Below are 72089 nucleotides of genomic sequence, written 5' to 3' on the forward strand. Positions count from 1 at the left end.
AGCAAACATTTGTTTGAGTAGTATTATTAATTTTAAACTTTACAAAATTATACTTTTTTTAATGTTAATAAATGTTTGTTTAAATTAAAAATGTTAAATATTTAAATAAATAAAGTTTGGTTTACTTACATCATATATTTTTTCTGTGGGTGGGTGTACGATTGCGCTTAAGGCAACTTTGAGATTTTTTCCCCAAAAAATGAAAAATATTTTAAATTGTATATGTTATTAAAATTATGCTTGGATTAATTAGTTCATTTATTACATTTATTAAATGGTACACTCACTTGGAACTGTTGCTGGTACTGTTTGATGTCGATGTTTTTCTGGCAGGCAAAACGCATGTGGTGTGCCTGATAGTCAGTTAGCTACTGTTTTTAAAATGGTGGACAGCTGCTTTTATATTATTTTTATGGTGTACATTAATTGTAAACAAAATATGGTTTCTGTATATTTTTGGTCGTCTTTTTAATGCTGTGTAAAAGTGTCATTATTTTTGGGGAATTATCCAAGTTCGTTATTTTTTTTTAATCTGTTATGTCTGCCATTTTGTCGACCAGCGGGTCACGGTGATTTCATAGAAAGTGTTGTAGGACTTTCGTTTACGTGAAGTTTAAAATGGTTGTTTGTTTTGTTTTTGATTACTTTTGTGTTATTGGCTTTTAAGTATGTTTTATATTTTCATTAATTAATGGTAGGTAATTTGGTATATCAAAGGGTGTTAATATTCTTTTTTGGGGGTGTCCGTCATTTTAAAAATATCTTTGAAATATAATACGATGTGTATTTAATATAAATGTTTGTTTAAAAAATATATCATCATTTATTTAGTAATTTTAAAATGTATTTGGTGTGATAAATACATGTTTATTATATAAATTAAAATTATATTTTATTAGTGGTATTTTGTTTATTGTTAAAGATTTTTAAAAAATTATGCGAGAATTAATTTTAGTACTCGAGTATTAAGGTACATTTTTTTTACTATTTATTCTGTGTATGAATACACTACCCCACCCAAAACCCCCTTTTTCTGCATCCCGTCTCAGTGGTTAGTATAGCATTTTATAAATAAAATAAATACATGAGTATTAATTTTAGCACTCGAGTATTAATTTGAATACTTAGTACTAATTTTAAATATACATGTTTTAATACACTACCCCACCCTATTTTCCCTGCATCCCGTCCCAGGGATTTATTATACATTTGGAAAAAAATGCATTGTAATTGTATGCGTTGTACTTGTATGCATTGCAGATGTTTGCGTTGTAATGGATTATTTAATGCATGAACATTATTTTGCGTTGTAATGATATGCGTTGTAAAAACAGGTGATATAATGGTACTTGTGTTGTAAAAACCGCATTGTAAAAGCATGCGTTGTAATGGCTTGCGTTGTATCATCATATATGCGTGCAGGTGCCCTTGTACCATTACGCCAGTCTTCAGATGGATTTCACTGTGTCAAACTGCTTGGTCCTCACTTGCCTGCATGGTCCACATCTTGTATATAATAATAGTGAATAGCATTTTATTAGTTATTATTAGTAGAGTGGAAAAAAGGCAGAAAATATGTAGCATGGCGCACCAACGCCCACATCAGCGAGCCGCCACATAGTAGATTAGGTGTGGTGGAATGAAATATGTCTCTTCACCTTCTTGATTCGTAGCTGAGCTTGGATCAGTTGGTATACCTGGAGTGCAGGCCAGAGTTGAGATTATCCCATAGTTCCTGCAAAACTCAGAAGGGGTAGACATTGTCCTCGAACTGCCAGTTTAGAGTTGCATGAGCTTGCAGAGCACTATGCTTACATGATTAGCAGCCTTATATTGAGAGCTGACAACTTGCATTTCACCAAGGAGGAGGGTCTGAAGATTGGTCCAGTGTCTTTGAGTCTGCAGCAGTTTTGCTGCAGTGACAACACAAGAAAAAAGCTTTTCAGAGTTAAAAGGGAGTATTTCCCACTTTACTTTGAACTTAGGTGGCTGACGTAGATCATCACAAGTACTGAGATAAGCTGGTATTATCTTCTCCTAACTCTAGTGGCAGACAGAAGGTACAGGTTAGAAAGGATGTCCTGCTCTGCCCAGCCTTCAATCCATGGAAGAAGCATCAGAATCCACACTGAACGGTATAATGAGAGAGATTCTAGGGGAAATGTTCATGTTTCTGGCATTGTACTGCCTAGATACAAGTCTCCTGTGCTTTCTGTGTCGGACCCCTCCTTGCTTCTTTCCTTGTCTTCTGCAAATAAGATGTGAAGCTGAAAAGACCTTCAAAACTAGATGTAAACAGTCAGTTGATATCTGAGGAAAGCATATCCAAGTTTACAGACTTACTGAGTGCAGCAGAAGGGCTTTCCAATATTGAAACTTTATCTACACAATTCCATACATCCTCCAAGAAGGGTCTTCCCATGCAGAAGGAAGACAAGGATGAATGGAGTAATTTGGACAACACTATGGTATGGTGTAGAAAGCTGTCTCTGTATATACTATACCAAAGTAAGGTATAGTGTGCACTGAGTCCAGGGAGTCCCCAGAGGTATAGCAGGGGCTAAATTAGGTAAGTACTAACAGTTCTTTTTGTGGTTGAGTGGGCGAGCAGTTAGGCTTATCCAGAGGGTGTGTTAAGCATTTATTGTATTCACTCAATCAAGACTGAGGCACACACTCAGAGACTGAATCTAGACCAATTGGGTAAGAATAAAAAAAGTATACTTGTGTTTTATTTCTAGAGGTAAAATCTACTTTCAATCATAGAACATTTCAAGAAGTGTAATTGAGAATGGGTTTGCAATTGTTACAGGTTTGTATTGGTTCAAAAAGCTTTTCAAATTACAAAGTAATTACGTTTGGAATACTTTTAGAATACTTTTGGATTACTTCGACTACTCGGGGTGTTATGCAGAGATAGGACACAGGAGATCTCACAGTACAAGTTATGTAAGACTTTTTAAGGTTTGCAGTAAGTAAAAATCTTATGAGTGGAAAGTTTGGGGGTTAGGACCAAGGTTCCCCAAGGTCTAGGTTGGCACTCAAGTTGTACTACAAGCGGCACTGGGGCGGCAGAGTGCAGGGGCCAATGTTAGCCAATAGGGCTAAGGGGGCCTCCTGTCAGGGACTGCTTGTGAGCAGGCCACTTGGCTGTGGGAGAAAAGGTCTTGGGATAGAGATAAGCACTGCAGGGGCCAACAATCAGCACAGGAGCTGCACCATCAGTGGCACAGGGGCAGCCGGGTGCAGTGTGCCAAGGCAAAGTCTGGGGCCCTGTGGATTTCATGAGAATCTCCGGTTCAGTAACGATGCTGCAGGCTCAGGCAGGGAGGCTTCCTGGAGGTGACCACTGGCTGAAGAGGTAAGTTCAGGTCTTGAGGGCTGCCTGGACATTGTCGGTTAGGCCACCCAAGGCCGTGGGGCATTGGGTGCAGGGGTGTCTTTTGGCATCGGGGTCTGCTTACCAGCTCCGGTCGCGGTCAGGGGGACCCTCCAGGTTGAGGCTGCAGACGTTATCTTGAAGCGTGAGGGAGGTCGAGGATCACCAGATCCCAGGTCAGGATCACTGAGGAGACCTCCTCGTGGTGTTGGGCCTCTCGAACTCAGGCCGTGGGGTGTAGGGTGAAGCAAAATCGCGGAGCCACCTGGGTCCAGATTCTGTAGGTGAGACTTGGTTGAGCAAATCTGGTACTCACGGGAGTAAGAGTCTTAACGATGGTTGCAGGGCAGGTCCTCCGGGCTCTGGGGGGCTGCTGGCTGCTGGACACACCAGGGTTTCGCTGTAGTCAGGTCGGAGTCAAGACAGGCCGGTAGGGCTTGGGCCAAAGCAGTTGGTGTCCTCTTCTTCCTGGATCAGCATGGCTCTTCGGTCCTTCTTCTTTCTTCCTTGAATCTGGGGAGGCAAGGGTCAGGGTTGCCCGTAAATACTACATTTAGGGGCGTTGAAGGGGTGTGCAAGTCGGGGCCAATGGGTATCTTCCTTGGGATGGGTATATCCCCTATTATGCCACTATCCAGTGGTAGGGGGGCATGATCCTCTCTCTAATCGACTGGGGCTTCTTATCTTCAAGACGAAGAGGACTGAGATGTGTGTTTCACCTTGTCTACCCCACCTGAGGGTTGGGGTTTGCAAGGGTGGGCACACCTCTCCTCCTAGCTTGGTTTTCCCAATGATTCTCCTGCCCAAAGTGGGGGTCAGAACCGGTGGGAGTCAGTTGTTCGGGCAGCAGAAGGCAGGAACAGTTTACAAAGGTGACAGACCTTTGAAGCTTCCTCTTTGTGAACCCAGCCCATCCTGGGGGAGGAGGTATGACACCTCTGCCCATGATGGGCTTTGTTTCTGGACCAAGAGAAATGCCAATTGTGGGAACAAAGGTACAGTTTTGGGAAAGAACACAGGCTGTGGGAACCTAATTGACAGGGAATCAGGGCACATCAAGTCAGGTTGCAGCCAATGTCGTGCAAAAAGTGGGGGGGAATCATGCAAAAAGAGGCACTTTTCCACATATGGTTCCCAAATGTCTGATGTAGTACACCTGCAGGCAGTTTTGATTGATCCAATAATGACTCTTTAGAAGCTTCTGTGTTTGCCTCTCCAAGTAATCCCATTGATACAAAGGTAAACTGTACCCTCAGTTAGACTAATACATTATTCACTCTGGTCTTATACGCAGGGACATATGCCAACTATTCGTTCCAATCGTTGTTAAAAGAGCTATCCTCCCACTGCTCTCCGGGAAGGGCAGGACTATTTAGAACTACTAAATGTTGTAGTCTTAGTACCTAGCTGACACGTTCTTCAGTGGACGTATTCATTCTCCAATGAGCTTCTGCCATTGCAGCAAGCAGCAATTATTAAGAGACAGAAGTTTAGAGAAAGGGATTGGACGTGCATTTTGATTGAATGGTTTGGAGGTGGTCCACTTCCAGAATAATACTGTTCTTTGTCTTCTGTTCCTTGGCAAGAAGTTATTTTGCTCTCAATTAGAGGGTATTAACCAAAGGTCTTTTGAGGAACTGAATCATGCCTCATGCCTTCCTTATAAAGACTAAACAGGGCCATTCTTTGTCTGGAGCTAATCTCTCTGGATGCAGACAGCACATCCGGCATCACTATTGGCCAGAATCCCAGTCTTGTGCTAAGGCCTTAGGCCAGTGTAGATAGAAGAAAGCCTCTGGACCAGACCGTTCCTAGTTCAGGAAAATGATCTCGACACCCTGAGGATCTCCACATGAGTAGCGATATTTACAAGCTTTTACCTTTGCATACATAACGTATGTGCCCATTTATGCATGCATAATTGTTTAGCAAAACTGGATATGCTCTTGCTAATCTTGTAATGTTAGTCCACCACTGAGAAAATTGTTATCCATGTAGAGAAACCCCTATACACTACTATTTTATGGGTGTTTCCTTCCCTGATTAGTGACTTTACCCAGACAGGAATACATTTCTGATCATATCCATTGTGATAATTCACCCAGAAACTAGGACATTTGTGGGAGTCCACGTATTTCTAAGGCATTTGCACCTGAATAGTCTACTCCCCACCCTAATAGTAGATTGTATCGCGGGTAAAATTATATTATAATGATGCAAGCTTTTTTGTGAGTAAACCACTTGGCGAGTGTAAATGTGTGCTTTGGTAGAGTATATGAAATTGTACAAGTAATACATGCCATGTGTACACCTAAGATGAACGTGGGGGACTTTGGCTTTGAGAATTGGGCCTTCAGTGAGGAAAAGCTTGGTTTCCAGCTTTGAATAGTTAGAGGAAGTCTGATTTCTATTTAGTTCTGAAACACTGCCAGTGGGAACTATTGTGATACCTGCTCACATGGTGAGTGAATGATTAAGCACATTCTAAATGTGAACACTACTCAAGAGGTTATCTTGAGGCAGATATTAATGCTGTTGCTCTGCATATATATAAATATATCACCAGTAGGTAGTTATAGTTAGGACCATGTTTCCATAGTAAAAGCATTTTTTTGACTTGCTGATAACTTTGGCGTCGTTTGACGAATCTTCATGAATTTTCATTCATATATATATATATATATATATATTACCTACTGGCGGTCGCCAGTAGGTAGTTATAGTTAGGATTGATTTCCATAGGGAAATAACTTTGGCGCCGGTTGAGAAATCAGCCTGAATTTTTCAGCAACTTTGCCTCGCGGTGCTCCGCTCCTTCCCTGAAAGTTTGGGGGGGATTCGTCAAGCGGGGGCCGAGATAAATGGGGGGTCCCAAAACGTGTTTTCCCCATGTTAATTTCCATAGGGCGGTCTGTCGCACTTTTAGCTCGAACGGCTGAATGGATTTTCACCAAACTTGGCAAAATTGTAGGGACTGGTAGCCCGATGTGCCTTTGCTATGTCTCAAGATATGTGCTCCAGAGGATTTTGAATAATTTAGGTTAAAAAAATGTATATATCTAGAGCCGCGCCCCGGTACGCGTACCGGGGAGCGCTCCGGGCGCGCCACGCGACTTGCGCACGGCAAGCTGATTGGCTCTCGGGTGTCTGTAAACATTCGAAACAGTCCGCAGCGGCCGCCATCTTGTGTCTCGGTAGGATCGAGACACAAGAGGTGGCAAAAATCAAAGGGGGAAATGAGCAAAAGGGGGCAGGGTACATCCCCCCTGAGCCCCTAGTTTTGATGTGGGGGCCATAAAAGGGTCCCGCGGGGCGAAAAAAAAATATTTTTTTTTTCGATTTTCGCGGGGGGGAGCGCCCGGTACGCGCACCGGGGAGCGTACCAGGGAGCGTACCATGGAGATAAAAGAATGACAGACTTTTTTAAAAAAAATAGCATTTTTTTATAAATTGGAGGTAGTTCTGAAAAGAACTTTTTTTTTGTTTTTGTTGTTTTATATTTTTTTATACTTTTTAAAACGATTTTATATTTTTTTTGGATTTTTTTCAGGGGAAAAACAAAAACAGGGATTCAAAAACTGCTCAACAGGAGCAAAAAAATGTGAAAATTTAGGGACGGGGAGGGCAGCGGTGATCCTGTTTCTTTATAGCAATGAGTTCAACACTCTGCTCCCCATAGCAGAGGAGTTCGTCACACTGCGTGCACAGAAATTTGATGCCTGCAAACACCGGCTGTATGTTAGGGACCATTCTTCCACGTGGTGGTCCCGAAGGTGTTGCTCCACCAGTGGAGGTGCTGCCGCCATCTGTTGGTAAATTCCGTGCCAGCTCCCTGACACTCTCCCTGGCAAAGTTGATTGGGTGTCTTCTCTTGACATGCCTAATTAAATTGGCATTTCCAAAGCTATATTTTTTTAGAGGATTGCCTCTGGATAAAATACTGCCACATATTTTGCAGGTTACTTTTGCAGCATTAACTTTTTTTTGTCCTTCAGGGATGTCATAAAATTTCCAGACGAAGTGGTTCTTTTGTTTCTGGTGAGGGGGTCCTCATCCAAAAATTCATCTGAATCACTGCTGGATGACTCCCTTGCAGCCATTGCTGTAGATCAGGAAAATTAGGAAAAGAAGACAATACACAGAACAGCTCTTGCTCTCTCCAAGTACAAAGCAATAGTGAGAGAAATGGGTGGTTTTCTCAAAATTTTGAAAAAAAAAAGTTCTGAACCAATGAAAAGTGTTATTTTGAAGTCACATGGCTTGATGCGCTTGTGCTACGCGCCCTGGGGCGCGTCCCGGGGCGCGTAGCGTAAGCGCGTCGGGGCGCTTACGTTGCGCGATCGTATGCGCTTCCGGGTGCGCTTCCGCGATGCGTCATAAGACGCATCTCGCGGCTACGCGATACGTGTCTTATGACGCAAGGCGTGGCGGCTACGCGATACGTCACGATGTTGTTTTCGTTCGCGGCAATAGCGCTATCGGGACGCTCACCAGTACGCGCCCCGGGGCGCGCCGTAACATTGCGCTTACCCGTGCGTTTACCGGTACGCGCCCCGGGAGCGCCCCGGGGTGAAAAATAAAAAAAATTAAAAAAATTGACATAATTATACAATATAAAATTCGCTTTAAAACTTATTATTTTTTATAACTATAAAGATTTGCTATTAAAAAACCATTGAAATTCACGGAAAAAAACATAGGTTTCACACCAGTTATAGTTAGGAATTAGCATTTAAAAAACCTATTAAATTCACTGAAAAAAACCATAGGTTTCACACCAGTTATAGTTAGCTGAACATTTTACTCGCATAAAACCATTGAAATTCCCACGTTATAGTTAGTTGGACTCACTATAACTTGCGCGTGCAATGCACTGCTGATGACGTCACATATTACATCACTCATGACATGGTCAGTGACATCACTCATGACATCACTGATGACACCATCCTTGTGACAGAGTGACAGACCTCCTTTCACTGTAATGTAACCCTTGAAACACATATTCAAAAATAGAAACTAACATTTTCAAAAAAATGGAGATACCCATATCAGTTACAACAACCAATTAAATAATTCCACCATCTATATACACATCCACTCATTCACAAACAGTTTTATATAGTCACTCATACATATACTCACTCATCATATGTAGTGATACACCTATACATCCTGTTACACACCGACAGTCATCCAAAAGTTACTCACACACATACTCACACATGCAAATAAACTATTGAACATCCATTTATTTGCATATACAGATATACACACACTACCACCTTACTTCTAAGGAAACTTACACATACTTACTCTCTTAAACAATCACTTATAGAAACACATACTTATTTAAACAGGAACTCTTACAATCTCTTACTTTCACATATACTCACTTATATACATCAATATTCACATATACTACATTAAAACATATGTAGTTACTGATAAAGACACTAGTGAGACAGTCATTCACTCACTAACACACACATATACACACTCATCCACCCATACAGTCCTGCACATATGCTGTCTTCAAAACACATACAGAGAGTCAGTCATTCATGCATCTATGTGCTAAGTAATACCCCCACCAAACCATACAAACACTCATACTGATACTAAGAAAAACATCTAATAATCCATATACATACACATGTAGCGACTCACCAACCCATGCAGCCACTTATACACAAAGTGAAACACTAATACATATATTTAAATATTTAAACATTAGTCTCTAATATATGTATTTACTAAGATACACTTAATAAACCAGTTAACCAATCAATTTTTTTTTTGAAACATCCATGTAAACACTTATTTAAACGTTTATTCTTCCATCAACTTTTATATATACATATATAACACATATTTATTTTTTTAAAAGAGACACATTCACTGGATGGTGTCATCCGTGATGTCATGAGTGATGCCACTGACCATGTCATGAGTGATGTAATATGTGACGTCATCAGCAGTGCATTGCACGCGCAAGTTATAGTGAGTCCAACTAACTATAACGTGGTAATTTCAATGGTTTTATGCGAGTAAAATGTTCAGCTAACTATAACTGGTGTGAAACCTATGTTTTTTTCAGTGAATATATATATATATATGTATAGGAATGAAAATTCATCAAGCAGCGGCTGCTGCGAAACGCGTCGGCTTTTTGTTGTCTTGCCGAGTGTCCGATGAAAATATTACGCTAAATTTAAAGTAATCTTGCTGAAACGAGCTCCTTTGGTGTGTGCGATCCGTCTTTTCCTGGATTTCCAGGAGCATTGTGAATTATTTAACGGCGTGGTCCTGCCGTTGGAAACCGCACCGCCAAGAGATCGCCGGTTAGCTGGGCTAACAGGACTATCACTGCCAATATATATATATATATATATATATATATATATATATATCTCTTCACTAGGGTTCCCACCTGCGAGGACGCACTCAAGAGACAGGCGAATGCCACAGTTTCACAGCAGCATTCTTTTCACGGAAACCGGCATACACTTTCCTGATTCTTTCAATGCCCTACGCCTTTCAGAGCTGCTTGCTCGTTGTTCACGGGCGAAATGGATGCAAATGAGGCAGAGAAAAGCTGAAGGTACAAGTCATTGTTTTATTTATTTTAGCGCCCTCCAGTATATATATATATATATATATATACCGCTTACCAGAAAAAAATCTACTCTTTCAGGACAGTTTCATTACAGAATGCTTTCAGCGCAACCTTGAGAAAAGCCTAAATTGACAGGCTTATAACTTCTCTACAATCAAGAATAATAATAGACCTGCCTTGAATCAGCTTTTTTCACTTGTTTTTTTGTGTTCTTCTAATATAATAAAAATAAAAAAATAATTTATAAAGCGCCTGGTAACACCAGCTGGTGTGTCCTTGCGCTAGGCGTTCCTACATAAAAACAGATAAGAGGGACTAAAGAAAGAAAGCCATGCAGCAGGGGCGGATGCCTCATTGATACTAATTTGCATGTTATGTCAAGCGGATGGGAGTTCCAGAAGGTGGGGACCTGTAGTCAAGATGAAAATATATAGAACCACTTGCCACAGTGTTCCTACGTTTATGAATAAACAGTGGCAAAATAGTTTTAGATGTTTTTTATTGATATTGAAAACTGGCTGACGAAGAGTTGGTCTTCCGCACAGGCACTTTCTTAAGAATTGCCACTCGAGCACGTCAGATGATGTCTAATCCTTGAGTCTTTGTATTACGTGCACATGAGTTTTGGTATTAATCTGGCATATTTTATTATTGTGCTCTTTTTATGTATATTGCCAATGGATTTTACTATGACTTTCTTCTTGTGCATTTTAAAATGTGTTATGTTGCTGTGCTTTTATGGATACAATGTTATTCATTCATTCATTCACTTAGCTTTATTCGATTTTTTGAATTAAAATCATAAAAGCATACAAAACAAACATGAAGAAGAACATGCAAACGAAATATGTCTACAAGTTAAAAGAACGTATGCCCGACCTATTGGAACAATTCATTAATTACAATGCACTATACATAAGATTAGCATTTACAGTCTGGGTTAATGCTTTGGTTTGTCCCTTCAGAAATTACAATGTTTGTGTAATAAGTCAAATCTATTACGGGCAGGAGAGCTACTACCAGTAAAATCACCAAATCCACTTCCCATCAGATATTTGTATGCTGTCATTGATCTAAGTGGAGGAATATGTGGGGTACTTGGGTAGAAATCGTACAAGTCCCAGATGGAAATGGGGCCGTCTCCATCTTTAGGCTGGGAGGATCGTAGATAGGGGACAATGTTCCGATTCTTAAATTTCACTAGGATTAGGTCCCCAGGAATTTCTTTAGGTAGGGACCCTAACCAGCCCACCCTTCTAACACTCAGAATTCCACCATCTTGATTGGGTGGAAGGGGTCTGTTTTTATTAAGCCAGAATATGACCTTATTTAGAAGGTCCTTGTGTCTTTCGGGTTTCCCATGAGAGGGTGCCGGTATTCCCGAAAGAACAAGCACAAAAGGGGCGGCTTCCGGAGGTAAATGGATGCGTGTTACTCTATTTTGCTCTACTCTAACCAGAGGGAAATTTGTGGATACAGGTTTGAGGGGAATTTTAGTAGCAGTTGGGGGTGGTATTTTGGAGTTTTGACTTTCAGTTAGGACATTTTCCCTAGTGTTAATTGGCATAGGGGCTTCGGAAGCAGTGGGTAGGTTGGGATGCTTAGATATTGCCGTCTTTATAGGAGGTAAGGAGTTGGTTTTAATGGTTGTCTCTATATTTGTCAGCCTATCCCCCAGGATATACATTTTTTCTATCAGGGGTGCTATTATGGATCTTAGCATTTGCTCAAACTGAAATAATAGTGGCAACTGGGGCAATGGTACTTGGTCGTCCAAACATTCATCACCCCCCTTAGATACGGCGGCGTTCATAACAGGCGATGTGGGACCAACACAAAGTTTCTGTATTTTGCATTGGGTTCCATGGTCATTAGCCCCGTCGAATTTCCTTTTAATACTTGAACCCTGCGGGTGTACAGCGGCTTGGGAGTTGACCTCTTTAGGTGGTAGGGATGGTTCGCACAGTCTGCCAATAGGGATGTCGATACAAGAGTTTTGTACAGGAGAGGGGATGCTACTGGAACGAACTTGGTACCACACAATGCATTTAGTTCCTCCCAATAAGACAAGTGTTGGGGTGTTCCAAGGGTTAATGGGGGAGATAGCGTACTATCTAGAAGATGGAAAGATACTTCAATGTCTACTTCTCTTGGAGGGGACAGTGTATTACTTCTCGGAGTGTCATTTTCCATCCCCTTCCCCGAGCCCCGCAGTAAAAATGAGTTTTTAAATGCCTCCTTTCGCATCATTCTTGACGAGATGTGTTCAAAGTTAGTGTCTTTCCCCGTTCGTGGAAGGTCAATAAATAATATAAATCTCTGTACCTTGTGTAGTCAGGGAACCAAGGGAGGTGGCCCGTCCCGTCCTCCTCAGGCCTCTGAGGGCCACAGAGGGCCCGCCCTTTGCCCGGGCTTAGCTCAGCGTCCCGCTCGCGTCCCGCGAGGCGAAGCAGAGCGCTGTTTGTAGGCACCTCCTGGCGCTTGCGGTGCGTGGAAATGCAGCGCCGCCGCTGAGGCAGCCGGGAGTTGCAGTCCCGGGGCAGCGGCGCTATCTCAGCAATGAAGTGACTCCTGGCGGTGGCGGCGGCAGAAGAGGACTCCCCTCGTCCCCCAGCACCGGTAAGTGTGCCTCCCCCCTGCTCCCCCAAGCAGAGCGCTGTTTGTAGGCGCCTCCTGGCGCTTGCGGTGCGTGGAAATGCAGCGCCGCCGCTGAGGCAGCCGGGAGTTGCAGTCCCGGGGCGGCGGCGCTATCTCAGCAATGAAGTGACTCCTGGCGGTGGCGGCGGCAGAAGAGGACTCCCCTCGTCCCCCAGCACCGGTAAGTGTGCCTCCCCCCATGTTATTCAAATAAAGTATTTTTGAAGCCTTGAACCTTCATTATGAAAACTACTTACCGCTGACCCAACTTGTGGTGGAAAAGTAACACCAGAGTCAATGTAATAACCGATATTCGTTACCTTTTTGGATGCAGGGATTACTATTTCAAAAATATCACAAAGTTTCATATTAATCAACTTCTGCTTTTCACCCCAAACATGCCAGGCTTAGTTTTGGTACACTTCCAATAAAGGTAATGGGTTAGCATCCAACACTGTATATGGAATAGAATATCTTAAAGGGCCATGACAGATTCTATATTGTGGGAGAACTTGTTTAATATCTTGATTTTGCTAATGATTCAGACAGGAAGGACTAATATCATATCAAATGGAAAAGGATGGATAGAATGGGTGGGACACATAGACATTAAATAAATCCTGGAATAAGGAAGAGTCTGAGGGACACGATTGGCAGCAAGGATATTGTTGAAACAAATTCAATCCCAGACTGACACTTTTTGATTCCTTTGATTAAGAAATTACCAAAACATTTGATGATATTGGGGGTAGCATACGCCACTCAGCCATCCTCACCATCAAAACACAACGATCAACAGTCTCATCATAAGCTGTGATGAGTCTCACATAATCAGCAATGCAGCAAATCCCGCGTCCTTCAACTTGAATGCCTTATCCCAAAACACCAAAATAGAGGTTTCTGTCCCATAACCAGTCGAGACTATGTAGGAGAAAGACAGTGTTAGCTCTTCCAATGATTCTTGACCGGTTGGCTATGTAATTCATGAGACTGTGCAATTGCAACTTTATTGTGTTTTTGACAAAACAAGCAAAATAGTGAAGAATTGAAAATTAAATTGCACAAAATGATCCAAGTAGGGGTTATTTACAATATATGGAATAATCCTATTTTTTCAAGTATTCAGTGACAATAGCTGTTTCTGAGAGATGATGGAGCAAATAGGGTAGAAGATTTCTGAAGATCCAGGCAGTTGTAGGATTGGTTGCAGACTCTGTAGGCATATTTGAATATATTCCATCACAATTACACTTTATCTCACCTGCTTCCAACACCAGAGCACTATAAAGGTCCTATTGTTAAACTGTGCACTCTTCTGATCTTTTTCACTCCAGGACGTCGTTTCCTTCCGCAACTTCACTAATGCCTAAACTTCCTTCCTGAGACCACATCCACAAACAAAGGTTGCTATTTCATTCCAGTCCTCACTAGGCCCAACTAGACACCCGCCTGGACTGTGCTTTCTCTCATCTCGTTTTCTATCTCTACACAAACCGAAATTGTTTCACTGCAAAGTGCCCACTGCGTCGACTGAGAGATGAGTATTAGGGAATTAAAACATACTTGTCCTTAAGGTGCTACTCACTCTTCCTTCATTATTCTCTTGAGAGTAGATTCTGTTGTTTACTGGGACTCCCTGCCTGCTGCAGACAAAGTTACTTCCCTTGTTCAAACTTAGCCTGCACTGCCAACTTCTCCTGGTTTCACCCAGCACTCACCAAACTGAAGCTAGATTGCCACAAGCTAGAGCTTCCTGGAGAAAGACTGTTAAATGACCAATAGAGATGCTGGCAAACAAGCTCAGCCACATTCTACAAATATTTACTGACCGCGCCAGCGCCAGAACCCCTGGCCCCCGCGAATGCCACGACGCCCGACTCCGCTACGTTGCCAGTACTCTCCACGCACTCAACCCAGACGAAAACACACCTGCTTCTGGGCCTCCCCGAAGCACCCCCACGGACCCTTCTCCTGCCGGAACTGCAGCTTCACCAGCATCCGGCCAACCAAACCTCCAACAAAAGAACCCAACTACCTCAGATGCATCCTACTTAACACCCGCTCCGCCCGCAAACACGCCATCGAACTCTGGGACCTTCTCGACTCTACCTCCCCAGACGTTGCCTTCCTGATGGAGACCTGGCTGAACCCCACCTCAGCCCCCGACATCGCCAAAGCCATCCCGGAAGACTACAAGACAACACGCAGGGACCGTACCAATGGCATCGGAGGAGGAATTGCCATAGTCCACAGAAACACCCTCAGAGTCTCGACCAACACCGACGATACTCTCAGCACCGCCGAACACATGCACTTCCAGATCCACACCGACCCCAACACCACCCTCAGAGGAACCCTCGTCTACAGACCCCCATGGACCCCGACCACAGTTCAGTGACTCCATCGCCGACTTCATCAGCATACACACCCTCGCCTCCACAGTCTACATCCTCCTCGGGGACCTGATCTTCCACCTAGAGAACAACGACACCAACTCCACCACCCTGATCACCAACCTCGCCAACCTCGCATTTAGACAGCTCATGACAACACCAACCCACACCGCCGGCCACACGCTGGACCCCATCTTCACTGCAAGCTTCACGTCTCCTTCAGCCACAACACCGAACCCCACTGGACTGACAACCACTGCATCCACTTCACCTTCAGGAAACCCACAAAACACCACCGCACCCAACAAATGCCCCGACGCTGCTGGAGCAAGATCACAGAAGACCAGCTAACCAACACCCTCGCCCAGAACCCACCTGCCAACTCCGCGGACCCCAACACCGCCGCCCGCAACCTTAGACAGTGGATCGACGACTGCGCCAACACCCTCGCCCCGCTCATGACACCCTCCAACAACCGCACCAGTGAGAAAGCCACCTGGTTCACCGAAGACCTCCAGGCCTCCAAGCGAACCTGCCGAAAACTGGAGAAGAACTGGCTCCGCGTACGAACACTGGACAACTACGCAGCCCACAAGGATGCCACCCGCAGACACCATCAGCTCATCAGAACTGCCAAGAGGGCCTCCTTCAAAAACCGCCTGGATAACAATGCACACAACAGCAAAGAGCTCTTCAGCATCGTGAAGGAACTCTCCAACCCCAGCTCCAACACCAGCGACATTCCGCCTTCGCAAGACCTGTGCAATTCACTGGCCATCTTCTTCCACCACAAGATCACCAACATCCATGACAGCTTCAAAGCCACGATCACCCCGACAACCACCGCCCCCACGACCATCACCTGCACCAACCGCCTGCTCTCCTGGACCAACGTCAATGACAAGGAAACCAGCGAGACCATGAACACCATCCACTCCGGATCATCACTGGATCCCCACCACATCTTCAACAAAGCCAACACAGCCATTGCACCCCATCTTCGGAAAACAATCAACACCTCCTTCGAGTTGGCAACCTTCCCAGAAATCTGGAAGCATGCCGAGTTCAACGCCTTACTCAAGAAACCCAAGGCGGACCCCAAGGACCTTAAGATCTTCCGACCCATCTCCCTGCTCCCATTCCCGGCTAAGGTCACAGAGAAAATCGTCAACAAACAATTGACCCGCTTCCTCGAGGATAACCAAATCCTGGACCCTTCCCAGTCCGGGTTCCGCAGCAACCCTAGCACTGAGACCGCCCTCATCGCCACCACGGACGACATCAGGACCCTGCTTGACAATGGAGAAACAGCAGCCCTCATCCTCCTGAACCTGTCAGCTGCCTTCGACACGGTCTGCCACCACACACTACGCACACGCCTACACGACGCTGGGATCCAAGAGAAGGCCCTGGACTGGACAACATCCTTCCTCTCCGGCAGAACCCAGAGCGTTCGCCTCCCCCTTCCGCTCCACGGCCACCGAAATCATCTGCGGCGTACCCCAGGGCTCTTCCCTCAGCCCGACGCTGTTCAACATCTACATGGCACCCCTCGCCCACATTGCCCGACAGCATGACCTCAACATCATCTCCTACGCCGACAACACCCAGCTGATCATATCCCTCACCAAAGACCCTCACACCGCCAAGACCAACCACCACGAAGGAATGAAGGCCGTCGCCGAATGGATGAGGAACAGCAGACTGAAGCGGAACTCGGACAAGATGGAGGTCCTCATCCTCGGCTCCACCCCCTCAGCCTGGGATGACTCCTGGTGGCCTGCAACCCTAGGAACATCCCCGACACCCACCGACCACGCACGCAACCTAGGGGTCATTCTCTCCTCCACCCTCTCCATGACCAAACAGGTCACGCCGTCTCCTCATCCTGCTTCAACACCCTCCAAATGCTCGGCAGGATCTTCAAGTGGATCCCCACCGAGACAAGAAGAACAGTCACCCAGGCCCTCGTCACGAGCAGGCTGGACTACGGAAACGCCCTCTACGCAGGAACGTCGGCCAAGCTCCTGAGGCGATTGCAATGCATCCAGAACGCGTCAGCGCATCTGATCCTCGACATCCCCCGCCGCAGCCACATCACACAACACCTGAGAGACCTGCACTGGCTCCCCATCAACAAGAGGGTAACCTTCAAGCTCCTCATTCAAGCACATAAAGCACTCCACAAGACCGGCCCAGCATACCTCAACACTCGACTCAACTTCTACACCCCCACCCGCCAGCTCCGCTCCGTCAGCCTCGCACTTGCCACAGTCCCCCACATCCGAAGAGCGACCACTGGCGGCAGATCCTTTCCCACCTTGCCGCCAAGACCTGGAACACCCTTCCCACCAACCTATGTCAGACCCAGGACCTGCTGGCCTTCAGAAGACTCCTCAAGACCTGGCTCTTCGATCCCTAGCTGGACCCACCCACACCCCCAGCACCTTGAGACCCTCACGGGTGTGTAGTTGATTGACTAATGTAAAAAAACTTTATACCCAGACAGGGGTGACCAGACATTCCAGATTTCCTCGGACAGTCCTGGTTTTCACAGGACTGGCCCAGCATCCTGACACTTTTCTTGATTCTAAATACGTCATCATTTTTGAGAGGAGGGAAGAAGTGTGAGTTTGAGTGTGAGAGTGTGTGTGTGTGTGTGTTGACACATATTTACAAGGCTATGCAAAAACAGAGACAGGCCAGACATAGGAAATCGGAGCTGCTGTTTTTTGGCTGTCCCGCCGATCCCAGATGGCAGTCTTGCTGGCCTCCGGCCATGTTTCCTCCATCGGCTGTCTCTACCAAGGCAAAGAATCTGGGAGTGCAGATCGATGAGGGTCTTACTCTGAAACCTCAGATCCTAGGTCTTGTTGGAAAGTGTTTCGGCATTTTGAAAATGCTTAGGAAATGTCTTCCTGTGCTTTCTCTGGCGCATCGAAATGTCACTGTACAGGCCTTGATAGGCTCCCGCCTGGATTATTCCAACATCCTCTACCTGGGCATGCCTGATTACCTGTTATCATGCATACAGGTAGTGCAGAATTCGGCTGCTAGAGCCATCTATGGCCTCCATCGTAGAACCAGCGCAAAAGAGTTATTGGAAAAATTGCATTGGCTCCCTATTAAGAAACGGGTGGCTTTCAAGGCACTTACACTCGCTTTCAAGGCACTGCACGACTCTGGAGCAAAATATATTAGAAAGCGACTGGCTTTCTACATGCCAGCCAGAACGCTGAGGTCAGCCTCTCTGGCCTTGGCATTTGTTCCATCCATACGTCGGGCCCGGATCGGGGGTCGCTCCTTCCGTTTTCTGGCTCCCAAGCTATGGAACGCCTTGCCAGCTCATTTGGGGAAAGCCTCGAATTTGCTGACTTTTAGGAAAGAGTTAAAGTCCTGGCTCTTTGTTCAATAGTTTCCTGTCCCTCTTCTGCTCCCAACAGCCACATCTGTTTTTTTTTAAAGCGCCGGGACACTCCTCGGAGTAGCTGAGCGCTATATAAAACCATTAATAACATAACATAACATAACATAACATAGAAGTAAGACTTGAGTCCTACTTTTATGCCATGCCTGGCCTGGTTTTTGCTTCTCAAAATCTGGTCACCCTACCCTAGGCAGACTCTGCCTAGTAAATTCAAGGAAAACTTGCTAATCATTCAGTCGTTCTTTAACAATACCTGTGGAGAACCCCAAGCTACTTCTCACAAGTACTGTTCTTCAAAATGAGTGATTTCTTCACTGACAATGTTATAGGCATCACACAAAAACATGTGCTCTTTCAAATCATCTCCACTTTTTGACACCCTTTGTCCTTGGAGAACTACCGTACCCTAAACTTTATATCAACTAGTCCCATCGTGCCTAGGTTTTACCCTCTAATTAAGCCATGCTCAAGTCCCTTTGATTCTTAACTGCTCATACCTAACTTGGGGTTCTGTCTTCATTCCCAATCTTTTGAAGATGATGTCTTACCCTCATCCTTCATCAGAGCTGTCTTCAGACAAGCTCTCAAGACAGGTTGATCCTCACAGTCCTAAAGAAACCTACACTAGATGATGATGATGACGCTGCAAACGACCTGCCCATCTCTCACCTTCTCCTCATTGGCAAGATCAGATCAAACCAACCATTGCATGTCCAACAACCAATTTGGCTTCAGATCACCATGCAGGATAGAGATAATTAACTTGTGAATTATAGACAATGCTCTCCTGACTCCAGATCATGATGGCCCCTGCCTCTTGATTCAGTTGGGCCTCTCTGCTGCCTTCAACTCTGCCAACCATCTCACTCTCATCCACACCCTGAAGTCGCAAATGGGATTCACTGACAAAGTCCTTAGCTGTTTTTCAACCTACCTTTCCAAGCAATATGAGTTAATTCATGGACACCTTAAGATTACAGAAGTTCCCTATTACCTTTAGAGTCTCCCAGGATGTGATCCTCCCCCACTTCATCTTCAGCCTCTACTAATAGCATAATAATGTACTAATATGCTGGCAATACACAACTCTACTTGAAAGTCTTTTTTGATCCAGACATCCAATACCTCAAACACTACCAACACCTCATCCATACCTAGATGCACAGCACTTACCTGAAGTGTAACCCCAGCAAGACTTAATTCCTGTTATTTCTGAAAAACAACAATGAAAACAATCCAAACATGGCTCAATGACACATACCTTGACAGCGTCAAGCCACAACTTTCACCCAATGGCAAGACATTAGGATACATTCCAGACACCAACCTCCCCCTCAAGTAACACAATACAAGAAAACAAAGACGGCCTTGTATCAACTCTCTTTACTAAAGAGAGTGAAAGCATCCTCCCAAAAAGCATTACAGAGTTGCTTTTCAAAAGCTTGTACTCTCACACCTGGATGGTAGAAACACCCTTCTCCATGGCCTCTCAGACTCTATTCTGATCCCCCTTAAAGGCATCTACATGATACCGCATGTCTCATCCACGTCCTGAAGAAATATGACCACAAAACCCTCATCTAAATGGAACTCCACTGGTTTCACGTTCTGGCCCGCATCTTCTTCAAAACTAGCTGAATAAATGAAAAAGGCATAATGACAACCAACCCCCTCTATTGGGCTCACAAGCTTACTGTAAGAAATTGAGTTATTAGTTGAGGAGATTAAGTGCCCACCTCAAACAATAATTACAATCCTTGTCAGGGTGAACCACTAAAGTCACTAAACAAACCTGAGCGTAACCCCCTGATAGCTGTGGCACATAGCAGACAGGCTTAACTTAGAGGCAATGTGTAAATATGTATGCAGTACTAAAACAGTAACTGTACCACTGAGTACCATTGAGTTGAGTAACAATACACATCTGTTATTCAGCCCCAAGATACCCCATTTGGGGTTAATGTGCGCTTTACAAAAACACATGTTATGTTAATAAAATTGAAATTCATAATAACAAAATTTCCAAAATGATTTAGAAAAAGACACAAAATTGACAAAAATCCAATAACGGGAACAGCAGATATGAATTTTAAAGAGTTTATTATAAATAGCGCCAAGAAGCATAAAGTGCCAATGATAATCAATGGTCATGGTAGAAGAGGACCTAGGTGCAACTTGATGCTGACCACGATGGACCGGGGGTCAGATACACCAACCAGGTTCGTTCTGGGCACAAATGTGTCTTTTAAGTCCCAATGCACCAAAGGATACACTTCTGAAGTCCCACCAGGTCCTCAGGGGAGGGGCTTGGAGTCAGGCAGAAGCCAACAGCTGGGTTCAGTCAAGGGATAGTTGCCACAGGTCAGCAGGGTAGTTGCAGGAAAGGCCTCTTGTAGCTTGTTATATCCCTGTAGCTTAAAAAGGAGGTCAGCTTTATGACCCCTTGAGTCACTCCTTGTCCTGGGTACAAGAGAGAGAGAGAGAGCAGGTCCTTTAGTGCTCTTCTCTTGTTTCAGACAGCAGATTCAGTCCTCTTCTGATTTTTCACAGGCCTTGGAGTGTTCTGGAATGGGTGCCTAGAGATGCCACATTTTTGCTTGACACGAGCTAGTGGGTGGGAATGACACTTCGGCACTCATAATCGATGGAGTAAAAATTCCCACGGTAAAGACTATCTACTGTGGGTATTGTCAAAATGGATAAAGTCTTCGCGCACATTAAATTTGGGCTCTGATGGCTAGGGATATGTGTCTGGAGTGTACTATGGTAATCCTAGTGTCCTCCCACATCTAACACTAAAATCAGATGTTGTTAGAAACACTTTGATAGTAATCAAAGCAGGAACTCCAATATTCATGGTGTATTAAAGAGCACATTATTTCAGTTGAGACATTTGAGAACCCCCTTTAATTATCCCAAGGCTGTGTGTATTTGGCACATTAATTAATGTCACAATTGACTGGTCAGTTAAGCAGGCTCGAAAAGATCCTGAATGGGGCAGCCCAGTGTGTTGTTTGTCACAAAAGAGAGGCAGTGGCTGGTATGCCCCCTATGGAGGATGCTTGATTGAGACAAGGACCCAGCACCTAAATAGTAAAAGATATTTGCAGTCTCCAGCTTAATCACTATCTTTCAGAGTTAGAAAATGCACTGGAGAGAGTAGAGTAGGGAAACATGGTGAACATTGCTGTATGTTTAACAGGTGCTGTGTATTTCCCTGTAGTAGACCCTGGGCATTTCACGGAATCAAAGGTCACTGTAAGCCACTATGAAAGTGGGTGCTGTCACCAAGGACATAGCTTAGTCAGTGATGTTATTTATTTATTTATTTATAACGTTTTATATAGCGCAAACAAGTTCCCGAAGGATATCAGAGCGCTTTACAATTGGATGGAGGGAAGGTAATAAATGCAATAACGGCATCAGATAAGAATACCAAACAGAACAATTACAAGACAAAGGGGTCAAAGGAGAATAATACAATAACTGGTACATAACGAGCTAAGTGAGGAGCAAACAATAGGTTAAAGAAGAGTAGCATCCAATAAAGGTCTTATGGTTGTAGGATCAGTGAGCTCCCAACCCATTAAGGTAAGAACTTGTTCATAAGGAATCTTTTGACTTCCAATTTGAAAGCAACTGTGGAGGAGATTCTGCATACTTCAGGCGGAAGAGAGTTCCAGATCTTCGGGGCAGCGCTGGAGAAAGCTCTGTGGCAAGTTCTCTTTTTGAGAAAGATCAGTGGTTTCAAGAGGAAAGTGTTAGCACTTCTTGAGGGTCTACCAGCTCCGGATAATTCAGGCTTATGCGCTAAGCAACTGGGGTTTTGACATAGAGGGCTTTGTGCAACAGACAGGCAATCTTTAGCTGAATTTGTGCTTCGTAGGGCAACCACTTAAGGTATTTTAGGACTGGGGATAGGTGCGCATTTCTTTTGGCACTCGTAACCAATCTGGTCGCAGCATTCAATGATGCCCTTAGTGGGGCCAAGGTATATTTGCGGAGGCCACAGAGCGTAGCACTGTCATAGTCTAGTCTCGGCAAAACAAGCATTTGGACCACCTGCTTGAAATCAGCTTGTGGAAGGAATGGTTTGATATTTCTGAGTATCATCATTGCTGATATGATTCTTCATGTTCAGATGCTTGTCCAAGGTGATTCCGAGAGATTTGGCTGAGTCGATAATGAGGGGGTTGCAGTTGAAGGCAGTGAGGTGATTCATCCAAAGGTCTAGTTTGGGGATGTGATTCGGAGGAGAAATGAGAAGGAATTCTGTTTTGGAGGTGTTGAGCAGGAGGTGGTTCTCGGTTAACCAGTTTTGAGTAGACGTTAGAGTAGTGTTGAGTGAAATGAGGTTATCCGGGTAGAAGATTTTCAGGTAAAAGTTGCGTATCATCCGCATACATATGGAAGAGAATGCTCGTGGAATTTAGTGCATTAGCTAATGGTTCCAAGAGCAAGTTGAAGAGTATAGGAGATCGGGCAGGGGGTCCCCATGGATACTGGAGAGGGCTGGGAGAGCGAGTGGTTTGCCTTGACTCTTTGTGATCTGTGTTGGAGGAAGGGCGAGAACTATTGCAACACCCGCCCAGAAAGGTCCATCCTGTTCTCCAAAATAAATAGGAGGTTGTCATGATTGACGGTGTCAAACACAGAGGAAAGGTCAAGGAGGATAAGGAGGCAAGATCCATTTTGGTCAAGCATTTTTAAAATGTCATCCATCACGTAAGTGAGAGCCGATTCAGTGCTGTTCCCACTCTGAAAGCCATATTGATGCTGGTCCAGGAGTTGGAAATTCTCGATGTGAGCACAGAGTTGTGATTGGACGTATTTTTCTAGGAGTTTGGCTAGGGTGGTGCTGTGAGATATAGGGCAGAAATGGTTAAAGTCAGCACTCTCTGCATTAGTATTTTTTAGTATAGGTGATACCTGAGCTGCTTTTAGGCAATCTGGGATCATGCCTTATGACAGTGAAGCATTGACAATCTTTGTCCAGATGGGGATGATGACATGATGATATTCTTGATTTCTTTGAAGATGGAAGGAGGCAATGGGTCGCTGAAGTGATTAGATGGGTTGATACTCTGAAGAATCTTGTTGATGTCTCTTTCACTGAAGGGAGAAAGGTGCCCCAAAAGGCATTGTCCTTGGTGATCGGACTGATAGGTTTGAGCTTCTCTAAGAGGGCAGGAGGTGCTGTGGACCCAGAGGATGGCATTGAGGCTTCTTAGAAGCGAGTTCAATGTTGATGAGTCTTGATTTCTCAGTAAAAAAAGTAGGCAGTTCGTCGCATGAGGGTGGGCTGACTCCAGAGTCAGAGGGGTTTGGACTTCCACTGATTGCTGTTTAACCAGTTCAAAATGTTTCTTGGGGCGATTAGCGGCTTGATCAAGATGGGATCTGGAGTAGTCTGCCTAGTGCTCTTGATTTGTTTGTTGTAGGAGCTCCTAACCTCTCTAAGGAGTTTTAGTTGATCCGAGGAATGTTTAGATCTCCAAGATCGTTCAATTGCCCTAAGGTTGTGGCGTTCCGAGTTTATTGTTGTTGAATCGCGGTTTGGATATTTTTGTTGAGGCATTTGTTTGTTGGAGTGGTGCAATGGCATCCATGATGTTAGAGATAGTAGAGTTGTAGAAGTCAGTGAGTACCTGAACCTCAGATATGTCAGCTTGGGAGGAGAGGGCAGATTTACAGTTGGCTGCTAGTTCATCTGTATTGATAGCTCTGAGGTCCCTTTTCCAGATCTTCGATTCTGTTGGTTGACCCTTCCTCATAGACACCTCCCTGTTAATATAAAAGAAGATGCAGTGGTGGTCGGACCAGTCGCAAGGAGTAATGGTATCCAATGTGATGATGTGTCCTTTGGAGATGATGAGGTCTAGAGTTTCTCCTTTATTATGGGTTTGCCGGTCACAAAGCTGAATCACCTCTTGATCACTTAAGAATGATTTAAGGCAAGATACAGAATGGTCATTGGGGTTAGACTTGTGAAGGTTGAAATCACTGAGGAAGATTTGGTATAATACCGAGTCAACATTGCCAGAGATGATTTCCATTAGTTGCTCAATGAAAGGGAGATTGTCCCCCGGGGAGGAGATAAAAAGTGTGAAGTTTGCACACTGGCAGGTTATTACTTAAAATGTTGAGACAGAGGTATTGACAGGAGAATGGCGTAGAGGACTCCGAGAGGGAAAACAAGAGTGTGCTCCAGTGAATACAGGCTAGGCCCCACCCGGCTTCAAAGCTCTTTGTAGACTAATTATGCTGTGGGTAGGAGGTACTCGGAGGTCTAGGATAGGAGTGGAGGAGGGATTTAGCCAAGTTTCAGTGAGGATGATGATGTCTAAATCATTGTGTTGGATGAGGTTTGAAGATATTGTAGGCGTGTTTACTGGCCGATCTGCAGTTGAGTAGTACGAATTTAACTTGTACCAGATTAAGGGGGAAGGAGCCTGGATGATGTTTACTCTCGTCATTACTAATTGTAGGAGAGTGGGGTCTGCTTCCTATGGTCACCCCCACTTTTTGCTTTTGCTTTACTGGTTTTCGACTTGGATATGGCTGGGGCCTGCTAATCAGACCCACAGCACAGATGCACTCTCTCTAAATTCACCATGTACTCTAGGTACATACACAATTGGGAATTGGTTCACCTTATCAGCCCCTGTACAAGTGTACCATAGGTACCCAGGGCATAGGTGCAACTAAGGCCTACCAGGGGCTGTAGCATGTATTATGCCACCCCTGGCTGGCCACTCAAATAGACACAACTGGCTGATCACTCAGCTGGGGCAAGGTTGTGTAATCACCCCTTGCTTAGGTATGGTATTCCTATACCTACTTATATATAGACACATAGTAACCTATAAGTCACTCCTATGGCAGGCCTTAACAATCCTGGAGGCAGAGTGCTTGGTTATGTGTGAGATGGTGCTCTAGCATGAGCTGAGCCTGTCTGCAGCTTTCGGAACCATGTCCTTATAGCTATTCTATGATATTGCCATACCATATACTCTTTAGTGCATTATAATCCTCGCGGTTAATGCTAACTTTGGTTTGGCTTTATCCAAACATGTCGTGTAAGGTGTCATACACTTTGGAATACTACCCCCTCGCCAATTCTGGCGACGGAGGTAGCATTCCACCCTTCTAGAGGGAGAAGACATGTTGTTGCTGACTATCCCGGTTAAAGTTAACCAGAGCTGGTGGTGGTGCGAGCACCACCCCAGACAGGACTTTGTGTATTGGGACATGGAGGGCTGAATAGAATGAGACACTTCCTGGGGCACACTAGGTGATAGAATAGAATGAGACACTGCCTGGGGCACACTAGGAGCTCCTTGCATACCCCAGTTCAAACCGGTTGCTGGGGCACTCCAGCCCCAGCTCTGGCGTGAAACTGGACAAAGGAAAGGAGTGTAACCACCCCCCTTCCTGGTCCCACCCATAGGAGGGACCTAGAAAGTAATCCAGCCCCTTTTAGTTGTATAAAGGTAGGAGCTGAGTCCTGTGACTTTAGATTAATCCTGAATCGAAACTTGACACGAAACTCTGGACCTTCAACGTTCTGCTGAAGCTGAAGACTGAAAAATCTCCCTTGTGGCCAAGGAGTGACCCCCTGGGCAACCAGGCACCATCCAGCAAATCAACGGCTTGCTTTGTCGACGTTCCCGCCGGAACCCGAGCACAGAGCCTGACAAGACCCAGACTTCCAGACCTATCTGAGACCTCTCTTCATGACTGCAGTATAGCTGAGATCAGTGGAGGCGACGAGACACGTGGGAATGGACATCTTGGAAAGCCTGCAACTTGCTAACTGTGCAGCTCCTGAGGCATCCTAGAAGCTGTGCACTGGGGATTGAGAAACCCGAGCTCCACCTGCACCGAAGATCAGCCCTCCACACTCCACGAGTTCTGCGTGGGGCCCTTCTGCTTGTGTTCTGCTCGACGCGTTGTCCGGTTGCTGGCCCGTTGCCTCTGTGATGACAATCCTTTTGAACCACCTCACTGGTCTGGTTGCTCCAGACTGGCCCTTGCTTCCCTGTAAAGGTGAAGCACCTCAGACCTTGCTGGTCTGCACCAGAACCTTTGTTGTATCCTGCATGGGTTGCCTTTGCCAAGGCTTGTTGACTCCAATCCGGAATTCGACCCCTCCATCTGCAAAAACCTTCGTGGGACAGCTCCTCTCCAGCACCTGGTCATCGTCGACGCCTCCTGGTCCTCGTGGCTGCTAAGACAAGCTTCAAGACAGCACCTGATTGCTCCTCGACGTCGTCTGGTTCCTTCCTGGTTCCACCCGGTCACTGGCTAGTGACCCAGACTCTGTCCCCTCTGCTTTCAGGTCCTCTTCATCTTCGATCCACCCTTGGATCCACCCTGACATCTTCCTCCTGGTCGCCTGCAGCATCTTTCTCCAAGGCTCTATAGGATTCAACGACGAAGCCCGACACATCTTCACACCTTTGCACCCGCGGTCCGTGGGTGTGGTAACGCAAGTACTTCGGTGCTCCCAAGGGTATTGACTATCCAAGTGTCTAGGTTTTTAGTTGTTTCCTCCTAGCTAAACCGGAAGTGTCCTAAATCCTTCTAAATCTAACTTCTAAGTTCTCTTTGACTTTGCATTGACTTACGCGTGTGTGTAAAGACACTGCACGCGCCACCTGTGGGCCTCCTACTTCTAAACTATGGTTCAGATAGTGTAGCCCCAGCGATTCCCTAGGCCCTAGGCCTTTCCTTTTCTCGTGACGTGGTACTTATACCACTTTCTTAATATATGGTTTGCTTCGCCCCTAGGGCCTAACCGTAAATTGTGCAACTTAAAGTATTCTGACTAAGTATCTTGTTATGTGCTTTGGCCTCTGATCTCATAAAGAGTTCAGAGGAGTGTGTTAGTACATAAATACATATATATTTTATATATATCCTGTGTGGTAACCTTTCATTTGATATTCAAGGGGTTACATATGGTAAAACAGCTGGATTTACACGCCCTCAAGAGTCTTTTAGCCTAAGACTGTTCTGTCCATGCTACCACTAGGATAGCTGGTCTATATGGTTGACTTACAACCATCACCATAAGGGTTGTTTAGACTGGTGCAAGGTGTTCACTAGAATAGTGAACATCATATACCAGGCCAACTTCTCACACTAATGACTCTAAGATTGTGAGGGGGTTCTCTTTTTGGGTTAGAGTGGATGGCTTGGATTTGCCCCGGAGGGATCGTGAAGGTGTCGAGCATAGGCGAGTAAGAGTTGAGTAGGTCATCAATATCATTAGACGCCAGATAGGCCTGGGAGAGGATATGGTCTGACGGTTAGACTGCTGACTTTGGTGCTGGAAACCAAGGTTTGGGCCTCGGGTCGCGCCACATCCTGTGATTCTGGGCAAATCACTTAATCTCTCCGTGACTGAATGTGTCCTTGGGTAACATAACTGGTGCTCATGTAAAGTGCTCCAATACCTCCGGGTCGAGTTCGCGCTATATAAATCTGCATTTAAAAAATGTTAGGGGGAGGAGCCAAGCTCGCGAGCAAAATGGTCGCCTTATAGCTCGGCTCCGTCAGCCCTCTGTCCTGACTCACATATCCTGCTGCATATCCTGCCCAGAGACGACATATTTTCGAAGAAATAGAAACGCAACATTTCGCTCTCACTCACCGTTTGACCTGGAGGCTCCGGCTTGCAGTGGTTCCGGAGCTGTGCCCCCCGAGGAGACCGGGGCCTTCGTAGAGCTGGGACCGGGGCATCGCCTATTGGATCCGGCCCGGCGTTGCGGTACCCGTCTGCCCCGGCCGAGAGACTGCACCACTGGAGAGAGCCACTGTGAGAACTTCCCGGTGACCCTGAATCGGGCCTACCTTGGCGGCCGTGAGGCTGGTGCGGGGCGCGATGCTCCGTGGACTGACCGTGTGAAGGGGTCCCCCCGCCGCTGCTCCGTCCATCGACCCTGGACCCTCGCGCGCGGGCTCTACCTTTGAGGAGCGCCAGCTCTCGTATAGGCGACCCTCCGCCTCGGGCGGCTCTCCTTTCTGCACCGAAGCGGCCGTTACTGGGACCCCCCGGACATCTGTAAAGTCCTACATTTGTGGACTGCTCCGGGAGTGGCGGAGAGAAGTGAGGGGGCTGATTCTACAAAATGGCTGCCGATGACCTGAAATGTGGATTTCCTCTTGATGGCGGTCTCCGGTTGCTGGATTGCACGGGAGCATGGTCAGGTGGGCGTGAGCCTACGATTGGCGACGTTCTTGATGCTTTGCGATCTTTGCACGCGACCTTGGCCCCCGGTGCTCCTGGAGACTCGTCGCGATCCGCCGCCATCTTGGGTGGACGCTTCTTCATGGTCCCCTCTTGCCTTGGTGATGCCATTGCCTCGCCCCCCTCGGTGGCTCCGAAGGATGCTGCTACTGTCCATCGACGGATTTACAGGCCGACGGCGTTGGAACCTCCTGCTCTTCGATGTCTGGAAATTGGGGACTTGGATGTCATGCGGAGGCCCGATCATCCCCGGGTGCCTGAGAAAAATGGCGGACTGATGCTTGTTTCTGCCTTGATGAGGTCTTGTTTCTATTTTGCTAGCACACCCCCGCCTTTTCCATCTGCGGGACTGAACTCTTGTCTTTTACTGCCCCTGTTGCTGTTGCTGAGACATTTGAACTGCCTATTTGACCTTTTGTTCACTTGCTTATTGATTGACCTCTCTGACCTGCGTCTTTCTTGTAATTTTTTTCATTTGTGTGCTTGCCTCGCATCGTGTTGCTCACTTCACACTGTTATTTGGTGGGTGGTAATTGCGGTGAAGAAGGGATTGGGGTAAGATGCACGGCTCCCGTTGGATTATTGGTATACGGATTTGTGACGAAGTGGCTCATATCCATAGTGCTATGGGAGACCCCTCTGTAAGTTCTGTGGCGCTCGAGTTCGTGTCGTCCTGGTGCACACGTATTATGATTGTATGGTTGGGTGGAGGGCTGTGGCCGACCGTATTTATTTCTGCCCTCATGCTCCTCCCTCCTATTTACTACCTTGTTTTCATATCTTCTTTTTGTCTTTTTCTTCCTTTTCTCTCTTGTCTCTACTACATTTCGGGTTCTGGTTTAGGGCGACAGGCGCGCTGTTTGGAGGGTAGGCCGTAGCCTTCTGCAGGGGTGCTGGGTGGGATGAATGGGTTGGGTCTTCTTTGATGTTTTATTTTTCTCAGTTCTATGGCCCTTTTGTGTATCTTTATGAGAGTGCCGCGTCTGTCCTTGCCTTCCGTGGTATGATTAGAGTGGGGTCTGTAACATCGCTGCTCTTTTATAGTTCTGCTGCTGTCCATTGCGACTCCCATGCCCTCTTCGCTGCTACTATTCCTGTTCTTTTATATGTTCCTCGCTACGGGGCGCCTGTTTCAGCGTGGCATTCTTCTCTTTTAGTCAGTGTTTTCCTTCCCTTTTCTCTTTCCTCTCCCCCCTCCCCTCCTCCCCTTTTCCTTCTCTCCCAAGGTTAGTATGACGGGCTAGTTTTGTTGATATCGCTATTCCGGCCCCCCTGTTCTGTATCCAATGTGCTACTGGGTGGTGGGAATGCAAAGTTGTTACTACTTGCATACTGATTTGTGGTCACCACATCTGTTTTTATACCGATGTCTACAGTGCTGACACTTCGGCATTGCTGCCCTTTATCCTTTTGTTGCTAATGATCTGTTTTGGGAATCCGGATGCTTCTTTGTTGTCGCTGAGCCTGTCATACGCCTTATTGCTATATTATAAAATTAACCTTATTTTGCTCCTGATTGCTGGCCATCTAGATCCTCTTACCTCCCCCCCCTTTTTACGATTGTATTGAACGCACCTCTTTACGTCTGATTCTGTGACTTTTCATTTGGATTCTTTGACTGCTTTATCGTATCGTGGCCGGCCGGATCGGTTGTAGGCCCTGCTTTGTATATCCTTTCTGTACTAATAAAGGTTTATATAAAAAAATTAAAAAAATAAATGTTAGGGGGGGTGTGAATCTCAAATTTCCCAACTAAAAAGCCGTGTGCAGAAGGCTGAACGGGTGAGATGACGGAGGACAGGATGTACTGCTCTCATAAAAAGCAATGTCAGTATTGATTTGCATTAGCGGGCCTCTGGGGCTTATTAAGAGTTTGGTCAACAAGCACTGCATTGCAACAGCGGGTATGCTGTCCACCAAACTCAAGGAATACCCACCCGATTTTGAGTCGGTTGGAATGCAAGTTTTACACTGACAGAATAAAATGTACTCTATTGGTGTAAAATTTCCTCTGACAGCACAACAGAGTAGGGGCCATCAGTGGAAAGCCATCCAACTATCTGCCCTATTTGGAGGGGATGGTCGGATTTTTTTTTACTGTCTATCCCTGCCAGGTATACCCTGTCTCTGAGGGACAGTTAAAAAAGACAAGCATTTGCAATGAAATAGGTCTCACATTTGAAAAAGTTTAAGCTATTTGCATTGTAAATGACAATGCCTTTTATTTATGTTTTGATAATTAACACATAAATAAAAAGGCCTTGCCATTTACAATTGCAAAAAGAACAATTGATGGACAGAATGCAGAACAATGTCATACATGCACCCCAGTACAGAGATCTGGGCCTAAATCCATTGTTTTTTTGCACACCATGCCATTCCAGTTTGGACCCAGCCATATGAAAATCAGGCTTGACCCTGCGCTCAATGGGAACAGTCCAGACCAAACTGCCAGGCCAGGTCCTCCCTGGACCGGAAACATGCATCTTAGGACCAGTTTCGGGCTTTCAGCCCTCATCAGCTAGGATAGCTTGGCTGGTCCAAACTGGGGTGGCGTACTGGGCAAAAGAACGATGGATTTAACCCAGATCTCTTGACTGGGGGAGAATGTTTTAATCATTCAGCATTCTGTCCATCATTTGTTGCAGTTACACCTTTCACCCTAAGTCGGATGGGTATGCCCAGACGTGGGTCGCTTTCTCACTGTGCCACTGGATTCAAGTTAGTCTGGCTGATGAAGGGTGACGTACCCTGAAACCGGTCCCAGGATGCTTGTTTCCGGTCCAGGGAGGACCTGGCTTTGCAGTTGGGTCTGGACTGTTCCCATTAGGCACAGGTTCAAGACTGATTTGCATATGGCTGGGTCCAAACTCGGGTGGCGTGGGCAAAAGAACGATGGATTTAACCCACATCTCTTGACTGGGGGAGAATGTTTAAATCATTCAGCATTCCATCCATCATTTGTTGCAGTTACACTTTTTGTCCTAAGTGGGATCGGTATGCCCAGACCTGGGTCCTATGCTCACTGTGCCACGGAATTCAAGCTAGCCTGGCTGATGATGGTTGACATACCCTGAAACCGGTCCCAGGATACTTGTTTCCGGTCCAGCGAGGACCTAGCTTGGAAGTTCGGTCTGGACTGTTCCCAAGAGGCATAGGTTCAAGACTGATTTGCATATGGCTGGGTCCAAACTGGGGTGGCGTGGGCAAAAGAAGGATGGATTTAACCCACATCTCTTGACTGGGGGAGAATGTTTAAATCATTCAGCATTCTGTCCATCATTTGTTGCAGTTACACTTTTCGCCCTAAGTGGGATGGGTATACCTAGACGTGTGTCCCTCGCTCACTGTGCCACTGGATTCAAGCTAGCCTGGCTGATGAAGGGTGACATACCCCGAAACTGGTCCCAGGATGCGTGTTTCTGGTCCAGGGGGTACCTGGCTTGGCAGTTTGGTCTGAACTGTTCCCATGAGGCACAGGGTCAGGACTGGTTTGCATATGGCTGGGTCCAAACTGGGGTGGCGTAGTGGGCAAAAGAACAATGGATTTAACCCAGGTCTCTTGACTGGGGGAGAATGTTTGAATTGTTTAGCATTCCGTCCATCATTTGTTGCAGTTACACTTGCCGTTTACAATGCCAATAGTTCAAACTCTTGTAAACGAAAGACCTACTTTATTTTTAAAATGTGGTCGCCATTGTCCCGGGTTGCTTGGAAAGTGAAAGCGTGCATGGCACGCTGAATGTTGCAGTAAAGCATGTCGTACCTGCAGTAGGAGAAACTTATTAAAGAAAATAGTGCTTACAGACTAAATCCGACATACCTGTAACAACAGAAAGAAAACAGGCTAGTCCTCATGGGAGGTTATAAAAGAAGACAAAGTGGTACTAAGGAGGGACTAACAAGCCTATTAACAAATCAGACGCCAGCATTTCAAAGGACAATGACACAAGCTAATGAAAAATATGGGCTGAGAGTGGTCGGGGCTTCAAGTCCATACTGGAGTACAGCATGCCTCGCAGTGCAGCGCAAACGCTGTGCAGGCTCAACCTAAAAGATGACTCTCACACCATGGGAGAAAACTCGCATGGTGTAGTGGTCATTTGTTTTTGCTTTTTTTTCAAGAAGAAACTCCGACTTTGGGAGTTTGTTTTAGAAAAATAAAAAACTTTGGAAAAGTTTGACGGTCAGCCAACATGTTTGATGGAGCCGTCTATAAGGCTTTTCCTAGATTGACAGGCATCGCCATGATGGCAGTTCCTGCCAATGTATAGAGATGTCAGTGAGCCGAGAGACATCTCTTTATTTGGTGGGTGGAGTAAAGGCAGGTTGGCAGACGTAATTCCTCCACCACCCTGTCTGCCTTTACTCAACGTGCGAAGCCCGAAATTAGTCCCTTTGCCAAGTGTGGTTACATAGAGGGAAAACAATGGTTCAGAGTGCCACTGGGAGTGGTTGCTAATGGAAAGGCTATTGCAAGCATTCATCCTATCAACTTTTGTGTGTTTGATTGCCAGTAGTATGCCTGGAAACCTGAGACTGGGGCAGCTTTTCAAGCATACTACTGCCAATGTTTATGAATTCCAAAAAGTAGTAAATTTGCATCCATTCAAGTACATCTATGGGTGCAGATTTGCTACCTTTTTAGTAAACAAGCTGTTATATATATTTAAGTTCCTTGTCAAAAGAACAGTTAACCTACCATCATCAGGTGGCTGAGGAAAATCACGTGGATGCTGCCTGCCGACACCCTTAGGACTGTAGTCCAGGCTCTTGTCATCTCACGCCTGGACTACGGGAACATCTTACTCTTGGGTGCCTGTAAGGAGGTAATTAGGAAGTACCAGGTGGTACAAAATATGGCTGTTCGCCTAATTTGTAACCTCCCTGCTAGAACATCGGCCACGTCTCACATGCGCAAATTGCACTGGCTGCGAATTGAGAGTAGGGTCAATTTCAAGGCTTTATGTCTCATGCACAAAATCATGACTAGAAGAGCTCCGCACTACTTATCTGTTCTAGTGCAGCACTATGTCCCCCCTCGCATACTTAGGTCATCCACCCAGAATAAATTTAAGATCCTGCGTGTTAAGAGAGCAAAAATGGGAGGCCGCTCGTTCTCCCTGTTAGCACCTTCTCTTTGGAACTCTTTACCCTTACCTTTGCGTTCTGAAATGTGCTTCTTGACTTTCCGTAAAGGAATCAAGACTTGGCTCTTTAATACGTAGTCTGCTGGTCTGATGCTCCTCTCATCTTGTATGCCTTTCTGTCTGCCTTAGCGCCGGGAAACCTCTGGGTAGCTGTGCGCTTAACAAGTGTAATTATAATAATAATAAATCTGGACAAGCAACGCCAACATAGACATAGCAGACCCACTTCAGGGTCCCAAAGACCAAGCAAAGAAAACATTTATTTGGGGGTGTTGCATCCCAAACAACCCCCTGACTTTACACCCCTCCCTGGCACGTGTTTCATGCGTTTGTCATTCATCAGAGACTAGTATTACTTCAATTCAGAAATGCTATGCTGATACTTGTATATCACTGCGGTGAAATGCCTAATGAAGCTTGGTGCATCCCACCAGCTCAGGCAACTGATTGATATCTAGCCTGCTTGTGATTTATTATTAGCATTTCACAGGTGTGGTTCACACTCTCATATGTTGCATCAGTCCCCTCACAATGCATTGTGGTAGATGCAGTTCAATTTACTTATCTTGCAGTTTAGTATACTCATATTTAAAATATTTTAGCAGTCAACTACTTGCTCACTCAGTACTGTAAATCTCCTGTCATTTTTTCAGGATTTTTGCCGTTCATTAAAGAAAAGTGGGTCTTTTGAACAAAGCCCTTTTGTGATGTCAAACCCTGTGATATACAAAAAATCACAAGGTTTGCGTCCACACAAGGTACTTTTACAATGTACTAAAGCCCTTTTAGAAGTTGAAAAAATCTTTCCATCAATAAATTGGAATTCAGATCCCTTCCAAACAGCCTTGACAACAAGGTTTTTACCTCGTTGTGTCTTTACCACGCAATTCTAGCACACTTATTTTTACCATGCTTATTTTTACCACGTGCATGCCTATTTTAACAGGGAGAGTACCAGCACATCTCTCTTCAGAAGTGCTGGTACTCTCCTTGTCAAAATAGAAAAGTGCAGATACTCAGTACCGGACAGTACCGGCTCATTTAAAGCACTGCAGTTGGGCATCCTTGAGGAGAGCGGAGTGGCCTTCAAGTATTCTCTTCTCCACCTCATGGGTTCCCACACAGTGAAAAGAAAACATAGGCTGTACCTTTCCCTTCAACTGGAAAGTCCTGCTGTAAAAATGTACATTTATACATTTCCTGTTTGGGAAACAAAATACAAGGATGGAGGTCTGCTGTTCTTTACATGCAAACTTCCTAGCATTCGCATCAAATGACAGATGGTTGCAAATTGCATTCAATAAGCCTGAGAATGGACAATTTGCAGTGCGACCAATTTATACATTGGTAGCTTTGCAGTTGACATGCCCGTGTGCAGACCAGACGGTGGGCAAACCATCCCTGGCTTGCGAGTGAGGATGTACATGAGGGCATTCAGTGTGCTTACACGCCGCCCATATGTGTATATCTCACCAACAAACAGAAGTAAATAAACGTGCTTTAAAATGGCCCATTTCACATTTATTTTTCCAAAAGTCAGTGAGTGAAAGCCATCAAACTCCGGCGAAGTCATTAAAACACTTCAAAGTTTGACCAAGTGGCTCAGTGAGTTTTAAAATGTACCTTTGACACTAATTAGCACGTAATTCTGTTTTGAGTCCCTTAAACCCTATGGAGTGTTAAAGACACCTAAAAGACTCAATTCGACTTCAATGCAGTATTTTGTCCCCCAATTGAGCCCCTTAGGAATAGTCTGATCAAATGTGTTTCATTCCCGCGGAGGTGAAGCTTGCGTAATCGTCATTTGCGCGACAGGAAGCTGCTGCCACGCGCTCCATTGGAATGGGGCAGCGCTTTTATGGACAGCGTGTTCATCTCACTCAGGAAAGACTGCCTTAGGCAGGTGTCTTGCGAAGAATCCGTTCAGATAATCTCATCGAGTAATCCATTTAATACCCTGGTGGCGCGCTATAAATAGAATTCTATTCTCAGAATGCAAAGGTCACCATTGCTGCGTCGAGTCACATACAGAAAACGAATCCATTGGTTTTGCTTTCATCTTCACGCCTGAGTGCATTTGTGCCCATTTGGTCAACCTCTACAAAAGCACCTACACTGGAAAATACACTGGAAAATTGAAAAAGAAATGACAATATAAAATTAAACTGCTTTTTCTTCTTATCCTAGGATTTTTTCCATAAAGACATATTCACTTCCTTTATGTTTTGTTATAAAATTAAAAGTGCCTTTTTGTTTTCGTATTCGGTTTAACAGCTCTGTATGGTCCTTCTGTGAAATAACTACTTATCGTACTTTGAAGACTTCCTATTGCTGCTGCCAATCGTGAAAGAAGCGTGTCAGCCAAAGAGAGAGGTACAACTCTTTATTGAATTAGAGCTGCAAAGGTAAGTGATCGCTAGCACCCTCACTCCGACTGACTGTCACCCAAGACATCCTTGGAACCCCAGGCATTGGGGGGCTTATTTATAAAGCCATTTGGCGGCCGTCAAGTCGCATTTGTTGACGCACGAGCTGCTCAATGGATTTGCTCATATATAGAAGGCCACGTAAAGTCAACCTGTGTGACTTTTTATGGCCTTTTTAATATTGGCCCGTTTCACAAATTACTCGGCGTGAAAGGGGCATTCCATGGGTGTTACTGTGGGTGTTACTTCATTTATGTTTTTTTTGCCATAGGGCAGCGCAGCAGGCCTTGCTGCTGTGCTGCCCTACGGCAAAAGAAAAGGGCAGGAATGCTCCATATCTATTATCTACGGCACATTCCTCTCCTTTTCTCCTGCGCCGGTACACAATGGGTTGCCGTGCGTCAACGCAGGCACCATTGCACCATGGTGCAAGGGTGCCTGCATTGCGGGTATGATTATTTGTGGCCAGGAAGGGAAACCTTCCTGCACAAATCAATCACCTTCCTGCACATAAACAATCACAAGAAGTTTTTTCCTCTTTTTATTTGTGCTGCAAAATGCAGCACACATAGAAAGAGAAAAAACGAGGAGAAATAAAGACATTTCTCCTGGTTGTGCCTCTCTTATGCCTTTCCTGGGGAGGCGTAAGGTTATGGTGCTGCCTCAGACTTACGATTTCTCGTAAATGTGGGGCATTATCAAAAAGCCATGGATATTGCTGGGAACGCCCCAGGAATACCCATGGAACGACCCTTTCATGCAGTTTTCTGCTTGAAAAGGGCACGTATTTATAAGACCATGAAAAGCTACGTAACGTGGCTTTACGTGGCCTTATAAATATGCCAGTGCCACATTGCTCCACCTGAACATCAAAATAGTGATGTTTCGGCAGTGCAAAAGTGCCGGTAGAGCCTCCAAAATAAAGCCATGGGAATGTGTTAGAAGCCTAAGCCGCCCCAGGAGAGGAAAAGGAATGATGCAATGAGGAGAAATACTTATATTTCTCCTGGTTTTTGTCTTCTTTTTATACGTGCTACATTCTGCAGCACACATAGAAAGAGGAAAATTCCATTAATGATTGTTTTTGTGTAAGAAGGTGTCACTTCCTGCACAAAAACAATCATCTCCGCAGTGCAGGCACCCTTGCAAAATGACACAAGAGTGTCAGCGCTGGTGCATGGTGGTCGATTGTGTGCCAGTGCAGGGGAAATAACGGATGTGTTGTATTGTTTTTAATAAGACGCATCCGCAGCACGGGGCAGCTAAATAGCTTGCAGTGCAGCGCTGCATCATTTTCTTGTAGATGTGGCCCTCTATGTCTGATGCAGCTCCAACACAAAGGAAAAGTGAGTAGTGTAGATTTGCGCTTGTTCTGTGTGCCTTAGCACATCTGATTTCTGCAAGGCAGCCCTGTGAGGGTCATTTAGCGGCACGCGCCCCACTTGGTGGAAACCTTTTGCCTGACAACCTGGGGGACACCAAGTGACAGTTAATGTCAAGACTTCAACAATAATGCTACATCTATTACAACCCAAACACAACGCTGCTATTACAGTTCCAACAACATTGCTACATATATTATACCTTAATTTCTAGAAGACAACCCAGCAGTCCAACAATCCGATATTACAATTGCTGTTGAAGATGCACAACAACTAAATAGGGCAAAAACAACTATAAACCACTACATAGAAATTCCCCTTCATCATTACACATCATACAAAACTACACCTTCAACACACTGCAACTGCTGCACTGTTAAACAGCCGTTTTCACACCAACTATAACTGTACAATACTTCAGCTAAAACACTATCATACTACCAATACACCACAGCGGTTCTACATCTTATAGAACTACAATACTACATCCACAGTACACCAGCATGTAAACAATAGAGCCACAACACTGCAACTACTACAATATTACAAATAGAGTTAGAACACAAACCGATTAAACTAGAACAATCCAAAATTAATCGACAAAGCATTACAATGCAGCACAACAACAACACAGTGCTACAACTAAAACATGATGCAACTTAACTGCTTGCCATCTTGCTGATCTGCCTGTCTGCAAGATGGCTGATATATAGGTCGCAGTACGTCACTGCACAAAGGCGATCCTGAGACAACTCCCCAAAGCCTTTGTCTATGCATTATTTCTGAACCTACTATTAAACTACTGAGAAACATACTGTGCTCCTTTTACCTCTTGGCTTTGATGGTTGCTGTATGTGGGACATCTGTCTGAGAGTGTTTCAATGTCTCCTTGCTGGATGTATCCTAGTCCTTTGCTACTTGAATGCTGACTGCTGTTTGGGACCATCACCCTCATATCTCCGCCCATTCTTAGTTTTTCGTTGGGATTTACCACCACCTAAAGCTAGACCTGAGAAATTCTGACTCAGAGGAGGAAGGAAGTGTTTGAGGAGTATGCCAGACTGCACATGCTTTCCACCCACTTGAAGGCACTGCCTGAGGTGTTTTCCAGCCCTTCCCTACTTCTCTCTGGCTAAAAGGTTGGGTATGCAGAGATGGATGGCTGTTCAGACCTGCCTTTCTGGTCCCTCTTGACCGAAGTATCAACCCCTTGGCATAGCACTTGGCTGTCCCACTGGTGCACCAGGTTGGTACATCAGGAGCTTTGCAACTGGTACGGGCTCAGTTGGCCATATCATTCTGTCTGGTCTGCCCTGGACCCCTCCCCCCCCCCCCCCATGGAGTATTGTATGGAGGCATGGCATGTAGAGGTACTGAAAAAGCACCAAGGCAAAAACATATTAACCTGCTCCCTTCACTAACACTTTCACATCTGTTTCAGTACAAATTGCTACTATATGACTAATTACATACAATTCAGGTATGGGTGTTTACATGTAGCAGCCTTCACTATGAATTGGAGGAAGGTGAACCAGGAATCTGACTGCTGCCTACGCTTCACAACTACTCGCAAACGCAATGAAAATTTGTTGGTTTTTTTGTGTCCCTTTTATGGGAAACCCAGGTCCAAATGGATTGTCCCTATAGGCAGATCCCTCTGCCTATCGACCAGTGGATAGGCATATAGAATATGTAAATGTGACACCTGCTCGATTGTGACTGTATCCAAATTCCTGCACTCAGCATGGATAATTGGAAGTAAAGCTATAAAGGCCATTATAAAGATAGGTACTGAAAGGGCGAGATTTTGATCGATACCTCATCACTATTGATCCAAACCTCGATCTGGTCGACTGAACCTTTGTTGCCTGTCTTGGAGGATGAAAGTGCCCCTGTACCAAACCAGTTCACCCAATAAAAGACTCTGCTCCCAAAGATCACAAACAACTTCTAGCTTTCAAAAGTTTATTGTAAAGATATGATAAGCTGCAAATACAGGCATCTCAGAATGAGATTCACGAGATACACAGGTCCAATTACATACATGTGCTCTCGGAAAGCCCTCAGACGAGCAACGGAAATCACTAACACAAGTTCTAAGAATAATAAAGCTATCAGCATTGACGCATATCTCTCCTTCATTTAAGTTGGAGGAAAAGCACAGGTTAGGCTGTCCCTACCCTGCTCTAGATGGTATCCCTACTTAACCAAATCCCAACCTAACAAAGGTGTCAGCAGTGAATGACCCCCAAGGGAAGTCACTCACTCTTAGTCTCTTTGGTGAAAACCTATAGTTCTCCAGTCATGACCCCTCTCTGCCTACCCATCAGCTCTCTAAAGGGTCCTCAGGCATCTGCTCTAACTCCACCCAGGGGTGCTGTCCCTAATACAAAACAGTCAACAACATTTGAGACGCCCCTTGCGAGACGCCCCTCACGTGGTGTAGCTTCTGGCTTTTTCCATGATGCTTTGTATTGGGCCTCATACGTTAGAGTTGACCTAGCTTCTCAGACTCTTCTCCGGCCCGCTGATACCCCTCAAACATTCCGGAACCCTCCTCCATGTCTGGGCCGTCTACTGAACAGACCTCTATTCATTCATTTATAATTGGATTCCCCCTTTTCCTTTGCAGACAGATATCTGCAGCCAAGAACCCAGCTCTCATAGACCTCCAAAAAGGACTGCAACATTTCTCAGCCCAGACATGTACGTGCAAATCGATGTTAAAACATTTCAGGCCTACAATATTTCTCATCATGATTATAGCATTCAACTTCTTCATTAATTAAAGCATGTAATATTCTTATTCTATTATTCCGTAAACATCTCTATAAATCATGGCCCATTTAATGCAATGACCAAAACATTAATACAATCTGTGTCGTGAAAAGAAACACCTTCCCTTTTAGCTCTGGCCCTGAGGCCTACCACATTCTGCGTTTAACCACATACCATCTTACATTTTAATAGCTACACGACATGGATTCAAAAATAATCACATCTACTAAAATCATATAATGTCACACATTTCTGTATTAGTTCCACTTCTACTTAAATCTCTACATTAGCTATACATTCAGAATATAATTACAGATACTATTAGCACTCATGGCATTTCTCCTCATGATTTGTGCTTACTACAGGTAAGTGTGATGTACTCATACATTTAAGTCAGTTTGCGCTCTCTCAGTTCCCCCCTTTGATGACCTCTCGGGGTCATCACTAACATTTAGACTGCAGTTATGGGTAGCATAACTTGTCTCTGCGCTTCCAGAGCCCTCAGGCTCCTGTACTGATTATCTTGTATGGCAGCCAATCTCTGCAGCTGTTCTCTTTGGGCCCCTTCTGACCTTCTTGCTCTGTACCATTTGAATACCCTCACCAATCCCCACAATATTATCCCACAGATCAATATTATGATGATAGGTTTTAGCATATACCATACAAAGCCTTTGCCTAAGGTGGAAATCCACCCTCCAACTTCACTCATTCCGTGGCCCACCTTTTCCCAGACATTTTCTCTACTCAAGTCTTCGATCTCCTTGTGAATACTAGTTATGTTCCTAATAACTTTCTCAAGGGGTTTTGAATTGTCTGGAATGTAAGTGCAGCATTCCTGGACCTTCAAAGCCTTACAGACTCCGCCCTCTTTTGCTAGTAGGACATCTAACGCAAGACGGTTCTGAAGAACCATAGCCCTTATCGATTGCATCTCTCCTTCTACCAGCATTAAGGACTGAGCAGTGCTGGCAGACAACCTGTCGACAACTGTTGCCAGTCGTCTAATTTTAACATCATTAAGGATCACTCCCAAAAGAGGGAACATAGCTCCAAAGACATCTCCAACCATTTCTGCATCTCCTATATCTCTCCTTCCCCTCGATGATGTCTTGCCCTCAATGATCACTAAGTCTTGTGCATGATATATTTTGGGGAAGACAATTGCTAAGTAACATGATCCATACCAGTTGTCAGGTAGTCTCACGTAGGCATTTCTTCCACATACAAAATACACATTTGGAATCACTTGCATTCCCTTCAGGAAATCTTTAGTATAGTACTCTATATTGAAAGCATGTTCGCAGTCGACTTCTCCCACGTATACATTTTCATAATACGTTTTGGCTCGGTGAAGACATAGCTTTCCTCTCTGCGTCTTATCTAAAGCTATTGGACCACTACTACCCTTTCTCTTGTGTGCCTTCTCTTCCTCGGTCCAATCTGTTTTCCATTGTCCTGATTTTTTCAAAATCTTTTGTCTCCTGTAACGATCATCCACCTGCCCTATGAACTTCTTCTCGACTTCTGACACCTTGCATGTCAGGTTATTTCTACGGGCATGTGAAGTATCTAAGGTAATCCAAGGAATGAAAAACTTGGCCAATCTGTCTTCACTCTTCCAGTAGTCCCATTTGTTCATCTGCTTATAATTTGGGACTTCTGGCAACACTGAATCATAATTGGAGAAATAGTATTCGAAACTATCTCTCTCATAAAATATACTAAGCAATAAGCTACATGTAATGCCATATGTCAGCGGGAGGTGATGGTATCTAATGCCCTCATCTACAGACGCCGGCAACTGCATGCAGACGTAACAATCCTTAACCTCCATGGCATCCACGTATTCATATAAGAGTTTAGCATAAGCATTTGACCTAAAGTCTCCTTGGGACTCATCTACGTGTAACCTGCGGGCTTCTGCAGCTAATAACGCTTTCTCTTGAGTGTTTTCCCTTTTCTCACCAGCAACAGTAGGTGTAAGCGTTTCTACAGAATTCACATCAGTTACCTTTGCCTCTTCCTCATGTCCCTTTACATAAGAAATTGTTACCACTAAAGCTATTAATATTATCACTCCTACTATTAGTGTACCTATTATACATTTAGCTCTGCGGTTCTGGGTGCCGGCCTCCATTTCGTCAGACAATATGGCTCTCTCTTATCTTCGCAAAAAGTTCTTTTCCTCTCGTTCCTTTACAGTCTCTTTTAATCCTTTTGTCTTTAGAATCCACACAACTGGAAGCTGACAACCTTCTTCGCAAAAGTCCTTTAACAGTTCAATAAAGACAACCCTAGCCCTTCTCCATCAACTCAAGGGAAGTTCCCTAAAATTCTCTGCTTCCTGGGCGCTAGGTAATCTTCTTTTTCTGTTCACTTTATTTACAAAGTCCTTTAACAGTCTACTATCAAGCCTGTGCCTGCAGCTTCAATAGCATAGTTCAGTATTTCCAAACGAAGATTGTGCTCTTCATGTGCTGTTATCGTTGTACCAAAGTCGGGGAATTGCAATTCTGAAAGGAACATGTGTTTTAACTTGCTGAGGCGGGGAGGTCTGGGGAGCATGAATGTTAGTGACCCTTCTTGTTCGACTCCGGGTACCAACAGTCGTATTTCCACGGTGATAATGGGCTCAGAACTGGACACCACCACCGCTCGGATCCTCCCTGTCTCCGGTTTCACAGACATTTGTCGCCAGATATGTCCACTCAGGTGTGGAGTATCTTCTGTTAGGCACACGCACTCTTCTTGACCTTCTTCGGTCGGGTGCTTCAGCGCCCTGAGCACCTTCTTCTGGGTCTGAGTCTTCTGATATCGGAGGAAGGGTTACCTCTGGAGTTGACCTCAGGCTAGAGCTCCTTCTTTGCGGCCAATTAGCTTCTCCACGTGCCCTTCTACTCCTTCTTCTTCTTGTCTGTTCTCGCTCTCTGTCAGACCTGTCAGGGTCTGACTCGTACTCCCAGCTACTTTCTCCTTCTGTAGCGTCCTCCGTTTCGCTGTTGTACTGACCGTCCTCAGCTTGGTCAGACTCGTTCCCTGCTTCCGCTGGCACCTCTACAGCTTGGCTAGCCCCCTCTATGGCTTCTCGGTCCTCTTCTGGACGTCTATCCGAGAGAGGAGCTGTTTCTTCCCGAGGTGCTGGAACCCTTCGCGTATGTGACGCGTGGATCCAATTGGGCAGGCCTCCCACCTTCACAGCTGTGTTCGTGATCAGGATGATCTGGAAGGGCCCACGCCAACGAATATCCAAGCAGCTTCTTCTCACATGTTTTTTCACCAGGACCCAGTCCCCAGGGTACAGGTCATGGCACGGGCCCTGGCACGCTGGAACCTCGGCAGCCTGCACCTGAAGGGACACAGAACGAATGGCGTCAGACAGCCCCTTACAATAGTCCAGGATCATATCATCTGTGATATTTAACAGTGCAGTAGTTGGGACAGATGGCAGCCTCATTGCTCTCCCCATTAACACCTCATGTGGTGATAACCCCGTTCTTCTGTCTGGGGTACTACGAAGGCTCATGAGAACCAATGGCAGGGCGTCAGGCCAACTCAGGGTCGTTGAGGAACAAACTTTGGCTATTCTGGCCTTGATTGTGCCATTGATCTGCTCCACAATTCCTGAGGCTTCTGGTCGGTAACTGCAATGCAACTTCTGATCAATATTCAGAGCTGCGCAAATCATTTTCACAAGCTCGCTGTTAAAATGTGTTCCCCTATCTGATTCCAAAAAGGCCGGCACCCCGAAGCGCGGAATGAGTTCCCTGAGCAGTAACTTGGCCACTGTGAGGGTGTCGCACCTACGTGTAGGGTATGCCTCAACCCATCTGGAGAACACACAAACAATCACCAGGACATAGCGGAGGCGGTTGCACCTTGGCATTTCAATGAAATCTATCTGCATTCTATTGAACGGACCTCCAGACCTTCCTATGTGGCTCAGTGCAACTGGTGTTCTTTTCCCTACGTTCAGCTGCTGACAGGTCACACAACGCTGGCACACTGCTTCTGCTGCTATTCTAAACTTAGGATTGTACCAAGTCTGTCTAAACACTCTCAGCATAGCATCTCTCCCTAAGTGTACGGGACCATGTATGAGTCTAGCCATTGGACTCACCATCTCATTGGGCAACACTGCTCTGCCGTCTGCTGAGACCCAAAAATGGGACTCACCCATTACACATCCTGTCTTTTCCCATGTTTCTTTTTCAGAATCAGGAGCGTTTTCTTGCATGTTTGACAGTTCATCCCAAGTATCAACAGTTTCCAGTATCATGGCTAATTCAGTTCTTACATTTATTCCACCCACTTCCACCTCTGTGAAAGAGTACCCTTGTTCTGCGCAATACCGCGCAACTTCATCAGCATATCTATTGCCTTTCGAAACGAAGTCCTCATTTCTGGTATGTGCGGTGCACTTTACAACTGCGATACCTGCTGGGCATTGCAACGCCTCTAACAACAGGCGCACAAACTCTCCATTGCGAATGGGAGAGCCTGAAGAGGTCATGAAGCCTCTTTGAGACCATAACTGCCCGTAATCATGAACTACCCCATAACCATATTGGCTGTCGGTGTATATGGTGACTCGAATTTGATTGCTTGCCAAACAAGCACGTGTCAGGGCAATAATCTCGGCTACCTGAGCGGAGTGTACTCCTTCCAGGCACCCAGCTTCCACAACTCCAGTAATTGTACAAACAGCATAAGCTGCTCTCAACTGCCCAACTTCGTCTCTTACACATGAGCCATCGACAAAGAAAATTTCATCTGGGTCAGTCAGTGGCTCATCTACGATGTCGGGTCTGGGTTTGGTGCATAGTTCAGTCACATCGAGGCAGTCATGGTCTGTACATTCATCATCATCCTCGATATCATTTGGGAGTGGCATCAAGGTAGCAGGGTTCAAAACAGAGCATCTCTTGAGGGTCACATTCTCTGCAGCAAGAATAACCTGCTCATATCGCGTGAGCCTGCTGTTGGTCAGATGCTGTGTTTTGGTCCTGGTCATCAACAGTTCAACAGAATAGGGCACGCACACCTCTAACGGGTGCCCCATGACGATATTTTCACATCTCTCAATGCTGACACCCGTTGCAGCAACGGATTTGAGACATCCGGGCAACGCTGCGGCTACTGGGTCTAAAGTAGCCGAGAAATAAGCAACTGGTCTACGGGCATTCCCATGGATTTGGACTAACACAGACAACGCGCAACCTTCTCTCTCACAACAGTAAAGAAAAAATTGTTTATTGTAATCAGGCATTCCCAATGCCGGAGCACGACACAGATCCTCTCGCAGCTGTAGGAATGCCATCAAACAGTCTTTGTCCCATGGTACCGGATCGCTCACCTCCTTGTGCGTCAGTTTTTGCAAAGGCTTTGCTTTCAGTGAAAAGTTCACGATCCACTGTCGGCAATAACCCACCATCCCTAGGAACATCCTGACCTCTCTCTGTGTCTTAGGCGCATTCATTTTCATGATCGCCTCTATCCTGTCTGGTGACACCTTTCGCTTGCCTTTCTCTATTCTGTGTCCCAAGTACTGCACTTCTGTCAGGCAGTACTGCAATTTTCCCGGGGACACCTTGTGCCCATTGGCAGCTAGGTGATTTAACAAAGCAATGGAGTCCTCCCTGCAAGCTTCTTCTGTTTCTGACGCCACGAGGAGGTCGTCTATGTACTGGACCAGAACTGACTTCTGGGGCAGCACTAGACTTTCAAGATTTTTCTTCAAAAGCTGGTTAAAGATCGATGGGCTCTCTGTATACCCCTGAGGGATACGACACCATGTTAGGACGCGATTTTCCAGCTTAAATGCGAAAAGAAAATGGCTTTCTTCGTCCAGAGGGATCGAAAAGAAAGCTTGACAAAGATCGATCACAGTGAACCACTCAGCTTGGAATGGAATCTGAAACAGTATCACTGATGGATTCGGTACCACTGGACAACACGAAACGACTATGTTATTAATCTTTCGAAGGTCCTGTACTATCCGAAATTTCCCATTTGGTTTCTGCAGACCCATAATCGGGGAGTTGCATGGACTACCCACGATTTCTTTCAGTATTCCCTGTTTAATCATGGACTCAATCACGGGTTTTATGCCTGCAATCGTTTCTGGAGTCAATTTATATTGGGGTGTTCTTGGGAACTCAGCATGCGGTTTCACTACAATTTTCACTGGGTCCACCCCTTTGACCAATCCAATCTCCTCCCCAGTGAAATCCCATACTTCTGGTGCCACTGTCCCTCTCAAGTCCCAGGGGAGCTCGTCTACTGTCAAAGTAGGGTACAGCTCCACGCATATTCTTGAGTTTGCAACTTTGAAGTCTGCATCATCATCATTGGTCAATACCTCCACTCCCTGAGGTGTACAGTATATAGTACAATTCAATTTACACAACAGGTCTCTTCCTAGCAGACACACAGGACTGGAATCGCAAACCACAAACTGGTGCTCATCGCTGTACTTCCCTATTTTCACCTGTACCGGTTCTGTCAATTGGCTGGTTATTCTCCTGTTTGCGACCCCCACCACCTGTATGGTCTCTCCAGACATGGGCAGGTCTGGAACCGCAGCTGATCTGATCGTGGATCTAGTGGCTCCTGTGTCCACCAGAAATGTCGTAGGGCACCCTGCTACTTCTGCTTCCACATAGGGTCCCCTCTGGTCCACTTCCAAGGCTGCCCCGAGGGTGCAGTCTTCTCTTTCCACTCTCTGTCCGGTTAATGGGTCCACATAATAGCACTCTTCCCCTTCTACAAACAGGGGCATTTGTCTATAGGTCTTACCCATAGTCCCTACTCGAGGAGGTTGCGGGAACTGGGCTCGGGGAGGAGCCCCCCCCCCTTTGAGCACCTTTCCTTGGTATGGCGTCACCCCTCTTGTAGGCGCGCTCTGGACCTCTTCCTCCTCTATCTCTTGCTCTCCTATCTCTACATTGTAGGGGCACTCGCGTTTCCAATGCCCCACCTCGTTACACTGGTGGCACCTAGTCGTTTTCTTCAAGGCAGCTATATCTATTCTGGGTCTAAAGGTGGAACTCTCCTCATTGCCCTTGTTCTGACTGTACTGCTTCTTTCCTCCTGTACCTGTCCCTTGCTGCTGTTGCTGCTGTCCCCCCTTTCCTGCTGCCTGCATCTGTACCACCATCAACTTTTCTTTTAGTTTCTTAGCCTTGGAGTCTATCTCATCACAGCAGTACCTGGCATATCTCAGTATTTCGTCTAGGGGTTTACTTTGCCAACAAATCGAGTGTTGCTGAATCATTAAACTAATATCCGGTCTCAGTCCCAGGACGAACTTGGACACAAATTGCCCTATGTCTTTTGGATCCATTACATCCAAGCCGCTATACTGTTTAAACGCCTTCAGCAATCTCTCGTAATATTCGTGAACTGTCTCTTTGGGTTCCTGTCTTGTTCGGTCTATTCTGACCCAATCTATGTCTTGCATTGGCACTTTCTCTTTCAGCCAAGTCATCACTCTCTCGAATTTTGCCATCACAGTCTCGGACGGCCCATTAGTCTTAGCATCTCTCTCTGGCTCCGTTGTGGGCCACTCAGCGCTAACCTTGCATGCTGTCCACAGATCTCCTGGTACTACAATATCAAACAGCGTGTTCAGATCTATCCATAGGACCTTTGAGATTTTTACGAATCTCTCCACTTGCTTGTACCACTCCACTGGGTTTTCCCGTAATTTGGGGAAGGAGGTGGTAAAAGCAGCTAAATCTCCCCTACTCCAAGGGACATGTACATAGTTCCCATTTGCGACTTCACGCAAAGGGTAAGCTTCTATTCCCTGCTGTCCTCCTGGTGTCATACCAAGCGTGCTTCTCCTGCCGGTCCCTTTCTTGGACCACCTCTCTTCCCACTTATCTAGTGCCCTCCATGTCCTTATTCCAGCGATCAGTTCCCTTATGTGCGTTTTCAGCCCAATCGTTCTCCTCTCATCTAGGTCTCGATCTGTATAATGTAGCCTGTGGTTACCCTGTAATGCTTTGGTTCTTGACAAGTCCACCATATATTTGCCTGCTAGTTCGACCAACTTCTCATGGACTGCTCTCGCTTTTCGAGTAATGTCCTTTGCCATATACAGTATTTCATCCTGTTCATACATTTCCATTCTTTCTAGAGGCAGGGTACCATCTATCATGTCATCCAGGTCTGACCTTAAACTGGCGACATCGAGTCTCTTGGCTTTTATCTCAGCTCGCAATATGTCTTTCGAAGGGGGCTCACTGGTCTCCCTACCATCCCAACTTCGAGCTCTTCGTTTGGGCTCGGGAGAGTTAATGGGTGCCCTCCCTTGCTCCCATCTCTCCAGGTCCCATGCTCGGCCATCCGATCTTGGAAGGTGATGGAACACGGGCCTGTTACCCCCACTCTTGCTCTGCCCACTCTCTTCTTCTTCTCTCCTCTCACCGCACACCTCTCTGTTATTTTCCCTCTGATCTCTACTCTCTCTTTGCCTAGTATCGCTCAGTATCTGATACGATCCTTCCTGGTTCCCCATATTCCCTGGGCTGCGCTCATTTCCATCATCACAGGGAGTATGGCGCGACCTCTCACAACTCCCATTCAGTTCTCTGGCGCCGGGCACACAGTGTGGACACTTAAAGCTGTTTCTGTACTCTTGCGCTCTCCTCTCCCCTTCACTGAGTATTGGGCGCGCCACCCCTCCACTCCCGGGGCCCCCGTTTTCCAGGTCTGTTCTATCTCCTCTCCGGGCCCAATGGGTGACTCCCCTACTATCTCTCTCTCTACAGTCCCACTCCGGGCTGCTCTCCCCAGCCCCGCAGTGAGTCCGAGCTCGGCTGTCCTGACTTTCCCTTTCAGCTTCCGCAGCTATGATGCTCTTTTGAGCCTTCACTGCCTCATCCCACTGCTTCATGTACTCATTTAGCTCTTGAAAGGATTTTCGTCCAGATCCCCTCAGATCCATTGGCCATCTAGGGCCCCCAGGATCTCCTCCTGGGTCCCCTGCTGTGTGCATCGGGGTGCTCCACTCTCTCGGTATCGGCATCTGACTTGGGGAATTGATCGTATCGTTCCTTCTTGCCTTCTCTGCTCTTTCTCTGTCCTTCCGTACCCGTTCTTCCCCTCTTGCTCTTTCCTGGTCATATATCGATATTATAGGACCTATGGTAACAGGTACCTGTAGTGCATCTGGTAATGCGTAGGATGTGGCGCTTTCCGTTTCCGGTGCTCTTTGTACCACAAACCTCCCGACTACCTGTTGCACCTGACTAGGCTGGGACAGCTCTTTCTTTGCCTCAGGATCCCACTCTGAACTGGGAAGCGGTCTATGCTCTCCTGCATTGCTCCCCTTTTCTCCTTCAGTATGCTCGACCTCTCCCCCTGCTCTATTATACGGGGGTGGCCTGTCTGTCAGTAATCTGTTTATCAGGCTGTCCTCTGTTTCGCTCTCATCATCTTCTTCTAGGGGGCTTTTATTTACGGGCACCTCTAACACTGGGTACAGTTTATTTATTTCCAGGTTATGCACTCTCCATCTCTTAGCATCCGCATCCCACCTGGCATCCTGCACTGCCCTTACCGATCGTTTCACCCTTTCTTGTCGTCTGTTCATATTTTTTTCATGCGCTGCCCTAATCCATGCTTCAAGAGCTTCAAACTGGGTCGGTCTAGGCAAGGGTCTCATTGAGGTCATGACTGATTTTAATCGATGTAACACCTCTAATCTGAACGTCCCGTACTTCGGGAACGTCAGTTCCTCATTTCCTTCAGTAATCTTACTCCACTCTGATATCCAAAGGATCGTATGCAGCCCAACATTCACTGCCATGTAACGAGCTGGCGTACCCTCCGGCGGGGCTTCTTCCCCTTCATACGATCCCCGCTTCTCTTTTTTAAACACCGCTTTCAGCCATTTAAAACACTTCATAATTATGCGCACAATATCCAGCCTCGCTACTCTGTTTACTTCCTGATGTCAATCCACCAATCCTGTCGCGGCTTTGCTAGCTTGGCCTATCGCAGCGCGGTCTTTCTCCGGTCGGCCAATCACGTCGCGACCCTTTCTGACGTCTTTTCTAGCTGGCCTATCACGGCGCGGTCTTTCTTCGGTCAGCCAATCACTGCGCGACACTTCCTGACGTCACTTTTCTCCGCTTCGCAGCAGCACCCCTCCTTTCTCAACTCGTCTCCCGGTTATGCATGCGTCCCATTCATACACCGAAAAATGACTACTTCCGACCAAGCGGTCACTTCTCTCGACTGTACGTCCACAGTCTATATGTAATTGTCAACACAACTGACGAAATGTCTATCGTCTCTCTGATAGGTTGCTTACACACACAGTAACTTCCGACCAGCGTCCGTTACTCACGCACTCACTCTTACGGTCCCCCTATCTCGGTCTTTCGGGTGATCAATGGTACCTCATGACCCCCTTCACACTAGTTGACAATTACTCTGGGTGTCCGATACACCCGAACCACTTAAGCTCTCCTTGAACTTAAGATTTCCACCGGTTGCGCGCGCTCACAACCTGTTCCACAGTCACTCTACAGACATTCGACTCCGCTAGACATTACAACATAGATACAATACAAAAACACCGCAATCTAACACGCATAACCCTTTATACTCACTCTCGACCGATACTGCTGCCTTTTCTGTCTCACGTCATCCGGATCTTCTTCAGCGGGCTGTTCTTCCGATCATCGATCTCTAGGGGCCTTGGGGTAAGCTAACCTGGCCTAGGTCACCGTCCTCAAGAAGGCAACCATCCTCTGCTACCAACTGAAAGGGCGAGATTTTGATCGATACCTCATCACTATTGATCCAAACCTCGATCTGGTCGACTGAACCTTTGTTGCCTGTCTTGGAGGATGAAAGTGCCCCTGTACCAAACCAGTTCACCCAATAAAAGACTCTGCTCCCAAAGATCACAAACAACTTCTAGCTTTCAAAAGTTTATTGTAAAGATATGATAAGCTGCAAATACAGGCATCTCAGAATGAGATTCACGAGATACACAGGTCCAATTACATACATGTGCTCTCGGAAAGCCCTCAGACGAGCAACGGAAATCACTAACACAAGTTCTAAGAATAATAAAGCTATCAGCATTGACGCATATCTCTCCTTCATTTAAGTTGGAGGAAAAGCACAGGTTAGGCTGTCCCTACCCTGCTCTAGATGGTATCCCTACTTAACCAAATCCCAACCTAACAAAGGTGTCAGCAGTGAATGACCCCCAAGGGAAGTCACTCACTCTTAGTCTCTTTGGTGAAAACCTATAGTTCTCCAGTCATGACCCCTCTCTGCCTACCCATCAGCTCTCTAAAGGGTCCTCAGGCATCTGCTCTAACTCCACCCAGGGGTGCTGTCCCTAATACAAAACAGTCAACAACATTTGAGACGCCCCTTGCGAGACGCCCCTCACGTGGTGTAGCTTCTGGCTTTTTCCATGATGCTTTGTATTGGGCCTCATACGTTAGAGTTGACCTTGCTTCTCAGACTCTTCTCCGGCCCGCTGATACCCCTCAAACATTCCGGAACCCTCCTCCATGTCTGGGCCGTCTACTGAACAGACCTCTATTCATTCATTTATAATTGGATTCCCCCTTTTCCTTTGCAGACAGATATCTGCAGCCAAGAACCCAGCTCTCATAGACCTCCAAAAAGGACTGCAACATTTCTCAGCCCAGACATGTACGTGCAAATCGATGTTAAAACATTTCAGGCCTACAATATTTCTCATCATGATTATAGCATTCAACTTCTTCATTAATTAAAGCATGTAATATTCTTATTCTATTATTCCGTAAACATCTCTATAAATCATGGCCCATTTAATGCAATGACCAAAACATTAATACAATCTGTGTCGTGAAAAGAAACACCTTCCCTTTTAGCTCTGGCCCTGAGGCCTACCACATTCTGCGTTTAACCACATACCATCTTACATTTTAATAGCTACACGACATGGATTCAAAAATAATCACATCTACTAAAATCATATAATGTCACACATTTCTGTATTAGTTCCACTTCTACTTAAATCTCTACATTAGCTATACATTCAGAATATAATTACAGATACTATTAGCACTCATGGCATTTCTCCTCATGATTTGTGCTTACTACAGGTAAGTGTGATGTACTCATACATTTAAGTCAGTTTGCGCTCTCTCAGTTCTAAATGGTTCTTCTGTGATTATAAGTGTTTGATGTATCTCTGCACATGGTTCTTTTAATGATATTTATTGCTGTCCTTATCTGTTTTAGTACTTAGAAATATCAATAAATGACCATGACGCTGATGATGATTGGTGAAATAATATACCTACCTTTTAAAACATTATTTTGCACCAATTTTGTCTCTTTGAAATGTAATATTAAGCCATTATTGAACTTTTCGTGTACCATTGTGTTATCTGGGAACTAATAAATCATTGATTTGTTTTATTGAGCAATTCCATGGGAACCATTGTGTTAGATTCTCTGTGAAGGGATAGGAATAAATCTTCATTTAAGTTTTAAGGGATTTAGGGAACTTTTCAAGAGAGAGAAACATAATAATACTTTAATTGCAGTCTGGCTAATAACTTGACTCTTCTGCATTTTTCCTAAAAACTGATAATGGTTCTTGCATTTTTATTTATGTATTACTTTCATAATACATAAAAAATTATCTCAAGAAATGAATTGTTGTTTTGGTACTGATGGGTCTGTAATGTTTGTTTTTATGATATGCTTGTCTCTTGCTACTTAAAAGTCAAGTCATTAATCCATTGTGTAACTGGAAGTGTTACATATATTGATTGATGAAAAATTAACTTCTTATTTGAATAATATTGTATATTTCATTAGGTTCATTTCATGCCAATTAGGCAGAACACACCACACACCCCATAACATGTCAATCAAAAGATAATAGTCAAGAGAATTTATAAATCTCTAATAAAACAACTAATGTTCACATACAGATCAATACCTCCAATTAAGGAGCAGTACACCAGATGAAAAAGAGTACACACGTAAAACTAGAAAGGATAGTTTCAGTACAGACCTGATAGAGCGTAACGTTGCAGAGAAACCAATTTCTAGTACAAACTGGGTGATTTTGATCGTCCAACTGGGGAGTGGGTGATCTCTCCACCTCAAAACACCGCAATAAGTTCACAACAACTTTCAAGTGTACTCCTGTTGAGCATCACAGAACCTTCTGAAAACCTCACCCGCGCTAGCATATAACATTAGGTTATTAGAATGTGTAATGCTATTGTTGCAGGGATTCTGCTCATGCACAGAACTATGCGCAGGAAACCAGGACCTCGGTGTATTGTGGTGTACCAAAAAAACCACCTCATTGCCCAGAACCCTGATCCGACTAGCATATTGTCTCATTCGTTCTCCGTACTACAGCGAAGCTACTAATGATTAGACAACCTAGAACATGCGACTTAGGAAACTCTCAGGAATAGTGGGAATCAAGAACAATCTTTAGCTCTCATACCAGTCCACAACGTGAATAATCAGAGATACGGTATAGTTTAAAATGTTTATTTTAACTAACGTGCACTAAGATGCAGTATTTTTGCCAATACTAACAAACAGATGCAAAAGAATAATACGATCAGCAGGGTTACAATTCCATAAAACACAAAAGGGGACATCATATTAGAAATGACAGTGAAAACAGGATAATAGTGCAGTTGCCACCCTCCCCGTGTTAGGAGCTAGTTTTAATTAATAATAGAAGAAGACCTCTAGGCTTTGACGGGGGACCCTATACCTCCAAGTTCAGATGGAATGAATCACATCCCACGACAAGAACAGCTCCTCGATGTTCGAAAGGTTGTCTCCAAGTGCCTCCTCATGCATGCAATGCAATATTAAAAGCACCTGAGTTTGAGTTTGAGCAGCTGCGTTTTCTGTTATGTCTAATGTGCGTGGGATTGATCAACGTGAATTAACAGCATACATTGTTATTCGACCTTGAACGCGTTGGGCAGACTGAGGGCACAGAGTGCGCCTAGATTTGTGAAAAACAGACTGTTCTCATGTGAAAGAGAACAAGCAGGTTATTTACCATAGCCAAAAGTGTTGTGTGCAAAAGCGCCAAAAGCAGCAAAATGGCGTTTAAGCATATACCTCACATATGCCAACATAGCAATGTCTGCAGTTGCACCTGTATCCTCACTACACTATAACGTGTAAAGTGAAGTGATAGAGACATTTTGTGCAACGTAGAAAAAGTAACATTGTAATTGTGTTCTACATGATGAAGTTTAATGTTCGATTTCACATGTAACGCACTGATTTAAACATGCACAGTTATAATGTTCATGTATACTTGTGATTAATAAAGATTTATATTGATTCTTATGTGAGCCGATTTGGTAGGCCTCATGTGTAATTTTCACTGGCTCTCTAAAAAATGTTGTTCCAAAATGTATGTGTATGCAGAATCTTTTCTTTCTCACGTTTCTGTTGCAGGTGGAGAAATTCATCTTTGCTAGTTAGAATAACGCTTTTGTTTTAGGAGTTAGGTTTAGGGAAGAGAGAATACATTTGAACAAGTGGTGCTGATAATGTGGGACAGTGTTTTTTTTCACTGGACAAGGCCTGGGAATCCAGGTCATCGAGCCAGAGGCTGGAAGCATGGAAACCTCATGGAAATTTACCTACGAGGAGGTGTCTAGCTGGAAGGGACGATCCTGTGAAAAAATGATGGGTGTGTCCTGAGATTTTGGTGTTGGGATTATGGACAGTGCCCTGGGGGATGCAGTTAGGAGAGGCGACCTGAAGGAGAAAGAAGGAGTATCTTAGAATGAGCTCCTTAGCTTTATGCTACTTGACCAATTAAACGTGAATGCACTTCTTAGGAAATTTTCACTAAATGACACCTTTTCCTGAACTTGCCTGGGCAAATGCTAAGTAGGGATGTCACATTAGTGGAAGTGTAGGGACAGATTCATGCTTTTTACTTATGAACCTCCAATGAAGAATACTCTTGATGTCGGCACAGTTATCTTCTGCATCTCGATTCTAGAACTGCTTATTCTTTGTGCGCTTCACAGAAAAAAATTCACCCTTAGGTTTGGCTTTGTATTAGATCCTATGTATTTCTACACCCTCATTTTGAGGTGTTTGTATGTCCAATTGTTCTTGGCTTTGTAATAAACTAACTAAACTTAGAACTTGGAGTCAGTGATTCTTCTGAGTCATGGTTTGTTGCCAGTGGGAAATTCTGTTTAGATACAATATATTTTTCCCCTCTACACCTTTAAGCAGTAATCAACGATCCATCGATCAGGGGTTCCCAAGTAAATCTAGAATGTGGTACCCGGCCCCATCAGACCCTAACCCCGGTATCGGACACATGGCTACTTAAGCAACACAGGCCAGAGCCCAAAAATATCAGGTATAAACTATATAGGCAAATTTAGCAATAGAAAAAAGTTGGCTTATAAAAACAAATTGTGCAAAAAAGCAAAGTGTGCAAAGTTGCATAAAAAAATCACTTGTAAATTTAAAAAACAGCAACAGAATAAAATACACATGTACCCTTAGTCAACAGTATTGTGCAAAGTACAGATAGCAGTATTTTTAAGTGAGGTCAAAGAGGGTCGTTTTTCGGTTACAACGGACAGGAATTTTGCCAATTTTACTGTGGAATCATCCTCACCAGATCACAAATATGATGAACCTACAGCTTTCTAAAAACCATCAATAGCAGGCTGTGCTTTTATTTTAACAAAGGAAACACAAAAGACAACAATGTGCGAACATGATAGTGCATCAAGCTTACAAAAAGAGCAGGGATCCTTGTCCATCCCCACCCGACTAATCCCCTTCCACCTGATGAAGTAGGGTACCTGACCAAGCCTGACCTTCAGGGCCCACTGTCTAACAGATCTACTCCTAATATCCCTTAAGTAGGTCTGAAATAGATCCCTATAATCTCTTGCCAATAAATTATGCCAGTTTATTCTCTTACAAACATCAGTAAAGTTGCTAGTTAGCGAATACGCTTTTATTAAGCATTTTAATGCTTATTTCTGTTGGAGCGCAGACATGTTTAAGGGGGAATACCATGCAGGAAAACTCAGAAAAGTCTCGATAACCTGTATGTTACTTACCCATTGCCCTAAGTGCTTCACAAGTAAGTGGGGTTTTATGAGATGCCTCAAGGAGCATTCTTCCACTTAAAAAAAAAGCTCAATAGTTGAGCAACGTCTTATATGTTTAAAATGAATGTTAGTAATGCCCAGCTCTAGTCTCAGGGCACTACTCACAGAGCCTGTGGGCAATCCCAACAATTTTTTCCAAATGGTTGTTTCTCTGATTTGCAAGCTCTTAACATGTTTTTCTAACAAAACCTCGCAATCATAGAGTAACAGAGTAACTATTTTCTCGTTATTTCCTTTCTCAACACTTCTCCAGACTTATGGCCCAAAGCAGCATCTTATCTCTAAAGATCTTCAGTAATAGACTTGGCATTTGCTTCTTCAAGCGAGACATGAGCCCAAAGTCCAGATTGTGGCCTAAATATCTGTATTCATTTACCACCTCCACTTAAACACCAGTCAGCCACCACCTAAACCCCAGGGTCCACCTGTCCTGGTACCTTTTGAGAAGCTATGAACTTAGTTTTGGCCGTGTTGATGTTTAGGTCATATCCGTTACAATAATGTGAAATAGCATTAAGTTATCTCTGCAGACCAACCGGCGTCAGACCTAATAACACTGTGTCATCCGCATTAAACAACGCAGATATAGTATCCATCATTATCTTAGGAGGAAAGGACCTGACCTGATTAAGGACTCTCAAGGTATCCGCTATATAAATTGAAAATAAAAGCGGTGCCAGAATACACCCTTGCCTCAACCCATTGGGGGTGCTCGTCTTTTTGGACAATGCCCCATTACCCCCCAGTTCTACTCTAGTCCAAAAGCCCTCAGGCAATTGAGCTACGAACTTCAAAAGACCTGGTGGATAGTTACATCTGGCCATCTTTTTCCATAGAAGAGGTCTACTTAGTGTGTCAAATGCAGTTGACAAGTCGTTGTATGAAACGTTAAAGGGGCTGTTTTCTTTTGAGGCCATAACCTTGAGCCAACAACTTTAATCTCATACAGCCATCTGTAGTTGAGTACCGTTTCTGAAAGCCCATTTGAGTCAAAGGTAGGGTTCTAGCAAGACTCACGCAATCTTCAAATAGACCCAACAAATGCCTCACATAAATTTTACTTGGGATGTCCAAAAGGGTAAGCATGCAATAATTAGGGGGCAAGGCCCTGTTGCCCTTTTTCCCAACAAAGGCAACCTAATGCTACCTTTCCAGGTTTCCAGCAAATTATGACCCCCCCCCCCCAATTAATTCTCCAAACAGCGGTACCAGGGTCTGTGCCCACAGATGTGGACAAAGTTTAATAATGTCTGAGGAAATGCCATCTGGCCCTTGAACGTTTCAGACCTTTGATCACTGCTTTGATGCCACTAACTGTGGAATGCTCTCTTTCACCCCTTAACATGCAAACTCGCCCACAGTGTTCCAGAGGTACTCCTCCCATCATCCTTGACTTTATACATGTCTAAGATTTAAATAAACCAAGTTTCTTCAGGGATTGAAACTGCTGTGATATGTGTGGCTAGCCCGAGTATACTGTTAGAAATAGAATCCCTTTAGGTTACGAGTGTGCAGGGAAAAGACTGCCTTTGTCCATAGGCTATCTTTATCTTTTACAAGCCTATTCCCTATTGTCCTCCCTTGCCATAAGGCGGGGGAACATGATTGAATAAGGAGGAGTAAAACACTACCCTTTCCCCATGACTTGTAATAGTCACTGGATGATTTAATGGGAGATCCTGCAGATGGATCGAAGTGGCACAAATATCAAAGCCTAACCGCCCGAGCTTGACGATGATTTCAAGCCTTCTTCCGCCACCATCCTGGAGTAGAAGTGAACCTATACATGTGGTCAGGCCACAGATGAAGCACTGGTATTTGACCAATGAAATATCTTTAGAGGAGATTTTCACTAGCTGTGGGATCAATTGAAAAAGCCTTAATATACATGATCTGTTAACCATTCTTCTGCCTTAGAGTCTGCAAAAACGTCCACAAATTGGAGAACCCAAATGGTGTAGTTGTAGAAATTGGCAGTGGGTTTTAGCCCCCACCATGTGTCCTCCTCCGATCTAGCATTCCCCACTCCGGCGCCCAGAATGGAAGCCCCCTCTACCTAGGAAGCCGAAATTACTACATGATCGCCTGAGCACGTTTAAGAGCCACCCTTATATCTGACCCCAAGGGCTCGGTTGTAATTGCTGCTCCACCCGGGGAAGCCAGACCCAAGGAAACAGAGGCAGTATCAGTAATATGTGTGCTGCCCAATACACTTCTCAGGTGTCATGGCCCAACCCGAAATGTCACCTTTCTTGTTCTTGTCTTGGTTATTCGTCTCACTTTAATTTTTACCTTTTGTTTGTGTTTTTTTGTATATTGTGAGTTATTCCCCTTCCCAGCTGATGACCTGGCTCTTGGATAGTGACTTCCAGGTTAATACTATTGATTTTATGAAAACTGGGAAAGACTTAACCTGATGCACCTAAGGCCTGGGTGGGGCCAAGGAGGACTAGCCCGTTATTTATCCCCTCATAGGCTGATAGCTCTTCCTCCATAAAGAGGGCTCCAAGATCACTTAGAACCAAGGATTAAACACATCTTTATTCCTGACTATCCGGAAAGATCCTGGGAGTGCCACCTGGGTACTCCTATCCTCTGTACTGGGTACAAAGCTCTTTACATTGGGCTTATTCGTTTACCTGTTTAAGTTTACAGGTAGTTCTTCAATGTAATCAATAGAATGTCTAAAATGTGGTCTGAGCTGTCATTATTCTTTTCCAATAAGGAAAAAATAGGTGCCAAAATGTGTTCAAGGCTCTGCAAGGATCTGGAGAAGCATACATAATTTGCTGAGGTAGTCACTGGAGGGTTCAGCAATAAGTCAGGTGAGGCAGAAAGGTTACCTTGATCCGAGATTGTAAGACTGAGTGTACTAGAGAACAGGCCCATAAATTGTTTCTGCTGCTTTAGCGTTCCTGGTGGTAATTCCACCCTCCTATCTAAGACCGGGAACATTGCTTTAAATGGTGAGCTCTCAGGTAAAGTATAGTCCAAACATAATGAGGGCTGGGAGGCCAAGTGAACAGGTGAGACCTCAGTATTGTTTCTCCCTGACAATGAGTATAAAGAGGTCCACTCCCCTAGATGACAACAGACTTCCCTGGCCAAAGATAACACTTGCTTTTGGGAATGTCGCGAGATGGGAACATCCCACTGATCTAAAACCTGTACCTTAGAGGGGATGACAGCTCCCTTCAACTCTCCCAACAGAGTTGACTGTGCAGCTTCTATCACTCTGGGTTATCATCAGGAAGGTTTTGAAAAAAAGCTGGTATCCAACCACCACTTTAATTATACCTAAATGGGGAGCTCTATCCCTCAGCGGGTTAGCTTTGGTCGTTTGACACAGTCTAGTGGTCAGTGTACAACCTGATCTCAATTTTTTTAGCTGCCATCGTTACTAGTTATTTGGACTCCAGGTGGTAAAGTTGGGGTTGAGCTAGCAGAATGAGTCACTCAGGGGCATCTTAAGTCTACTCTTCACGGGTCAGCAACTTTGGTGGGAAAAAAACACCTGGACTAACCAAAACTGCCCCAACCATATGGGGGCTGAAATTGGAAGGGCGTGTTCTGTCCTATGCCTGGAATTGGCAACTGCAGAGGCCCAAATACTCTCGAAGCTCATTAGAACCTCCAAACACTCTCCCGGTTTATGAGGCCTAATACCGCGCTGTCACTGACAAAGCCCAGCTCTCCTGAGCACCTGTGCACCCACTTCGTCAACTCCAGATGACCCTGTGACCGAATTCTCTTCCTTGTGAGGGCCAACTCCCTGCCCACAAGCCGCATCCAGGCTGCCAGCCATGGCACAACCCAGCCCAAACCCCTGCCACATTGGTGTCTGTCTACAGACAATCCTGTTAATTGCCCGCTGATCCAGCTCAACCAACTATTTCCTGTATCCCCCCACTGCAAGGCACCCCTCCACTCACCTCGCTTACACAGAGAGAGAGGAGGGCACCACTAGCAAACCCACGCCTGGCAGAAGCACAGTTTCGAGCTGCACCTACTGCTAGGGAGGCAAAGAAGTTGAGAACGCTGCGTTGGCCGTGGCAAATGCACCCGGGGCCTCATTTATGAGGCTGTGCGTCACTTTTACGCCGCCGGTGCGTCACTTTTTGTGATGCACCAGTGGCGTAAAAAATGCGCCTTGTTGCGCCATATTTACAAAGTGACGCATCTAGGTAGATGCGTCACTTTGTAAACCCCTGCTCCACATTATACCTGCGCCAGGTATAATGTATGCAAGCGGGCGTTTTGACGCAAGAAAGAGTCATGGAAGTGACGCTTCACTGCACCACTTCTAGGACACAAATGCGTCAATTTCTTACGCCTGCCTCACAGCAGGCGTAAGACTGATGCAGGTCCTTTCACATGGGGCTTGCCCCATGTGAAAGGGCACATTGTTGGAGTTGCGTCACTTTTGTGACACACTCCAGCAATGTGTCACTTTTGCGCCATGCAGATACGTCAGAAATACTGACGTATCTGTGACTCCTTGCGCAATGATTCGTCATACTGTAAATATGACGTATCATTGGTGTCACAAGGATGGTGCAATGAAAAGTGACGCATCGCTGTTTTCACGCAGCGATGCGTCACTTTTCATAAATGAGGCCCCCGGACTGCTTCTGTGAGCCTGACGGGGTCTGGCTCGTCAGTGCCGCTGTTGCGAGGCCTCCTGCGCATTAGCACCTGCTGCTCCTGGCTACAGCTGGCGAGGGCCTGGAGCCATGGGCCGCGGGCTTGAGGTAACGCATTTTTCCAATCTTCAAAGACTTTAAAGAGCAGCTGCCTTCCTCCGCCATGCACCTCAATGCTGGTACACAGGCCATGCCCCTCAATCAGCACCCAACACTCTGCACTTTCTTCTTCTTAATAAAGTGGGTTATTATTAGTTAAAACACAGTTTTAATAATTTATACATGGGCTCAACCTCCTGGCAGCTGTTAGACAGAGTAGACAGACTTAATGTAGGAAAATGTGTAAAGTATTTAGGAGTAACTAAACAGTTACAAAGTTGTAACACAACACAATAAAAATCACACTACCAATTTATGGAAATAGAGAAAAATGTGATGAATTAAATGACATAAAAAAGAAACATTTCAAAAAGGGGAACCAGAAATATGATCTTTTAAAGATTTAAGCAAACAGAACCAAGGATAAGTAAAGAGCCAATCAGTAGTCATGGTTGGATGTAGACCGGGATCTACGCACGATTTTGCACTGAAAACAATGGCACACAGGTTAGATTCCCCAAGCAAGTCAACCTGGTCAAAAAATATATCTTCTGCTTTAATCTCTGGAATGGAATTCGAAATCCTCCATCAGGGCAAGGTTACAGGTTGCATTCGACTAAGTCCTCTAAAAAGCTGGAAAGCTATTGGACAAGGTCTCATTGAAGCCATTGGCTTTAGCAGTTAAAAGCCCTGAGTGGGAGAAATTCAAATTTTACATCCATCAATGTCCTCGTGTCAGGCATATAATCCCTGGTTAATATTTCTACATTCCGATTTAGGGCTTGATTTAGATTGCCATTCCTCCATCATGGAGGGACTGCTGTGTCTGTCAAGCTGACACATTTCCATCTGTCATATTTAGGGTTTGGCCTGGTGGGCTACTGTACATCATCCTGAAGGATGATTTCTCAGCAGAACCTCAGTTCTCTGTCATCAGTCTCCCCGTCCATGGATACAACTCCGTCAATGTTGGTATGACAGATGGATGTCTGTCATTCCGACACTGACGTAGTTGTATCCATCAATTGTGGACGTGAGGAACGATGACGGAGGACCCTAAGTAGAGTTGTCCTTCATCATAGACACACAGTGCACATTTCATCATAACTAAAAATGAAATGACTATCATCTCAGTATGTCTTCTAATCTCAACCATAAATTAATTTAACGTAATTTTTCCACTATTACATACCTATGCTCACTGGTGTTCAGCCACTTTCTAAGCATTCTTCTAGACTTAGACCCACACACACGTGTCAGGTACCTTACATGAAACTCAGGCCCATATGTACGAAATTCCCATTTTGTAATTCTCAAATAGCGAATCCTTAGAAATCGCTATTTAGGAATTGCAAAACAGAATGTATGTAAACCGCAATCTTCTAATAGTGATTTCCATTAGGAAATCGCACAACGTACATGTATGGGCCTTAATCTCACATTATTACTCACATATTGTAAGATTGCATTGCTTCAGTGGGATGCGTGGAGATTACCACTAGCTAAAGGCGTATGGTAGCTGCTCAGCACCCATAATTCCATTAGCTATTCCCCATGTCTAACTGAAAGTGCCTAAATCAATGATAATGCTACAGCTCTCGATTATGCTATTAAATCATTATCACCAGCGAGTTATACCTAGCTAAGCGCAAACGTCCTGGTCTTACTTTCCAGCCCTGTTTGTGCACCTCAATTCTGCTCCTGTGTCTCTTTCAGACTTCTTATTTTGGAATTATATCATGGTTCCCTCTAATTTTCCTGATCAGCTGTCTATTTCAGAACCACAAGTGGTGGAACATGCTCCTCTTCATTACTGTGTTTATACAACTGGCGTGTCAAGTATCTCCAGTTTCTCTGCACTCCCTGACCATCCCGTCCTCTGGTCTAGACTGTGGAAAAGTAACTTTTGCCATGTTCTGTGTCCCTACGCCTCATCCATCATATGTTATGTGTGCATGACCAATATGCATATGTTATTCCCCATGTCCGATTAATGACGCAATTCCAGTTGTGTCCACCTCTAGTATGTTAGTTTCCAGTCCTCGTGAATACTACGAATATCAGGCCTATGTAAAGTAATGTTGCCACGTTTCTCAGTGTGCACGTTATTCCATTATAAAGTCCCCGTTTCCAGGCCTCAAAAGGGCCCGGACATCAGATTCAGCTCCTGTCTCCTGAAAGCCTCGCAGAGGAGCGATACAGCCCCCACCTGTATCCTCGACCTTTCACTTACTTCCTGCCTCGCAGTGCCCGGTGTAGCTTGGCTCTGCCTCTGAGTCTGCCAAAAGTATGTTATAGTTCCAGTTATCAGTTCAGTCCTCCTCTTCTGCATTCCTGAGCTACTGAACTGCATCAATAGTTTCCGTCATTGTCTAGCCTTCTCGTCTCCATGTTAGAGAAATACTGTATTTAATGGTCATTTAGTATTTTTCACCACGCACTACATGAAGAATAATGCATGGTCCAGTCTTAGAATCAAGTTAGCTTCTCCCCTCATGACTTCTAGTTTATATCAACATGTTCCCTAAACATTAGATACCAGATAGGGTTTAGGTACATGTCGCTCCGACCCTCCAGACTCTAGTCTCTGCTCCTAACACAGAGTTCATAGCCCCCAGCTTCTCCTAGTAATACGTCATTGCCAGTTTTCGCGCACCATTAGGTTAGAGGTCCCGGCTCCTTAGGTAGCCCCCTCCTATGTTTCCGCCCCATTCATGACATATTCTGTTACGTTTGCATCACATGTCTATGTATACTCCCAGTTACACCTCTTTTTACTGTTATCTTTCGCGACTGCTACGCGTCATGCCTTTCTGCTCCACCCACTGCTACGCCTACTGCAATGTAATGCTATGTGTTCGCGCTATGTATATATGCCTGTGTTTTGTTATTGAATGTTAGCGCGCTCATCCCAGACCTAGCCCCAGCAGCTGCTGGGCCTCTTTTCCCCTGTTGGGCCCCAGTTGTCCTGCTGGGCCCTGTCATTCTGTTCCTATGCAGGTTGTCCTGATCCTGTCCTTATGCTGTAATAAACCTGCAGAAACTCCTACTACCTCGAATTTTGACTCTTATTTATTGAGCTATCTGTTATGCTATAAGTCTAGTCAAAAATAGGGTATTATTTATTTATTTACCACATAATGGCGCCCGAATAGGGACTTGCCCTTTCCCCACGCGTCGGTGAAGCCACGCCGACCCCCTGACCCTCTGCAGTCGTGACGGAACTCTTCTGCGCAGTGGCAGATATTTCTGCTCAAGTATCCCTCAGGCCCACGGAGGAGACGGAGGAGGCGGTCCAGCATCCGAACGAGACGGTGGAGGAACGCGGCGAGTCCCGACCAGAGCCCAAGCCGAGAGTCCAAGGTCCGAGGTATCCGGAGGCCCACCCGTAACTGAAGTCCGAAGTCCGTCGTCCGTCGTCGTAGCAGTCCAGTCCCGTTCGAGGCCTTCCGTTCCGTGCTGCCCGGTGAGTACCATTGCTGGGGTAGTATCTAGACAGGACCAATCTATATTGACTCCTGGTCCGTGGGTTGGTGGTGCCCAGACTCACAAACGAAGTGTTCACCTAGGTGGATACGGGTCTTGATGTGTCCCTTGATGGGACCGGTATGTTCCGTACTGTTACAGCAGTGCATCCAGTAACTCTAGTCTGTTCCGTTCTCAAGAAAATCTGTTCTATTTCTGTTCTCAGTATTCCAGGTAATATTCTGTTCGAACTGTTATTTATAATGTTCTTCATGTAATTTACTGTTGTGGTATGAGTGCGATGTGATTTCGTGTTTTTATTGTGTATTGTATTGTGTCCAGATTACAGTTCAGTCATGCCTATATTTTCCAAGTTACGTCAGTTAAAAACTAGAAAGGGTCTGTTAGAGGAAGCAGTTCCTGTCCCACCTAGGGACAGTCCAGGTCACTTTATGTATCAGAAACATGGCATAAGCGCCATATTGTATCTAGATTTATGGGTAGAGTATACCAAACAGTTAGAAGAAAAGTATAGATGGCCCGTATCGGGTACATGGGATGCCGAATGTATCATGCGAGTAGAAGAAGCATTATGGAAAAAGAAAGCCAGACAGTCACAGAAAGATGCCATCGAGTTATGGCGTAAGGAAGCTCATAGAAGAACTGAAAAAGAAGTCAGAAAGTCAGAGTTAAGTAGAGAATCCCAGGAACGAGCCCAAGAAAGAGAATTGATCGAGATAGGTGAACAAGTCAAAGCCGAACAGTCAGACAGACAGAGGCATGCCCTTATTAAGGGTATGTATCCTCTCCTTGCCGAAGGTGTGCCAAAAGCGACCCCAGAGGCATCCAGTAATTTCCCGCCACCATTAGTTCCGACCAAGCTACGTCACAAACCGACCGCAGCTGATATTTTTATTTCGTCCTATCTGGACGACACAGTTCCCGAATATGCAAATCCTGTTCGTGCTCCGCCAGTCCTAGCAAATCAGGCACTTCCCGCTCCTCCAGACACCGGAGTACCTGTTACGGTACCCCCGGTCCAGCCTACAGTTCCACTTCCCACTCTGCCAGGACGTAGAGCCTCAGTAGACGACTCCAGCCTAGGGGCCGCAGGAGGAGCTACTCCTCAAACCCCGCCGCCACACAAGCGTTTATCAGCACTCGAATTACATGCTCAAGCATCACAGCGTACTCCTAAAAGTAATAAGTCTGTCACAGAAATCAGGCAAGCCCTTAACGAATGTGTCTATGATCCAGTTCCAGGCGAATATACTATGGTTTTATATTCCTTACGTGTAAGAAGAGTGACCGAGTATCTAGTCACCTTACCGAATATGAAAGAAGATCTAGACAGAATATATCGTTTCATCCGTACAGGGGATGATCCAGAAAGTATTGGCGAGATTATGTCTCAAAGGAAAGCCGAGATTCAGCTCATGATATTAAAGTTCCTGATCAATTGTCTAATAAGAGAACAAGATTACCCGTCTAAAGATTCCGCCGAAATGAGAATCCTGACAAGGTGGAGTGATAATATAGCCGAGGGTAAGCACAAGACCGTCAGTGCCATGGAGAGTATGTACAAGAAAATTCGTAAAGAAATAATAAGGTTACACGACCAGCGTAAAGCAGCACAAGTTAGCGAGAAAGAAAGTATCTCTGATCCTGAAGAGGAAGAGAACGAGAATCCCGCCAGAATAGCGTATGTAGGAAAATCCAGATTTCCAGATCACCATTTACGTCTAGAACCCAAGTCTATTTTTCATCCAGCACCAGAACAAGGTTCTCTAGAACAAGTATTTCAAGCTACCGATCACATTCTGAAATCACGAATCGGTTACAGTGAATTAAGTACCATGCATGAACAAGAACTAGCCCGATCAGCAGTCCGATGGATTACTGATTCTACCACTTTTCCAGACGAAATAGTGGCACAAATGTTTCTGAAACTGCCCCCAGCCGAGCAACGACTGGTGGGTATGTATATGATCCAGCACCTCATTACTCTGTATGAGGGTCAACATTCTGATCCAGGTCCGTTGCACGATATCCTGAACGAGTTACTCCAGTATAGATGGAGAGGTCTAGGTACCGATTTAATTAGTGTCATTCTAGAACAGCGCCACAAATATAGAACGTTTCTGAACCCGCATTTTGTTCATGTCTCACCTCCAGAAAGTAAATCGTTTTACATAGACAGACAGAATCCGTTACGAGAAGTCCACCCAGTCAGAGGGGCGGGTGGCGAAATGCAACGAGTGTTTGTATACACTCCAATTTCAAAGATGGAACTTCTTGAAATGAAGAAATTAATCCCCTGTCATGACAAAGATCCAGCAGGGTTCCATAGAGAATTAAAAGACATGCTCCGTATGGGAGAATACACTTACCCAGACATCATTAAAATGTTAAAAGTCCTGTTACCCGCAGGGGTGTATGAAAAGTTAAAGGAAAAAGAATGGGAGGTGGGAGAGAAAAAGATCGATTGGACAGCTCTAGAAGCTGAAGACAAGGCACGAGTACCAGGTACCGGTCTTGGAGATAAATGTAAAGAATTACCAGAATTATTGATTCAAGTTTTACCCAGATTATTGACAACTAGGAAAGAAGACTGGGATGCAATCTCAGCCTGTAAACAGAAACAAGATGAAGATATTAGTGATTTTTATTCTAGATTTGAGAAATGTTTCAGTATCAACAGTGGTCTCAAGACAAGTAGTGAGTCATACCCTCATCTTTTCGTTACCAAATTAGTCGAGAATTCAAGCCCACAAATTAAAAATCGAGTCTTGAAAGTCGAAAGCACCTGGCAAGCAAATACTCCGTCCCAGATGCTCCAGATGCTCCAGTATCACCAGAATAGAATCAGAGAAGAGCAAGAGCACGAAAGAAAACGTATGAAAGACACGAAAATGAAAGTGCTAGTTGCACAATCTGTTCCTCAAGACAGTCAGAAGAGGGGTCCGAATCAAGCCAGTCATCCTGCAGCTCCCGTTAGAGGGAACTGCAATTATTGTAAACAGCCAGGTCATTTTATAAACGAGTGTGCAGTTCTGAAACACAACATAGCTACCGGTAAGACTAAAGAAAGACCACGTCCGCCAAGACAAGAACAAGTTTCACAGATTCCTCAGCCACAGAATGCACAACAGACAGTTACAGTACCGCAGCCTATTGCTGCAACACAGCACGTTACATCACAGATGTACCAGTATGCGCAGTCTGAGTATCCAGAATACCAGTCATATTCATGAAACAGCCTAGAGAGGGAGGTAGGCTTGCCTCTCATCGAGATACCTGTAGATCAAGAAGGCCCTTATGTTCACAGTCAAGTATTAGGGAAAGACAGAAAGTTTTTGATCGATACAGGGGCAAGTAGGACCACAATTAGTCATGCCGAAGTTCCAGGGGCTCCGCTCTCAGGCTCAAGAAATGTTTCCCTTGGATTTTCAGGAAAACCAATAGTTAATGAGATATCTAAGCCAGTCACTCTAGAGGTAGGTCCATTGTCCCGTACTACTGATCTGTTACTTACTAAGTCATGTCCAGAAAATCTGTTAGGCATTAGGACACTGAAAGAGTTAGGTGCAGTTATTTGCTGTTCCCCAGAGGGAATACGTCTGTTCCTACGTGACTTTAAGGGTCACTATGTATTACGAGATTTTGATTCAAGACTGTCTAATGTTCCGCAGCACTTATGGGCGCAAGGTCCAACTGATGTAGGTTACATGCAAATCACACCCCATCGTGTGACTCTCAAACCAGGTGTAGTGTTACCACGAATCAGACAGTACAGATTGCCACCTGAGGCTGTAGCAGCCTTATCCAAAATTATTGACGAGCTCATGGCTCAAGGAGTAGTTGTAGAAACTGACTCCAATGTATGTAATTCTCCGATCATTCCAGTCATGAAACGTACTGATCCAAATGCACCCCCAGTATATCGATTAGTGATTGATTTACGAGAGCTTAATAAATGTATCATTCCTCAGTACCCAGTTGTCCCAGATATTTCTTCCCTGTTAACAGCCATTGATTCCGAAGCCATGTTTTTCACTGTTATCGACCTCAAGAATGCATTTTTCAGTGTTCCAATTCATCCAGACAGCCAGTTTCTTTTCGGATTTTGTTTAAATGGAAGGAGCTATATGTTTACACGCGCTCCTCAAGGTTTCACGGAAAGCCCTAGTATTTACAGTCAAGCACTCAAGAGACAACTAGACAATATTCACATGCCAACTGACACTGCCCTGCTCCAGTATGTCGATGATCTACTGATCACAGCCCGTTCTGAACGTGCTTGCGAGCGAGCATCCCTTACAGTTCTGTATTTTCTCGCCGAGATGGGGCACAAGGTGTCACCTTCGAAGCTTCAATTCTGTGTCCAGCAAGTGGTATACTTAGGACACTTGCTGTCCAAGAGGGGTAGGCAGTTGACACCCGACCGTATCCAGTTAATAGCGAGTCTTCCCCAGCCCAGAACCCAGAAGGAGGTACGTGCCCTTATCGGCCTTACTTCTTATTGTAGACAATGGATTCCCCAGTATGCATTTCTAGCCAAGCCACTGATACAGTTAACGACACAGGAGGCAGCCGTATCGACTGTCCTCCCTTGGACATCTGAACATACACTTAGTTTTAACGAGTTAAAGAAAGCCCTATGTCAAGCTCCAGTTCTAGCTACACCGAACTACAGTAAGCCTTTTACACTTTTTGTTACTGAACGCGAAGGTACAGCATTGTCTGTTCTCACACAAGACCAAGCAGGTCAATACAAGCCCTGTGCTTATTTTTCGAGCACACTAGATCCAGTCGCCCAGGCGTTGCCTGCGTGCCTCAAGTCAGTTGCAGCCACAGCACTAGCTATCAGACAAAGTGATTCCATAGTTTTAGGACATTCCCTGACAGTACAAGTTCCACATTCCGTAGAAGTTCTTTTAAACCGAACACAAACTCAGCACTTGACAATTGCACGTTTAACAGGTTATGAATTAACACTGTTCCAGCCACACATAGAAATCAGACGCTGCAACGTTCTGAATCCTGCTACACTGTTACCATCAGTTAATTCAAATCCAGACCCACATGATTGTGTGGAAGTAGTTAACATTACGACAAAGCCAAGACAAGACCTGACAGACATTCCGTTACCAGATCCTGACCTGACACTTTATGTGGATGGTTCATGTATGAGAACTAGTACAGGAGAACTAGTCGCCGCGTATGCAGTGACTACTGACACTGAAGTTATTGAAACACACCGTATTGACACCCTGTCCGCTCAAGCAGCAGAGCTAGTTGCTCTGACACAAGCCTGTATACATGCCAAGAACCTGAAAGTTAATGTTTACACAGATTCACGTTACGCATTCGGAGTTGTACACGACTTCGGAGTACTCTGGCAGGAGAGAGGTTTCATGACTTCTCATGGAACCAAGATTCAGCATGGTCTCCTTATTCAAGCCCTGTTAGATGCCATACATTTACCGACATCTATTGCTATCATGAAATGCAAAGCACATACGAAAGTCACTGACATTATTTCCCAAGGTAATGATCTAGCAGACCGCACAGCCAAGCTTACAGCACAGACTCCAGACATTCCAGTTAATCAGACACGTACTCCAGATCCGATTACATGCATGACAGTTAAGGACCCTACACAAGATGTCATAGATATCCAGTTACATGCTACTCCCGCTGAAATCAAGAAATGGTCTGAACAAGGAGGGGTCCAGACAGATCAAGGATGGTTAACGAAGGGTAGAGCCACATGGTTTCTCCCCGATTCTATGGTTCAAGTCATTATCAATACCGCACATAGTCCAGCACATTTAGGAGAAAAAGCTATGTTAGACAGTATCCAGAACATTTGGTTCAACAAGCATTTACGAGCTGCAGCCAAGCAGAAAGTCCGCACCTGTATGATATGTTGTCAGTTTAACCCAGGTAAAAGTGTCCCGGTGGAACAAGGTGGTTTCCAGCCCCCTGACCACCCTTTTGAGGTCCTCCAGATGGATTATATTCAAATGGAGCGATGTCGAGGTTTCAAGTATGTCCTTGTAGTTGTATGCGCTTTGTCCAGGTGGACAGAAGCATATCCAGTCCCAGATTACACAGCCGCGACCACTGCCAAGCAGTTGGTTCGTGAATTTTTCCCTAGATATGGACTCCCTAGAGTCGTATATTCTGATAACGGTCAGCCATTCTCCTCAGAGTTAATGAAGCACGTTTCCCTTTTGTTAGGGTACCAGTGGAAGTTCCATTGTGTACGCCATCCTGAAGCAGCCGGTCTCGTAGAGAGACATAATCAGACTCTGAAAATCCGCATTGCAAAAATCTGTAAAGACAAAGGTGTGGACTGGTTAATAGCTCTGCCAGTCGCTTTATTTTATATGCGCATGGTCGCACATTCCAGATCAGGTTTGTCCCCGTATGAGGTCGTATTCGGCCGCCCCCCTAACATGTGGGGTACTCCTAGACCCCGAAGTATTACCGATGTTTCATGTAATATGCTGACAGATTACCTAGCTTCCTTGATGTCTGCCCTCAACTCATGTCGTTCACAGGTTGCCGCCGCATTTCCAGACAATACCGAGGTGGCACCGCACGAGATCGTTCCAGGCTCCCTTGTGATGGTCCGGAATTTCGACAGATCAAGTCCGCTGGAACCACGTTGGAAGGAGCCACGTCAGGTCCTCTTGACCACCCGTACTGCCGTCAAGTTGGAAGGCAGGAAGGGGTGGGTCCACCTTTCTCATGTAAAACTTTTCAATGGATTGAAACCAGCCTCTAAAAACATTTCCAAGGATTCCCAAGATTCGAAAGATTGCCAGAACATTGTTTTAAAGGACTGTCCCGCACAAGACATTATTACAACCCCTCCCTTGTTAGAGAAAACTCCGCAACAGGAGTATAAGCTCAAATTAAGGTCTAGTAAAATAAGTCAGTCAGTTTGATTGTATAAGTCCTCCCCTAGGTGAAACGGTTAGACTGTTTCTGACATGTATAAAATAGACCCCCATAGTGAGAGAGTCAGTCGAAGTTCACTTCAATGTATCGTTTTTCTAAGTTTCATATTGTTTCTCAGCATAATGATTTCCTGCACTAGTTACGCACTTTTCCTGTGTTTTCCAGTTCCTCATGTAAATATGTCTACTAATGCTACAGTAGAGCACACGTTTAGTGATCTGCCTCCTCACGAATATTCATACCGCCTCGCTATGCGCAACAACACATTCATCCGTATGTTACATTA

The sequence above is a fragment of the Lissotriton helveticus genome, chromosome 9, assembly GCF_964261635.1.
Source record: "Lissotriton helveticus chromosome 9, aLisHel1.1, whole genome shotgun sequence".
NCBI classification, from domain to species: Eukaryota; Metazoa; Chordata; class Amphibia; order Caudata; family Salamandridae; genus Lissotriton; species Lissotriton helveticus.